Consider the following 71,232-nt stretch of genomic DNA (forward strand, 5'->3'; position numbering starts at 1 on the left):
GAAAAAAAAAAAAAAACTTACCAGAGTTGAAAGCTATATAATTTAATTGTCTACAAGGAAGCATTATGCTAACTGGTGACCAGCAACTAATTCAACTCTCAGAATAGTTATAAATGTGTTATGTTTAATGTGACTGTATTTTGTTTCTGTTTTTAATGACTGTATTTATTTTTCTGTAGTATCACATGAAGTGTATAAAAAGGTACAAAAGGGGATGCAGTGAAAAGTCTGTCTGCTACACCTGACCCCCAGCCGCCCACCCCTCTCCCCTTGAGGCCAATTTCCTGTGCTCAGAAGTATTTTATGCACATCCAAGTGAATATGTATATAACCTTACTCCCGTCTTTTCACAGTAATAGGGATCCACCTGCTTTTTTTCCACTTGGCAGTGTATCTTGGAGATGCTTTGGATTGGCTCCTATAGAGCTGCCATTCTTGTGTACTGCAGCAGCACAGTCTGTCACTTGGATGAACTGTCACTTAGGAACTAGCTCTACCCGCAACCCTGCTACTTCTTCCTTTAACACCTTGAACACTCTTAGCCTTTTCCTAGCCCCCCTGACAGTCACTGAAGAGCAACTTCCATTCAGATGATGAGCATGGGATCTGGCTTGCCCAGTGGCTTGCCTAGCAGGGCTGGGTCACCCCCCACCCCCAAGAGTGTGGAGGAGTTGAAGTCCTAGCCTTGGGACAGATGTTGTCCAAAGAAAGTCAGAGCACAAGGTGGAATGAAGGTGAATTTATCAGGTACCCAGGGGCAGATGACTGAGGGAAGGACTCAGTCTTGCCAATCTGACCACTGTTGCCCACATGTCGGGTGCACACATGTAGGTTTGTCTAGAATGTCTATAGGAAGGGATTTCTGGGTTGTGGAGTAAGTGCAAAATAATGCCAAGTTGTTCTCCGAAGTTGTTGTCCAAAGTGACCCTCCCATCACCAGTGTTGCATGCAGAGTCCTTGTTCCACAGAAGTGATTTCATTTGAATTTGTCCATTTTTTAAAAAAGTTGTCAATCTAGTAGTCATGAAGTGAGCTTTTAATTTGGATTTCCCCAACTAAGGTTGAGCATCTTTTCATATGTTTATTGGCTCTTCATGTTTTATATTCTTTATATCTCTTCAAATATTCAGACTATTTTACTTTTTGACTGTCTGTCTTTGTTTTGAGTTATAGGAGCTCTTTATATATTTCGGATACTAATCTTTGTCAGTCAGATAGTTACAAACATTTCCTAGCTTGTGGCTCAACTATTCGCTATTTTTATGGTGAACTTGGAACAGAGTCTTAATTCTAATGTAGGTTAATTTATTAATATTTGCTTTTCTGGTTTGGACTTTTTGCTTCTTGTTTAAGGAATTCTCTCCAACCTAAATCCATACACACACACACAAACACACACACATGTAAAACAGGACATATTATACATTGTATTTTGTAACTACTTTTCTACTTAACAATATAGCAGGAATATTTTCCCATGTTTAAATATTCTACAGCATCACTGGTAAATGGTTGCTTAGTTTTTCATTGTATGGAATACTATTTACTGAATCGCCTATTAGTTAACATTTAGATTTTCAACTTTTCAGTATGACAATGCTGCCAAGAACATCTTGAAGCTACTGTGGTCCACGTTCATGATGATTTCTTTTAGATAGTGTATCAGGAGAGAAATTGCCCATCCAATTAAAGGTTTCTGATACATGTTAGTAAATTTGCCAGAGGGCTCACTTTTGATTCCTTTCCTGGAAACAATGTGCTATTGTGTCGAATTGCCCTTCCCAAGAGTCTGGAATCAGCAAAGTAGACGGATGACACTGGGTAGGGGTCCTGGAGATTGCGTTTGGAGCGTGCGTTAGCAAGCTTGGTCAGTTGCGCATGCGTGCGTAGATATCATCACTGGTGGATAATGACCTTCCCCGCTGTCTTTCTTTTCATGCCCTCGCAAGTAAGATGCCTTTATTGGGTGGTGTTGAGAGAAAAGAACCAAGAAATGCCAAGCCAACTGGCTTGAATGATGAGTCTGTGCTAATTCATTGCATTTTGAAGGAGTGTAAGTTGTTGCCTCAACTAGGGAGGGCCCTTTGTGAGTTGAGAGCTGGAAACGGCATCTCTTACAGCTGCTGCCACCTGGCTGGGCACATGCGAGGTTCTCATGAAATGTTTGTCCAGTGACAAATGAATTTTAAAGTCCTCCAGGGAGCTCTCAGCTTGCGAACTTGAAAACCTTAGAGCAGGACTCCCATTTTGCTAGGGGTATCAGACTTTTAACACTTAGGCATTTATTTTAGTGAATATCAACATATATCCTCTTTTTAAAAGTAGTAATTGATACTAATTTTAATTTATGGCAGTGGTATAAAGTTTCCCATTAATATAAATTAGTTTTACATTTTTAAGTGAAGCAATTTTAAGAAAAATATTAAATAAATTGTATGAAATACAGGGCAATATGCAAATGAGAGTGGGGTGGAAGATGGTATGATTATGTAGAAACTTTGAGAAACTCTGCCTTAATGGAAACCTTCTCCAAAGAAGCCTAATACTCAGCTGGGTTGGGTCAGGGACAAGTAGGGCCTTGGGATTCTAAGCAGAGGCTCTAGCTGGGGTTCTCAACTCCTGGGGCATGGACCAGTAATGGTCCACAGCCTCCTGCCAGGCCACACAGCAGGAGGTGAGTGGTGTGTTGGCCAGCAAAGCTTCGTCTGTATTTGCAGCTGCTCCCCAACGCTAGCATCACCACCTCAGCTCCACCTCAGATCATCAGGCATTGGCTTCTCATAGGAGCACCGATCCCTGGTGCCAAAAACATTGGGGACCGCTGCTCTAGAGGATGGAGATGTCACATTTGTTGGGACAATCAGGAGAGACATGCAGAGTTCTTTGTGGTATTGAAATCATATTGCAAATGTGTATTTTCCGCTCTATGTCACTTGGTACTCATAGTGAGCAATGAGTAGCTCACTTTACAGGAGGAAATTGAGGCATAGAGTGAAGGAGCGATTTGCCTGTGGTTATGTGGTGAGTAAAGGTGGGAGGAGGACTTGGCCTCAGTGGTGGGTTTGGAATTTGTGGAATAGTGTGCCTGGACTTGGACTTCTGTCACCAAGACACCCACAGCCCTTTCATGATGACAATAGCAACAAAATCCATTAGCATTTATTGAGTGCTTACTATGTACTGGCTCTCTGCTAAGCAACTTTGGCTCTCTCGATGAAAGCTTTACACTAACCCATCCATCATTATCTCCTAGAAAGGGTTGAGGGAGGAGTTATTGATTCATGGTGCCTGCTCTTGTAGAAACTTGAATTCCAATAAGGGAGAGGGGAGACAGGAAATAACCAGGGGAAGACATAAACAAATGAGATAATTTCACATAACGATAAATGCTGTGAAGAAAACCAACAGGACAATATGATATGATCTCTGGTGGTAGGAAAAGGACTGTTCCATATGAGGCCATTAGGGGAGGCTTCTCTGAGGAGAAGCTGGAGACAGGAATGGATTGGATTTGAACCTGGGCCATTTGAGAGCTCTGCTTTTGACTGCAAACCTACCCCACCTCTGTTTCATGTGGATCACAGAGTGCTTCTGCCAGAGACACCTTGCTCCCTTGTGAAGAATCCTAAAGCGATGGCTTAAGGGTGAGAATGTCTGGGACTGAGGAATGGAGGGATGGTAAGATAGTTATATGAGCCGGAAGAGGTCTTACCCTCGGGGCTGCTCTGCCCAACTCCAGGGATCTGTGTTCCTGGCACAAGCAGAGTTGTGCAACACTTGGAGGTCTCTTTAGGTGATTCCCCTGGCGAGGTGAGAACCTAGGTCTCAAAGAGGAGACCAGACCTGCCAAGAGCTGTTGCCTACAGTTGTGTAAGTTGTGCCGGGTTCCCAGCCGGGGGGCCAAGAGGCTGCCTTGCGTCTTGCTGAGGGGCTGCCTTACACCAGGAAAAAGAAATGCCCATTTCTAATTCACACAAAGAAATTCTCTGGGCAAATGGGGCCCTCAGCCTGGTCAGGATAGTGGTAGACAGTAGCTCACACATCGTCTGCTCTTTCTCCAGTCTGTTTCCTGGCTTTGTCCCTGCCAGCCCAGGAGGGCAGGGGGGTGGAACATCATCACTATTTGAGAACTGTGGTTCTCCTTAATTGTGGCAAGTGAATCTTTGCAGGCCCATCGCAGGCCTTAAGGGGCAGCAAAGAGGAAGGTCTGGGACTCCCTGGGGTCTTTGTGGAGCTGATGGGAGTGGGCAGGGCCAGGGGTGGGGGTAGCTCAGAAATGCCTTATCTCCTCTGAGCCAGTGTCAGCTCATGTCCCCGCCTGTAACACAGGCTGGAGCTGCCAGCCTGAGACTAGGGACCACAGTGAATTTGCATTTATATTGAAGACTTCTGTTTCCAGGGCCTGGGGTGGGGAGGGGAGGAGGGTGGCCACCCATGCTCAACTGAGCGAGATGTGGGAAAGGAGGGGCCTACAGCCCTGTCCTGCCAGGGGCACGGGAAGTGGCCGGTGGGCTGGGCCTGCCTGGCTGAGGAACAGTGGCACAGAAGGTTCTCTGGGCACAAGGCCGGCCCTGACAGCCTGCCCGTCCACCCTCCCAGCCGCTTGCCAACATCAGCTGGGAGTTGGCTCTGCCCCGTGGGCTTGGGAGAAAGGTCAGAGGCCTGTGCCAGCAAGGGACCCTATGAGGCAAAAGCACTCCTATGACTTGAGTACAAATGAGTATCGTCCTGCCGTACCTTTCTCTCAACCCGGAAAGTTGTTTCAGCCACGAAAAACAGGGCTCAGAGGGGCTTAGCAATTAGTCCAGGGTGATCTGGTTGTAACCCGGTGTCCCATGGAGCTGCCTCCCAGTGACACTCAGGAGATGCGTGTGCTCTGGGAGTCACCCTCTGACTTTGGAGCAGAGAGATGTTGATACCCCTATTACATTTTATTTCTGGAGAGTCAAAGGAGCTCATCACAGACTCATGACAGTGTCAGGACTGTTAGGTTTTATGACGGTTTAGAAATCATGTTTCATTTTATGAAGTCCATGGTCATGAGCGGATTCAGACCAGGTTTCTCCTGATTTTGGGGAATGCAGCTTTTCCCTGTGAGATTTCGTAATGGGGAAAGGAGGAGAGAAGGAAGGAAAAAGGAGGGAGGTTGGGAGGAAGGAAGATAGGGAAGGAGAGAAGAAAGGAATGGAATGAAGCATAGAGGAAAGAAGGAAGAAATGGAAGGAGAGATGGATGGCAGTAAGGGGGGAAGGAAGGGAAAGGGAGTGGTGAAGAATGGAAGGACAGTCAGGGTAGAGCTGTCCTGGCACCTGCAAGTGTGCTGGTTGCCGTTATGGACCTGGTGCTGTTAAGAGTCCCCTCAGTGACCCTTCCTGGCAGTTGTATGGGTTGGTGCTCCACTTCCTGTCATTCTGCCCCTCCCCCTACAATTGAAGCTTCCTGACTGACAGTAGCAGGCCGAGCTCTGCTCTTGGTGAGGGTTCCAAGGAGGAGAGAGAGGTCAGGGCCCAGCCGTGATCCTGTAGCTCAGCATCAGTGACCAGTGACCGATGACCAGGCTTTTATCTCCAGCTCTCAGTGCTTAACTGCCTCTGGAGGGGAGCTCTGCCTTGCTCTCTGGGTTCTCTTTATTTCCTCCCTCCCCCACCCCACCAGACGGAGGGCTTGGCCCCATTCCCCCAGCCTGTGACTGTGGGCTTGCAGCTGACAAACCTCCTGGTCCTGGCTCTCTGTCCTGCAGTACAAGCCCTCCCTGTCTGTCACCAAACAGTCAGGACGGTCTGTTCCACCTGGCAGGCTGGCTAATGCCCAGTTTAGTTTTGGGAAGTGAGGACTAGCTCTGACAACTCACTGCCTGGGTTCTAATCCTGGCTGTGCCTCTTCCGAGCTGAGTGGCCTTGGGCAAGATCCTTTGCCTCTCTGAGCCTCTGGCTCTGAATCATAAATGGGCATATTGATTGGACCTGCCTCTTGGATTGCTGTGTGGATTGTATAAGATCATGCATGGAAAGTGCTTGGCTTGGTGCCTGGCTTCTAGTAAGCACTCAAGACATATTAGCTCTTATTGTCCAAGCTTTATCTTTCAGTGCCTCTCCTGGCTAGTGAGGATGTCAGGTTCTAGGGACTTGTCCATGTACCTCCTCCATTAACTTCTTTTTGTCCAGTGTCACCTGACATGACTTTTTCAACACATGTAGGATTGAACCCTGCTGCTATTATACTATTGTTACTTCTCCCAGCTAACATGTAGTGAGTGTTTATGATGAACCAAGCATTATTTAAGGCGTTTTAAAGCACCGCTGCAAATTCCTTGACGCCCCTTTTGTCAAGAGGTGGGATTGCTTCCAGGCATAAAATGGGGGCAGAAATGACAGTGTGTGACTTCTGAGAATAGGTTAGAAGTAGCCAGGCCACTTTTGCTTGGGTCTCAGAAGACACTCACTCTTGGAACCCAGCTGCCATGCTATGGGAAGTCCAGGACCCAAGGAAAGTCCACACACAGTGTTCTGGCCAGTAGCTGAGCTAGCCTTGACTACCAGACGTATAAGGTAAGACATCTCTAGGTGATTCTAACTCCCAGCCTTTAACTCTTTCCAGCCGAGGCCCCTGACATTGTAGAACAGAAAGAAGCCATTGCCAGTGTGCTCTGCCTGAATTCCTGACCCATAAGAATCTGTGAGCATAAGAAACTGGTTAGCAGCACTGTTTTGGGGTGGTTTGTTATGCAGCAGTAAATAACTGGAATTCCCATGATGACTCGTTGAAGCTTCGTGACAATAGGAAGTAGTTGTTATAATCATCTTCATTTTATAGATGAGGAAATGAAGACCCAAAATGCTTCGTCAAGTTGCCTGAAGTCACCGAGCTCATAATAGCTGTGCTCCTGCGTGTGCTTGAAGCTGTGCACTGAAGAATCAGGCCCCTACAGGACCTGGTGGGCCAGAGGTGATTGATTAGATGCCCATTTGAGGACGCTGCGGGGCTGCAAGAGGGCACAGAAGTGGGTTTTGTGAGATTACCAGAGGGTACTAAGAAGCTTTCTTGGGTGCCACGTGGAAGGTGGACAAGAAGGGGCTAGATGTGGCCGAAGAGACTGGACAAGCCATTCTTCCATTGTCCACTATCTTCTCTCTCCTCTGCCTCTCAGAGCTGTGAAAGCAGCAGCAGGAGCCCTGGTCTCAGGCTGCCATGCACTCTGCACCTGTCATGGCTTGGCCCAGCCAGAGACACCAGCCAATTGGGCTAACCTGGGCTGTGCCTGCAGATGGGCAGAGCTGGGCGGCAAGGGCCAGCAACTTCAGGGCCAGTGTGAGCAGGAAGAAGTCCCAAGAGAGTCCTCTACCCTGTATACTTCAAGGTGGGCCACAGAGCTCCAAGATCATTTGTGCCAACTGGGTCTGTTTGTTTTGGAGTTGGCTGTGAGTGGCAGAAAGCCCAGAAGAAGAGTGACTTGAAGGAGATAAACATTGATTTTCTTATAAACAGTCTGGAGGCAGGGAGTCCTAGCTAGTGAGAATGTGCTGGGTCGAGCCCTGCTGTGACCACCTTACAGCGGCAGGGCTAGCAAGGTGGCTCCGCGATTCCCAGGGACCCGGGCCCCTTCCATCTTTGTTGTTCCACCCTCCTCACCACCTTATGGTCCAAAATGGCTGCTCATTTCCAGCCATCGTATCTACATTTTCCCCAGAGGGAAGGAAGAAGCAGCAAAGAATGCTCCCCCGCTCTTTAAGGACTTCTCTCAGAAATTGCATGTGGTACTGAACTTATCTCTTCTTGGCCAAAACAGAGACACATGGCCACACTAACTTCAAGAGGCCAGGGAGTGTGGTGTCTGTTCTGGGTGTCCATGTGTCCAGCTACATCAGGGCGTTCTAATACTGAGGGAAAGGGAGGTAATAGACATGGGGAACCACCAGCAATGCCAGCCATACCTGGCAACCTGGCGGCCAGAGTGAGTGTTTTGAAACTCAGATTGGATCATTTTACCTCCCTGGTTAAAACCATTCTGTAGCTCTCACTGCTCCTATGATAAAGGCTAAATCCTTATCCTGCCCTCAGGGCTGCCTGATCTCACCGAGGCCCACCTCTCCAGCCTCATCCTTCCCAATGCACCCCCAACACTGAACTCAAACCACGCCCACCCTCACTCACCCTGTGCTCTGATTATTTGGAGAAACCATACTCGGACAGGATCAGCCACAGAGGCAGTTAATGACTATTAGGGCTGCGGTTATAAAGCCCCTACTATGTGCTAGGTTTTGTTTTAATCCTCGCAGCAGCTCCATGAGGTCAGAATGATTAGAAGCCTCTTTTACAGATAAACAGAAATGTGCTGGGCCAAGCCATGTTGTGACTGCCTCACGGCAGTGCCCTACTAATGAGGATGACATCTACAGGCATGGCATTTTATAGTCCACACAGCACTTTCCCTTCTGTCATCTCATCTAAGTGAGGAAATGGAGGCTTAGAGAGAGACAGAGAATTCCCCAAGGTCACACAGCCAGGCGGTAGCCACATTCTCGATTGGAACCCAGGTTTGCCTGCCCCTTGCCTCCTGGTAGCTGCCCCCATCTGCCTCCCCTGGGGAGTGAGTGAGGATGGGCCACACTTGGGCCTCCATGGTCCTGGAGAAGATGGCAGAGATTCCAAAGTCCAGCTTTCGGATGAGGAAATGGAAAGCCCAAGAGGGAAGGAACTTGCCCAGGGTCCTACACACCATTAGGGACACTGCTGGGAAGGGAACCCAGTCTGCTTACCCCCAGTGTGGAGATCTTGCACACTTGGCTCATTTATGCAGCAGAGATTTATTGAACACCTACTGTGTGCCAGGCACTGTGCTAGCCTCTGGGATCAAAAGGGGAAAATATGGAGCTGATGTTATAGGGCAGGGTAGGGGAGGGAGAGACAGACACTAACCAAATAAATCAACAGCTACTGTCTTCCCTGTTATTTCTTTCCTGCAACAAACACTTATTAAGAAATATATTTTCTGTAAGACAGACACAGTCCTGACTCCAGCAGTGGAGACAGGCACTCAATGAGGAGACACATAAATAAATAAGATAAATTCAGATTGTAATAATGGCTGAGAAGAAAATAAGGTTAAGTGCTGGAGAATGAGGGGGAGGGGAGGGAGTGGTAGTTAACTTTAGATGGGGTGGTCAGGGAGGGCTTCTCCAAAGAGGTGATTCTTGAGCTAAGACCTGAAGGGTGTAAAGGGGCCAAGCAGGATGATCTAGGTAGAGAGAACAGCAAGTGCGAAGGAGAGGCAGGATGAGCTCGGGGTGTGGGAGGAGGGGCTGAGAGGCCAGCGTGGCTGGAGCAGGGTGAGAGGGAGCAGTTCAGAGGGGGAGGCTGGCAGGGCTTGGGAAAGGCCAGGGTGCCATTGAGGGGCGCTGAATAGAGAGAAGGGATGACTAGACCCCCCCCCCACAGGGCATCCCTTAGGGAGGTCAGCCTACCCTTGCATATGGGGGTTTCCCAGCCAGACCCCTGAGAGGTGGGCGCCAAGCACCTGCTGGCCTGGCACTGCCTGCCTCTGTGGAGATAAAGGCCCCAAGCCCCCTGCAGTGGAGCCCTCCCATCAGCGGTGCCTCCACCTGCTCTGACCGGCACACCTGGTGCTCTCGCTAGCCTGCTGGCTGTCCTGATTTAGGGGCTCTTCCTGGCTGGTTCTGGGGCCTGTTTCCTGAAGTCCACCAGCTGGGACTAGTCTGGCTGAGGAGGAGAAAGCAGGCTCTGATGGTGCCCAAGAAAGAAGTCACCCCTCACCCTAGCAAGGCCGTTAGACAATGAGAGAAGTGTCCTGAGCATCTTTGAAACCCCAGATCTCCCTTCTCTGGCCGTCCTTCCCCAGATGGCAAAGAGCATGGGGCTTGGGCAGAAAGCAAGTTTTGAGTGCCACTTTAGCTACTATGTTTGGAATTTCTCCCTCTCCGAGCCTTAGTTTCCTTATCTGTATAATGGGAAGATTGACCTGGCTAAACTCATAGTATGGAGTCTGGAGACAGACCATCTAAATCTTCAGTCTACCATGTAGTGGCTGTTTGAACCTAGCTAAATTATCATCAGTGTCTCAGTTTACCCATCTATAAAATGCAGGGTATAATAATGGCACCTATTTCAAGGGTTGTGTGAAGATTAAGTGAGTTATGTGTGTCTGGCGCTTAGAACAGTGCCTGCCTCATGTAAGTGCCATATTTTAACTATTATTATTTAAATCTTTAGAGAGCTGTACTGGAAAGATAGTGGAGATTACTGGGTCAGTTTGTTTGCAAACTTTTTGGCCTTTGTTTTTAACAGAGAAGCTCTGCATTGCTCAAGAGAAATTTTACTCAGAGCCCCAGCTGTTAGGAGGAGATGGAAGGGGGGCGCCTGCCCCACCTGCTCCCCCGTCTCTGTGTCAATAGCCCCCAAGGGGGCTACAGGAGTGTAATTTGAAAACTCTCGCTCAGTTTGTCTCCTTTGGTTCATAGTCAAGGAAACAGAGGCTCAGAGAGGGGCAGGGACTAGCCCAAGCCCCACAGGGAGTAAGTGGCTCAGCCTAGCCTAGGACCCAGGTCTCCTGGTTTTCTCAATACAAGACAAGGGGCAGGATTGGGAGAAAAGCAAGGACCAGAAGCTGCTTAGGGGACTGGATGCATTGTGGTATCAAGTCATTAGCATGCAAATTACATGCAAACAAATGCAAAACAGCATGTTTTATGCTAATTTGCAGAGTCAAGAGCGACATTTTTGGTAATAGGGCAGCAGTCCTGGTCCCTGGGCATTGCGAACATGCGTCCCTTTTTTCTTTCTTTCTTTCATTATTATGATCGGGCCCATAAATCTTGGTTTGGTTGTGATCCCACGCCTTCTCTCCTGCAAGCCCAGCTCTTGTCACCTTCAAGGGCTCCCTCTCTAGTTCCTGGGGACAGGCCTGGGCAGTGAGTCAGAGAACCAGGACTCAGGTGCCACCAGTCAGCACCAGGGGGGTGAACCAGTCTTGGAATATGCTTCTTGAAGAGGGGGCCTTGGTGGGAGTCCAATGGGGTCGGGGACCAGAGCAGCCACTACTCTGTGCCAGCTGGCCTCTGGGCATCTGAGACATGACCTCTAGGCCTCCCAAAAGCCATCCCTAACCCTAGGTTTGAGACTTCATCAGAGCTCCAGGGCTACTGTGGCTTTTGTGTTATTGTCCTTTTAGAGTTGGCTAGCCTCACAGGATGAGCTGCCCAGGGAGGGCAGGGCCTGTTTCCTTTCTTGTCAGGATGCTCAGTACCTGGGACACACGTTTGTGATGTGTTTGGTGTTGGAGGACTGAATCAACAACACACAGAGATCTGGTAGTATACCTGTGGGTTAAGTGCACAGTCTCCGAAACGGCACAGCTTGAATTCAAATCCTGACACCACTACTTTCTGAGAAAAAACTAGTTCTCATGGCTAACATTAACTGAGCACCTACCACGTTTCATGTGCTTTGCTGTATGCTTGCTGTTTATGCTCTCACTGATAATAGTATTCTATAAAGTGAATATTATTATCACTCTCACTTTATGGAGAGGTTAAATGACTTGCCCAAGGTGACATACCCAGGAGAATGACTGAAGGGGCATTTATATTTACTGAGGATGAGCTCCTCACCAGGCAGTGGCTCTAAGCCACTCAGTAAAGCTACTGTTACAGGGTATGAGGGCCTCTACTTGCACTATCTATCAGCGAGTGTTTTGACAGTATTAAACTTGACCTGAGCCCTGGGCTCCTGGAATAAAAGTGATGGTTAAGAAATCCCCCCAACCTTTTGTTTTCTGAAATCCTTCTACCCTTTTGTGTTCGGGGAAAATGGCTTACCGGCAAGCAGTTACCTTCTACATGTGACTTAGATACGACTGTCCTTCTTTCTCTTTATTCTCTATGATTCAGGGATGACTTCCTTGTTGCCTGTGACATTTCCCCTTTTGCCTGAACCTGCTGTTAAGGCCAGACAGACCCTCCTACTTCCCAGTCTTTGTCTCATGGTTGATTGGCTGAGATTAGAACTATTTGTCCCATTTGAAACAAGACACAGAGATAAACATTTCCTGCTTCCCTGTCTTCCTCTGATTGCAAGACAATCCCAACTTTAAATTCTGGGACCTGTAACCTGTCTACCCTTCCCTGAGAAAGTCTAAGGCACCCCCCCCACCACCACCACCACCTCATACACACAGACTCTGATCTGGGGATCTGGGATGCTGTCGGGGTATTTCAAGAGCTGGAATAGAACCTTCCACATTTGCCCGGCATATTTTGTCTTTAACACTTTCCACTGTGCCATTTTCCACCTAAGGCTCCGGGGGCCTTGCGAGGGTCCTGAGTGTGACCTCGGAGCAATTCCTAAGCACCTCTGTGCCTTGGGCATCTCCTCTGTAGAGCGGGATGCTCACCGGCCCTCCCTCCAGGATGCGACCAAAAGAGATCGCACCAGGAAACGCTTGGCGCAGATCCCGGCCCAGAGTGAGCGCTCCAGAAATGTCAACCATTGTGCTTGCGGGAAAGGCGAGAAGAGGAGACTGGACGGATCTGCCAAGGGACACACGGTGGGCGAATGCACGTCTGGAGGCCTCTGTCCCTTCTCGCGCTGGGGGTGTCGCGTGCCCCCGGCGCCCAGATCGCAAGCTGGGGCAGGGGGCACACTCCTTACTCCTCCCCTCCCCGCTGCTCGCCTTTGATTCTGGCGAGCAGCTAGTCGCGGAGCAAATTAACTTTTTGCATACTTCATTATGCGCGGCCCCGCGGCCCCTAGGGCCGCGGCCCCGCCCCCGCCCCGCGCCGACAACTTGATTGGGCAATTAATCTTCGCGCCCCCCACCCACCCCTCCCGGCCCCGGGCCTTTGTGCTGGGGATCGCGGGCCGCCGGCGCCCGCCCGGCCGTGCGGTCTGCTAGCGCTGATAAGGCACCCCGCGCCGCCCGGCCCCCGCCTTTGTCAGGGTGCCGCGAGGCCCGGCCGCGGCGCTGCCGTCTCGCACCCCATCAGCGCGCCCCCGCCCTTCCGGCTTGGTCCATCTGTTTGAGCTCACAATCCTCCAGCGGCTGGGACTGGGGGAAGGGGGCTCGCTCTTGGAAGGGAGCCAACACTCCCTTCCACCCGGGCGCCCCATGTGTGAAGAGTGACCCTCCCAGCCCCCGACTTACACACGCGCGCGCGCGCGCTCGCGGGGCGCCCAATTAAGTACCGCAGTAGTAATTAAGAAAGAAGAGGGCACCAAGCACAGCAGCAGTCCGAGGAATGGGGAGGGGACTTCCCAGCATTGTCCAAAAAAGAGGGGACTGGGCCACCCAACCTGTACCCTAGGTGTGTAATGCCTGGTTCCTGGCTCGGGAGTCTACGGGCTCCAAAGGCTGCGGTGGTAGTAATGGGTGGGGAGAGATGGGAGAAGGAGTCCCTGGGAATTTGCCTGAAAATTCGTGCTTCTTTGTGCATTTTTCTGGGTTTTGCCAGCAGTCGACCCAGCCTCTGAAAGGCAGTCTGTTTGCCAGTAATGTTGAGAACCGGGGTTCTAAATGTGGAGGGTCAATCCAAGGCTTTTGAAGAGGCCAAGAGCAGGGTGCTCGCGAAGGGGTTGGGAAAGTGCCCCCCCCCATCCCCCGCCAACACACACACTGTGTGAGGTTGTGTTTCAGATAAGCTTTGTGCCCAGGGGTGGTGGAGGCCGAGACCATGCCGGAGCAGCATTGGGCACACATGTGCTCACAAGTGTGGGTTCTTGGTGTTTTCTGTGGTTTTCCCTGGGCCAGGGCAAGGGCTGAAAACCGATGGGTGAAAGGTGGTGCTGGAAATGGGTCCCTGAGTTTCATCTGGCTCCTGGGCTAGTGGAGTAGAGAGTAGTGTCTGGGCATGGACTGAAAACGTGTGTTCTGTGCAGAGGTTGGGGCTGGGGTGTGTGTGTGTGTGTGTGTGTGTGTGTGTGTGTGTGTGTGTGTGCGCGCGCGCGTGTGTGGTCCTTGGGGAGTATCTGCACCTGTGTTCGAGGGGTGTGATTTTGGGGTAGAGGATTGACAGTTTTCATTAGTTCTCACAAGAGGGGTGTGACCCGATGTGTGCAAAATCCCTGTGTGCAGGGCAGGAATAGCTGCTTCATCTGTGTAGTCCTCCAGCAACACTGAACACTCACTGTATGTGGAGTCCACAGTAGTACCACTAGGACAATACGAGCAAAACAGAAACTGTTGGCTGCCCTTACGGACTCACAGTCTATCTACTTTGGGAGATGAATGAGAAACAAGATCAACACATAAAACATGAGGTTTAGTGGGTGATAAGAGCTATAGATAAAACAAAGCAGGACACCTGATTAGATGTGTGGACATCCTGCTGGACACCCCTACCCCAACTAGGATGCCCTATGGTCAGGGCAGTGAAGGCTGCACTCCTGGGCCTAGAGATGTAAGGCCATAACATCTATATTTCTATTCCCTAGGATCCATCCTCCCCAGCCAGTTCTGGGATGATGGGCAGGCCTCAGGCTGCTGTGGCTTCTCCCCCTTATTCCTGCGGAGGTGGTGGTGGTTCCCTCTGATAATGACAGCCTCTAGTCTTGCATGACCGATATGCCTTATGGGCCCACAGTCCAGAAGGGGCCCTGTGAGCAGGAGCTGAATCAAAATAGAAAAATATAACCTCCCTCCCCCCACCCTGTCCTCTCTTCACTCCCTTCATTCCCTTAGACCCTGAGGCCATGGGTGAATAGTTTCTCAGTCCCTTTGCCTTGCTGAGCTGAGTTAATTTGTTGAATGTGCACATCTCCTTATGGGTACTAAAGTTAGGGGCACCCAGAATCAGCAAGTGGAATTTTAAAAAAGTGCTGTTTGACTCTGAATCACCCGCCCCCACCTTACCCCTTAGGTTTAGACCCCTCATCAACTCTAGTCCCTAATTCTGATGTTCTGGGTTTAAACATCCCAGAATTCTAACATTGTAGGGTTCTGACTTTCTAGGATATTAACATATTATGCGTCTTACACAAACATTCTAGATTTCTATTTCTGCCCTCATGTTCTAGAATTCTGGGGCTCTAGTACTGATTTTCTTGGGGTCTACCCATTGAAATAACAACCGAGAAAGACTACATGCAGAGTAGCATAATACTAGTCTTAATAACAGCATTTAACAGTCTTTCAATTATATTATTCAACGATTATTTTAAAGAAATATTCTAAGTATCAGACACTGTTCTAGGCATTATACAAATAAATTTGAATAAATATGTATTTTGTTAGAAGGTGATATGTGCAGAAGAGAGGGGTAGGGAGTGAAGGGTGCAATTAAAATCGATGATCAAAGTAGGATGCACTAAGGTGACATTTGTTTTTTCTTTCTATTTGTCCTTTCAATTATTTAGATTTAAAATCTTAATCTATAATTGTGGATTTATTCCTTGCAGTTCTATCAGTTTTTGCTTTATATATTTTGAATTGCTACCATTAGGGGCATAAACATTTTAAATTGTTATATGCTCTCGATTAATTGACCTTGTAACCATTATGAAATGACGTTATCTATCCTGGGTAAAATCCTTTGCACTGAAGTAAACTTTGTCTCACATTAAACTAGCCACTCTAGTGTTCTTTTGGTTAGTGTTAGTATGGTATATCTTTTTCTATCCTTGTACTTTTAACTCGTGTCTTTATATTTAAAATGTACTTTTTTGGTAGGTGGCACATATTTGGGTCTTTAAAAAAAACCAATCTGACAATCTCTGCTTTTTAATTGGGAGGGGGAGTGTTTAGATCATTTACATTTAATGTGATTAGTGACATGGTTAGATTTAAGTCTGTCATCTTGCTATTAGTTTTCTCTTTGTCCCATCTGCTCTTTGTTTCCTTTTTCTTCTTTTTTCTGCTTCATTTTTGATCAACTGAGCATTTTTAATTCCATTTTACCTCCTCAGTTTGTTTACTAGCTATAATTCATTTTGATATTTCACGTTGCATTAGGATTTATAGTATGTATCTCTAACTTATCAGTTTATTGTCAAGTGATATGTCGCTTCATCTGTAGCATAAGAACCTTACAGTAGTATACTTCCATTTCTCTTCTCTCGACTGTGATGCTATTGTTGTCATACATTTTACTTATGTAGATGTTAAACTCCACAAAACATTATTATTGTTCTTGTTTAAACAATAAGTGATCTTTTAAAGGCATTTAAGTGATAAGAAAAAAATCTTATATCTTTACTCATGTAGTTAACATTTCTGGTGTTCTTTATTCCTTTGTGTAGATTCAGATTTCCATCTGGTATCCTTTGCCTTCTGCCTGAAGGGTTTCATTTATCATTTCTTGTAATGCAGATCTGTTGGTGAAGAATGCCTTTAGCTTTTGATATCTTAAAACATCTTTATTTCACCTTTATTTTTGAAAGATAGTCCAACTGGGTATAGAATCCTATGTTGACACTTTTTTTTCTTTCAGTAAGTTAAAAGATGTTGTTTCACTATTTTTTCCTTTATGTAATGTCTGAGAAGCAATCTTTATTATCCTTATCCTTGTTACTCTGTATTTAACAAGCCTTTTCTCTGTGACTGTTTTAACAATATTTTCCTCTTTGTCACCAGTTTTGATCACAATGAGTAATTTTCTTCTCGTTTCTTATACTTGAGGTTTGTTGGGATTCTTGGATCTGTGAATTTATAGTTTACATCAGATTTGTAAGATTTTCAGTTTTTTCCCCCCAAATGCTTCCTTTCCTTTGAGGACTTCAATTATACACATATTAGGCTGCTTGAAGTTGTTCCAGAGCTCCTGATACTCTTCTTAATTTTTTCATTACTTTTTTCCTTCTCTGTTTTCCATTTTGGATAGTTTCTATCTGCTATGTTTTCAGATTCACTAATCTTTTTATCTGCTGTATTTAGTCAGACATTAATCCCAGCATATTTTTCATTTTGTACATTGTAGTTTTTATTTATGGAAGTTCAATTTTAGTCTTAGTACCTTCCACATGCCTCTAACTTTTGAACATGTAGAATACAGTTTTAATAATTCCTTTAATGTTCTTGTTCATTGCCTCTACGTTAATTCTGGGTCAATTTTGTTGATTCATTAATTTTCTCATTATGGGCCACGTTGTCTTGCTTCTTTGCATGTCTGGTAATCTTTTTTGGATGCTAGAAATTGTGAATTTTACCTTTGTTGGATGCTATATATTTTTATATTTCTACAAATCTTGAGTTTTGCTCTGAGATTGAATTATATTACTTGGAAACAGTTTGATCCTTTCATGTCTTGCTTTTATGATTTGTCGGGCGGGGCCAGAGTAGTGTTCTCTTGAGCACTAAATCTTTACCAATACTGAGAAAAGACCTTCCTGAGTACAGTAGATCCCCTTCTCAGTGGTTTTGCTTTCTGTGGTTTCTGTGGTTTTCCAGCAGTCAACCATGGTTCAAATATATTACATAGAAAATTTCAGAAATAATTCGTAAGTTTTAAATTGTGTGCTGTTCTGAGTAGCATGATGACATCTCAAGCCATCCCATTTCTTTCCACCCTGGAGGTGAATCATCCCTTAGTCCAACGTATCCATGCTGTATTCACTATTCTCCCATTAATCACTCAGTAGCCATCTAGGTTATCAGATCGACTGTCACAGTATCACAGTGCTTGTGTTCAAGCAACTCTTATTTTACTTAATAATGGCCCCAAAGTTCAAGCATTGTGATGATAGCAATTTGGATATACCAAAGAAAAGTTGTAAAGTGCTTTCTGTAAGTGAAAAGGTATGTATGTATTGGAAAAAAACAGTATGCATAGGGTTTGGTACTATCTGCAGTTTCAGGCATCCACTAGGGGTCTCGGAGTGTATCCCCCAAGGATGAGGGGGACTACTGTATTCTAAGCAGTGCACCATGAATTATGAATATTTTTCTATTTGGTGCTATTTTGGTCCTCTGTGACTGCTGGGTACTAGTCTCTAATCTTTTCCACGGTTTTTCCCAACCCAGAGTAATTTTGTCAAACAAAGGTGCCAGCCGGTGCTTAGACTAATACTCTAGGGAGACTTTCTGCAGATCTCTGGAATTTCCTCTCTGTGCATCTCTCTCTACTCTGATACTATGTCCTGCAAACTCTGCTTTCCTTGGTCTCCTTGGACTCTCAGCTGCATTTCCTCAGCTCAGGGAGTTTTCTGGGCTCTGCCTGGGTGCCCCTTCCCTGTAATAGGATCTGGAAATGGCCCTGTGCGAGTGTTCCTGGGAGTGTTTGAGGAACCGAAGAAAGCCAGTATGGCAGGAGCAGGGGGTGCTGTGGAGAAAGGAGGGGGAATGATGAGATGAGGTGCCAGCGTGTGTAGGACCTTGCAGACCATGGAAACATTTGGTTTTTATACCAAATGAAATGGGAACTATGGGAGGGTTTTGGGCAGAAGAGGAATATATCTTTTGACATATTTTACAGGATTTCCGAATTGACTAAATTAACTGAAAGGAGCAAGAGTGAAAGCTTGAGGCAGCTGAAACCAGTGTATTTAACCCTGCAAGAGATGATGGTGACTCAGGTATATAAGAGGACAAACTGTTAAGGGAATTATTAGGTAGGAGGGGGTCTGAGGGAGGCTGGGGAGCTGTCGGTGTTCTATGTCTTAATCTGGGTGGAGGTGTATCATGTGCACACTATGTGAAGATTCATCGAGCTGGATGTACATGTCCAGTTGTGTTCTCACCTACGTGAATGTAGTATTTCAATTTAAAAAATAAAATGCAGAGATGGGGTGGCTTGGACCAGGCTGTTATCAGTGGAGGTGAGGAGGAGTGGGTAGATTTTGCATCTCTTTTATAGGCAGATTCAATAAGATTTAAGACTAGATCTAATGTTAGATGCCAGGGAAAGAACAGGGTCAGGATAATGCCATTGGAGGGTTTGAGAATCTTTTTTTTCCTTCAGGAGTGTAGTTTGTGTGATGGATTCTGGAGATACCAGTGGCTGCCTTTGCCTCCAAGAGGTTAGAGCCTCCCTGAGAGTGAAATCAACAATGAAGAAATCAAAGCCAAGATGGAGGGAGAGACAAGGTCTTCACAATAACACGTCAGGACCTGGATCCAGTGGCCCTGAAGCCAGTACCCTGGGTTTCTCAGTTATATAACTCAATAATTTCTTTCTTTTTTTTTTCTTTCACTTGTAACTGAAGAGTCCCTACTGCTATAACTTCCTCACATGCTTTCCTCTGTCTACATCCCAGGGACACTCTATAGAAGCCATATCCTCTCCTTATCATTTTGAACACTTGCCCTCAAATTTTTTTTTCTAGGCCTTTGCTCCTATCATCCCTCTTTTCCAGAATGCCCTTCTTTCCCTTGTTTTTCTGCCCTCACATCAAAACTGTCTTCTCCTGCAAACCCATCCAAACTCCACCAGCTGAAAGTTGGAGCTGGTGGGGCCCTTAGACACCAACCCTCCACCCCACTCCCATTTTACAGATGGGAATACTGAGGTTACTCTGTGAGAGATAGGCAGATTCGTGGCCAGGATTCCAGTGTCCTGACCTCCTCAGGGGCCTTCTACAATCCTCTCTATTCAACTTTTTCTGTCTTTACTCCTGCTCAGGGCTGAAATGAACTCTTCATAACAACTTACCTTCTCTATCAAGCTGCTGGTCTTTGCACGTGCTGTTTCCTGGGTTTGGATGCCCTACTCCACCCTGTCCATCTGGACAAGTTCCTATTTTAACTTAGAGACTTGACTCAAGGATCAGACTTCCACAGCCTTCCCTTATTCTGGGTGTAGGGATGAGGGGGAAGAGGTGGAGGTGGGGAATGGGGGGAGAGGGAAGGGGGCGGGAGGCTGTGTCCTGCCAGGTGCTCCAACAGCTGCCTCTGGCACCTCCATGAACCCTTTCGTCCCTCTGTGTTGCGGGTGTCTGTTTCCTGCCTGCCTTGCCTTTTTGGGGGCAGGAAAGCTGCAGCGGTTGTTCTGGCAACAACAAACACGGAGTGAGGAAGCGCTGCTGGGGAAGAGAACCAGCACTGGCCTTGGAGGCAGAAGAGCTGAGCTCCAGTCCAGCCCCCAGCACCCTCCGGCGGAGCGGGGCTTCGTTAAGTCACGTCCTCTCTTTGAGCCTCAGGTTTTTCAGCTGTAAAAAGGAACCTGAATTTGAATCCTGGCTGTATGACCCTGGGTAGGTTGCGTAAGCTCTTCATGCCTAAGTTTCCTCGTTTGCAAAGTGGAGATAATAAATGTACCTGCCTTGTATTTGTGAGCATTAAATGAGTTAATATTCATAAAGCCTTTAGAACCACATTGGTACATCTTATAAGTATCCCAAAATGATAGCCATTAAAAGAAAACCTTGCCTTCCTGAGAGGAGAGCTTGACAAACTGTAAAGAGCTACATGAATAAACTATGATTAATCTCAATAGGTAAGCTGCCCAGGAATGGCTGACTCACACTAACCAGTTGCGTGTCCTTGAAGAAATCAGGTCACCTCTCTGGGCCTCAACTTCCCCATCTATAAAATGGAGGGGTTGGTCCGGGGGCAGTTAGGGTTAAAGTTAGAGACTCTCTGAGTCTTGTGCCCATACCTGTGGAGTAGGGCTGACAACTGCATGTCTATCATAGGCTCAGTGAGGATGATATGGGACAGTGTCTACAGAGCACATGACAGTCATGCTTGCTATAGAGTGCATGCTCAATACATGCGCCTTTTGTTAGTGCCACTTATTCTGGCCCTGAATATTCAAGGGTTCCTTGAGATGGGGCCAGGTGGGAGATGAGCTGGACATCCATGAAGAAAGTGCTAAAGTGCCACCCTACTGCCTATTTAAAAAAGTGAAGGCAGCTGTGTGGCCCCTGGCTAGTGTCTACTTATCTCTGAGCTTTTTCCAATGGGCTGTGGCATCAGCAAGGAGGACAGGGGTCACACCCACTGGAAAAAGACGAACATGGCACCACCGTGTCACAGGGATGGGCCGTGCTTGCTTTAGTGGCTCTCGATGGTCTCACATCTTCCATGGCCATCACTGTCCCTGCCAGCATGTGACTACCTCAAAATCATCACCTGCCACCTATTGGAGCTTGGGAGGGTGGCTTAGGTGGGAAGAGAAAGCAAGATCCAAATCCTGGCTGCTCCCCTCTCTTGCCGTGTGACCTTGGGAGAGATTCTGTGGCTCTCTGTCCTCCAATTTCTCACTTGTCACATGGTGAGGCTTTGAGAGCCTTAGATGGGAGACTTCACTGCCAGTGAGGAGGGATGCTTGCTGGGCCAGGCTGGAGCAGGGAGCTAGTAGCATGAACCATTCTCCTGGACCTTTCCCCGAGGTAAGTGAAAAGCAGTTGGGAGCATAGAGGTCTTTCTCCAGGTCCTGAGGGTGGAGCACAGACTGGTCGGTGGAGGCCTGGAGCTCATCTTGGGATGGAGACAGATTGGCAGACAAAGGGGAGGCAGGCGGGAGGGGCTGGGGTGTCCCTGGGGAAAGAGCGTGAGGGAGGGGCAGAGGGCAGGAGGGAAGAAGGCAGGGCTGTGTGCAGCCTCATAAATGCAGGCCTGCAAAGTCTCTAGCGGGAGGTTGAGGTTGGACCCTTGCCGTGAATGGGGTGGGGAGGGGCCCTTGTTGGGTCACCCACCCGAATTCTTGAAATGAATGGGGGAGGGACTTGTGGGGTACGGAATTGCTAACTGAGCTAAAACATTCTCTTCTTTCCACAAAACACACCCCTGGCCTTACTGCTACTGTGCCATCTTAACAACAGCTCTCTTGTATGACTGCAGTTCTCAAAGGAGAGTGAGGTGTGCATGTCTTACAGGTTCCCAGGTGAGGCCGATGCTGCTGGTTCTGGGACACACTTTGAGAACCACTGCTCTGTTGAGTGTTCAGGCAGTTTGGGTCCCCCTCACTGCAGACATTGAGACAGAGCCAGGACAGTAAGAGGCACGATGCCTGTGAAAGACAAAGGAGAAGAGCGCAGAATCGGGCGGGGAGATATTCAGACCCCAGATACGCAGGCCTGGCATTGTCGCCCCAAAGGGGAGCTCTGGAGAAGAGTTTGCCCATCATAGGAGCCCCACATTAGGCAGAAATGGCCAGGCCCTGGTTCCCCTGCTGGCTCAGTCATTGGCTGGGATTGCCTGGGAAAAGCATAGCCTTGGCTTAGAAGCTGAGGTGAATCCTGAAGGTGCCACAGCTGGAGGCTGTCAGCTCACTGTTCTCCCACCTGAAGGATGTGTTCTTTCTCGAAGGGAGACCGAGCACCTCTTCTATGGCTGCTACAGGTGTCTATTGTGTGCCAGGCTCTGGGTGGAGCATTTACCTGGATGAATGTAATTTCAGACCCAGAGCAACCTGATAACTCATATATAGTTGTCCCCATTTACTAGATGGGAAAACTGAGGCCCTGAGGGATTAAGTCATCTGCCCAATGGTGAAACCAGGATTTGAACCCCTCCTGTGCCACAGTGCTCACTCCTCTCAGCTTCCCTGGGAGGTAAAGAACATTAGCCCCTTTTATGGCTGGGGAATCTGCGGTGCAGAGAGGTTAGTGACTTGCCCGACCTTGCAGGTGCGGTAAATGGAGGCTCTGGGATTTGAATCCTCTTCTGACCCATCTCTTCTAATTTCCAGGTGTTGTCTCATGAATACTTCTGGGGGATGTAAAAGCAGAATCTTGGGGCAGGAAGGGGCCTCCCTTACATTTGACCAGTGGAGACACTGAGGCCCAGGGAGGTAATCAACCATGCCTCAGTGCCTCTCTGTGCCCTAAAGGGGCTCCCTGTTGTGTGGGAGGTGTTACCCACCTGTTATTTATGCATTCAGCACATAGCCATGGGCCCCTGTGGGTGAGCCCTTCAACCCAGGACACTTATGGTGCTTTGGGGAGGAAGACATGGATACAGGTGGATGTGCGGTGTGACCATTAGGCAAGTTGAAGAGGAAGAGGATGAGAGCCCATTTGGTTGTGTCCAGGCCAACTTCTGCAGCCCAGCCGTGCCTGTTGCTGAAGCTGATGCTTGGCGGAGGGCTCCACCTCTCCCAAGACAAAGGCTGGAATATGTGGACGCTGAGAAGGAAGCCTCTCAGACTGCTAGCTCCAGCTAGCCCTGCTCCCCAACCCCCACCCCAATGTTACTAGCCTTGTGACCTGGAGGGCTTACTTCATCTTTCTGATGTGAGATTCTTCAGCTTTGAGTTGGAGACACATCCCCCCTGAAGGGTAGCTGTGGAGTGGAAACCAGCCCTCCAGGCCAGGCACACAGCAGGGACTTCTCACCGGACAGGCCTTCCTGGTCTTGGGCTTGGACCACCTCTCTTTGACTCTGGGAAGCTGCTGGTTCACCAGCCCCTCTCAAGGAAGCCACTGTTTCCAGGGGGCCCCCCTCTCCTAACCTGGCGTCAGGGCTGTCCCAGGAGCCTGGCGTGAGACTCAGGGAGCAGTTCAGTGCAGGTGGGGGCGGGGGACAGGACAGGACTGAATGTTCACGTCTCCGTCCTCCTTAACTCTCCACAGCTGTCCTTCTTCCTTCTCTCCTTCCATCTTTCCTTTTCTTTTCTTTCTTTTCTTTTTCTCCCTCCTCTCTTTTCTTTCCCCCTTTCTCCTTCTCTCCACCTTTCTTTTGTCTGATCTTTCTTCCCCCTCTCTCCTCCTTTCCCTTTTTTTCATTTTCATAATGATTAAGAGCATGGACTCTGGCTGCTTTGGGTTCAAGTCCCAGCTCGGTCACATACTGGCTGTGTGCCCTCGGGCAAGTTACTTAATCTTTCTGTGCGTTGGTTTCCTGAGCTGTAAAATGAAATACTAACGGCATCTCTCCTGAAGGTTCTTGTGAAGAGTAGCTCAGACCAGGGCCCGGTCCCAGTGGCTGCTGGAGGAGTCTTAGCTACTCACCGTTAATGTTCTTTCTCTCCTTCTCACTGTCTGCCCAGACTCCTTCCCTTCCTCCATCTCTCCAGACCCAGTGCTCCTGCTCTTACCCCTCCTCTGCCAGGCATCTCGGGCCTGCCTCCTGCCCCTGCCCTCCCTGCTGCCGCCTCCTTCCCCTGCACACAGAGGAGGGAGCCTAGGCTTGGGGCCAGGCTGCTCCATGAGCAGTTGCAGAGCCAGGTGGTTGGAGCTCTTCCCTGAGCCCCACCCACGATGAGTGCGAGGAGCTGCCTTTGTGCCACCGGGTGACAGCCTTTCTTGGCACCTCATTTGGCAGAACTATATATCTGGCTTGGGTACAGCTGCAATGCTCAGCCTGGGAGGCAGTGGCCTCGGAAGGCAGGGTGCTCTGGGCGCCCTTGTCATCCACCTGCATTACCCTGCATGACGGGTGTTCCCAGCCCCCAGATAGACTGACAGCCCCACAGGGCCCCTGACACTCAGCATGGAGCCACCACACAGCAGGGGGGGTTCACTTAGTGGGTGGGCACGGACAGTAATATCAGTGAAGGCTTCCTGAGTCCTTGCTTTGTGCCAGTCACTGCGCTAAGTTCAAATTCCCTTTGTTTTTACAGCAACCCTGTGTGGTGGGGATTGTTCTCGCCCCATTTTAGAGATGAGCAAACTGAGCCAAAGAAAAGTGTAGGAAGTTGCCTGAGGTTAAATGAGTGAATGAAATGACAGCTCCAGGAGGAGGAAACCAAGACAAGTGACTGGCCCATAGTCACACAGGTAGTAGTGAAAAAAAATCAGGAAGCCAGGAATACAACACTGTCTCTCACCTGTCTATAACCACTGTCAGGATGGTGGCTGGCGCTCAGACCCATCTCCCTTGCCACGCTGGGCCTAGGCCAGGAAGAGCAGCCGACCATAGGCGGCACCACCGTGTCAAGGGCGGTTCAGCCCGCGCCTCAGTCCTCTCCACACTCCTTTGAGAGCTTTGCTCTCATTTTTCAGGTGAGGAGCCTGAGGCCCAGTGAAGGCAAGCAAGGCGCCCAAGGTCACACAGCCAGGAGGTGTGACTTGGGAGTCCCACTTCCTGTCTGTCAGGGGGTAGGCCTGGGTTGGGAGGGCTAAGAAAGCGGGGCGTGCCCCTCCATTGCGTTTCAGCTGTCAAGGCTGGTCTTGGTGGCCTTCTGCCCACCGTTTATAGAAAGACCTGGGCGCGGGTCTCCTTACTTTTTCCTGGAAGTCATGCCTGGCAGAAGTCACTGTGCTCATCTTTCTCCCCTCCCTTCTGCTTCTCTCCCACCCTCCCCTCCCCTTCTTCTGTCCCTCCCTCCCTTCCTTCTTTCTTCCTTCCCGTCTACTTTTTTTATTAAGGTATAAAATATACACAATAAATACCTAGAGCACACACATCTAAAGTGTGCAATTCAATAAATTTTTACCTATATACTTGTATAACTACCAGCCAGATCAAGATACAGATCATTCCCACACCCAGCAGGCTCCTTCCTGGCCATCCCCCAGGTTACCACTATTCTGACTTTTATCTCCATAAATTTTGTCTGTCCTTGAAATTCATGTAAATGCAATCATACTCACTTGCCCATTCAACGGATGAGGACAGTACAGACCAGGGAGGGGAGGTTGGTTCGTTGGCAGCTCAGAGCCCAGCGCTCTAGCACACAGCTTTGAACAGAGACCCAGGAGGCAGGAGGCGGACCCTCTTCAGCCTTCCCCAGCATGCTCTGCTTTATTTGTGTAATAAGAGGAAGTGCAATTCCTAGCTCCCTGCTGTTAGGCTGGCCAGACACCGTCTGATATTGCTTATCCAGAGGGTCTTACAGGAAACCTGGGGTTTTTGCAATCCAGAAAATGTGTGGAGGGTTGGCTCTCTTCCGACTCACCAGGGAGATGCTTGCTATCTGTACTGGATTGAATACCCCCCTCTTCCCCAATTCATGTCTACCCCATACCTCAGGACATGACCTTAGAAATAGGGTTTTTTTGCAGATGTAATCAAGTTAAGATGAGGTCATACGGGATTACAGCAGACCTTAATCCAATGATTTAGTGTCCTTGATAAGAAGAGTAATATTTGGGCACAGGCACAGACAAACAGGGAGAATGCTATGTGACGATGGAGGCAGAAATTGGAGTGATGCTTCTACAAGCCAAGGGATGCCAAGGATTGTGGGCAATCCCCTGAAGCTAGGAGAGAGGCATGGAAAACTTGTCCCTTAGAGCCCTCGGATGGAGCACGGCCCCGATGGCACCTTAATTTCAGACTTCTGGCCTCCAGAACTGTTAGACACTACACTTCTGTTGTTTTAAGCCACTCAGTTTGCTGTACTTTGTATAGCAGCCCCAGAAAATGAATATGCAGGGTCCAAGCCTGAGGTCTCAGGAGCTGCCACTTTTGACCCCAACTCTGAGGCAGGATCCACCTTAGGGAAGAAAACCCAGGATACACAGAAAAGTGGCCAAGGGCCCCCAGCAAGAGCCCAGATCACAGGGCACAAATGCAGTTTGTTGGGGGTGAAAGAAAGAATACCTCTCCTCTTGGGTGCCCGCTCTAAAAGCACAAACCAAAAATGTATCTGAACAGCTGCCCCTTTTGTGTGATACATGTATATTCGTGCTTCTCCACAACCGTAAAACTAAGTGTGCAGTTGCCGCAACAGCCAACCCCTGTGCCGGGAGAAGTCTGCTTTTACCTGTTGTTCCCATTTTACAGATATATGGAAGTGGAGGCTCTGAGGCATTAAGCGACTGAAGCAGCAGAAGAAACAGCTCAGGCTTTGGGACCTTGTGACTTTAGGTGGTGACTCCTCTGCCCTGAGCATTCGGCTGCTGAACCATAAGTAGCAAGATGCTCCACTGATAGAGCTGCCTTTTTAAGCATGATCACACTCCATCCTCACACCGTCCTGGGACGCAGCCATCACCACTCCCACGTTAAGCTGAGGACCCTGAGGCTGGAGGGAAGGGATGTGCACAGGGACATGCATTAAACTGGAAAAATATCAAAGCAAACCTCATCCACAGTGTTGTGTAATTTGAGTCGAATAAGAGAAAAATGTGAATGGACCTGGTACACAGTTGGCGCTTAATAAAGACTTGCTAGAGGTCTCACAGCTGGTGAGTGTGGGAAGGGGAATTCACATCCAGATCTGTTTCACTGCAGAGCCCACCCTTTAAGCTTCTTCTGTGTGAGGGCGGATCCTGGCACTGTGAACCCTCAGGAAAGGTTAACTGGGTCAAAGTATTATTTTCAGCAAGTCGAAAACATGAATCTTATATAAATATGTAGTGAACACATGTCAAAGGTTTATTTAACTGATTAATGAGGGAACCAGAAGGATGGTAAAGCTGGTTCAGTGGAGGACAAGATGGCAAAGTTAGGTACAAAACTGGTCAGGCAGCAAAAATTTTTACTACAAGACAAAAATCATTTGCAACTGCATCTTTTACAAGTTAATGTGGAACTTCACCGAGTAGGGATGCTGATCGATAATGAATGGCAAAGTCAAACAAAGGTGCATTGGCTAGAGAATCCGGTGACTCAGGCAGGCTCATCAGAGGGTACCCGTAAGGTGACATTGAAAGGACACCCAGACTTCCTTTTGTCTTATTTCCAAGTTTTGAATATTTTTATCTTTACAGCTGTTGTTATTATTACCATTATTATTATTCCAATTCTCTCTACTGAAAGGCAGCCCACAGACCTCGGAGGTTTTCAGAAGCCCAGGAACACACAGACCCCACTCTGCCCCGACTCTCACAGGGACACAAGGGCAGAGCCTTCCCTGACAAATGATAAAATGATGGCAGTCCAGGACGCACATAGGCCAGGCAGCAGATCACAGCCAGGCTGAGTGGGTTGGGGGTGGGGGTGGGGGTAGGGGGAGGGGGGAACGGGAGCCAACAGAGGAGCCTGTGGTGGTGCTGCTTTGTAAACACCCATGCCATGAACAGATCTCTACCACATTGCTTGTCAAGGAAAATAAAGCAGCCCATAGATAATAGGTAGCCGTCATTTCATTTAGGCTAACACACGTGTGTATGTGCAGATACATTTATGAGTGTGCATGCAGAGAAAGCTCTCTGGAGAAATACCCCCAAGCTGACAGTCATGGGGGGCGTCCGGGGGGCGGGAGCAGGAATGAAGGGGGAACAATTCTGTAAAACTCACACATTTTTAAAATTGGGTACTTCCAACTTGTTTTTCTGTGTGACTCGTATCCTCTTTAAAATATATTCATATATGTACAGATATATGATTGATGTTTTCTGGGAGGTTTTCTCGGGGGCTAGGAATGGGGTTGGGGGGGGGTTCATCGTTTCCCTTCTGTACGCTTTGGCTTCTCATCACTGTTATCATTTCTGACCATGAACACACCTCCACCCGCCGTCTCTGGGGACAGACCCTATGCTCGCAGGCAGGGATCCCGGCTGCCCGCTTTCCACTGTGGTCCCGCTGGGCGGAGTGGATGGAAGGAGTGAGGGCTTCTCGGGGAGCTGCGCTGGCCTTCTCAAGCTGGGCGGGGTCCGCAGCTGACGGTGCGGGTGGGGATGGGGAGCAGATGGACCCGGCGCCGGACGGCTCGGGGTCCCCCGGTCCCGTCCAGGTGGCACGAGCCGACTACGGGCCAGCTGCGGGGGTCGGGGAGGGGCGGGCAGCCGGGATAGGGAGGGGACCCCGTTTTCCATGACAATGCCGAGGCAGCGCGTACAAAGGCGCCACAATCAGCGTTTTATTGGTTCGAGTTAATTATCTGCGGCGGGGAGGGGCAGGCGGGGCTTGCTAATTCCCGGGGGCGGGGGTGGGGTTGGTGGTTTGAGGGGATTGGGGGTTGTAGGGACCTGAAGAGGTGGGGGCGGTGGGAGAGAGGCTCTTCCCAGCCCTCCCCACCCCCCTGCAGGCTCCTTGGCAAAGCGCCATCGCCCCCTAGTGGGTACCTCATTCATTCGTTCACTCATTCATTCGTTCACGCAGCTATTCAGTGTTGCCGTGCGAAGTATTGCACTAGTTAGTTGGTGTAAGAGCTGAGAACAAGGACTGGCACGTGAGTTACAGTTTAAAAAGGCCCCAACCTGGGCTGGACCTCTCGGTTTCCTTCTCCACCAGCGAGTCTCTCAACCTAGTGCTGCAGGCAGACTTATAAACTGAGGATTATAACGCAGCATAGCGAATGCTAGATTAAGGGCAGCAACAGGGTATGGGGGCCCCAGAGGAGTACTTTCGGAAGAGAAGGGAGTTGGAAAGGGCTTACTGGAGGAGGCCCAGTTTGAGATGGGACCTGAGAGACAAGTGGAAATTAGCCAGGGGCATGAGAGAAGCAGACTTTGCGGAAAAAGTTTCAGCAGGTGCAGAAGGGTTGCAGTAAGAGCAAGTAAGGTGCCTTCTGGGGCGGAGCAGCATCTCCTTGTGGGGAAAGGGCCTGGAACTCACCATACAAGGGAGCGGAAGTGAGAGCAAGGAGGTGAAGAAGTGGGGGGCGGGGAGGTCGTATGAAAGAATGGGGTGTGGGTGAGGTGGAGTGCAAACACCTGTTAGATCATTTCCAGTTTATAATTCTCTTCTTTAGGTTTGGAGAGAACTTGGCTGCCCCCAGCTCCATCTCACTTGCTCTCATATAGGTTCAGTCCTTGTCCTTCTACCCTTCCCCGCCCACCACTGTCCCACTGTCTCTCTGTCTCTCTTTATTTTGCCCTTTAATCTACCTGAATGATCTTTCTAAAAGCAAAGCTGTATGGCACTACTTTTTAAAATGACAAATGCACAAGATCTATAACCCAGTGGCCGCATGTGACAGAAAACCCATACTAATAGTGGTTCAAACAAAGGAGAGATATTTCTTTCTTATGTGAATAAAGTCTGAAGGTAGGCAGTCTAGGGCTGGCATGGTGCTCCATAGTTCAGGGAATTAGACTCTTTCTACCTTATTACTCCAGCCTTGGTATATGGCTTCTACCTAATGGCCCAATATAGCTGCTGAAACACACCAGCCATTACATCTGCATCCCAGATGGAGAGGCTTTCAGTCATTGTAAAGGAGAAAGGAGTAAAGAAGGGAAGGACATTCCTTTAAAGACCCTTTCTGGAAGTTGCATATAATTCCTTGATTTATATTCCATTGGACAGAACTTGATTACATGGCCACACTAAGCTACAAGAGAGGCTGAGAAATATGGTGTGTGTTCCAGGCTTCATGTGTCCAGATAAAAATTGGAGTTATATTTCAAAGAAAGAAGTGGAGCCTGGATTTTGGAGGACAGCCATCAGTCTCTGTCAAATTCAGGAGTTCCACTTGTAGGAGTGTGTCCCACAGGTACGCTCACTCATGTGTCATGCATTCACTGCAGTATTGTTTGGGGCAGCAAAAGAATGAAAATAACCTCAGTCGCGGACTGGTTAAACAAATGAGGGGCATCCATACAATGGAGCACTACACAGCCATAAACACAAATGAGGAAGCTCACTGTGCACTGATATGAAATGGTATTTCAGAAATTCCACTTTAGAAAACAGTTGAGCAGTTTCTATAACCATATACCTACCCTATGACCCAGCAATTTCACCCCTAGATTTTTGCCCCCAAAGCAGTAAGAATATCTGTGCCCACAAGGACTTGACATAAATGTCCATAACAGTTTAATTTGTAATAGACAACAACTCGATGTCCACCAACTAGTGAATGGATAACAAATGGGTGAATTCATATCGTGGATGACTACTCAGCAGCATAAATGAATGAACTAATGATACATCCAACAACATGGAAGAATTTCAAAACGTGCTGAGCAAAAACAAGCTGGCCCTCAAAACTGCCTTGCTGTAACGATGCCATTGATATGAAATTCTAGAACAGGTGAAACTGGTCAATGATGCTAGAAGCCAGTTTAGTGGCTTCTTATAGGAGTGGGGAGATTGGTCGGGAAGAGAAGTGAAAGAACTTCTTGGGGTGCTGGAAATGTTTTGTTTCATAATTGAGTGTTGGTTACACAGATGCATTTCACTGTATGCAAATTATGCGTCAATCTTCTTTTATCTCTATGGACTTTGGAAGAGGCTGGTAACAGTGGTTGCCTACGGGAGGGGAACTGGGTAGCTGGGAGCTGGGGACGAGGGAGACTTTTTGCCAGTTCTTGTTATACCTTCCGGCTCTTAAAGAAAGAAGTAGGTGAATGTACTACCTAAATAAAAACTAAAAGTGAAGAGAGCAGTCACATGCAAATTTGACATCACTGTGCCCCTGCTATAAATCCTTTAGTGGCTCCATATTGCCATGAGGGCAAAGTTCAGAGTCTGAGCTATTCCTGTCTTATCTGGCACCATCCAGGCAGCACCTTCTGCAGCTCCTTGCCACGTTATCTACAGACAGCTCAGCCTCCAGGATCTCTCAGTCCTTTGTGCCTCTGCTGTTTCCTCAGCCACTCCTTTCCTGTAAGGCCTGGCTGCTTGGTGAAGATCTCACCAGTCCCCAGTCTGAGTTGGTTCCTCTGACTTCCATGGCCCCCCTGCGCTTTGCCTTCCCCTCTTCCTCATCTGTCCAGACTGCCATGTTTACTGGCTCTCACTGTGAGTTGGAACCCAGGGTCCCCAGAAATGGATGAGAGCCATCTTTAGGGATGAACCTGCTTCTGTGTCTGTCCCTGGCCCTGCTCTCTTAGGACACATAGAAAAAACATACTGTTGTGCAATCATGTGCTATGTTCAAGTCCCAACCCTTGATACCTGTGGATGTGACTGGCTTTGGAGGGAAGGTCTTTGCAGATATAATCAAGTATGAGGTCGTATTGGATTAAGTAGGGCCCTAATTCCATGACTGGTGTCCTTATAAGAAGATGGCAATTTGGACACAATCACAGACACAAGAAGAGAGAATGCCATGTGACAACAAAGCTGAGATTGGAGTGATGCGTCTATAAGCCAATGAATACCAAGGATTGTGAGCAACCCCCAAAAGCTAGGAAGAAGCAAGGAAGCATCCTTCCCTAGAGCCTTTAGAGAGAACATAGCCTTGCTGACACCTAGATATCATACTTCTAGCCTCAGAACTGTGAGACAATGAATTTCTGTTGCCATAAACCACTCAGCGGTGATTGGTTACTTCAGCCCTAAGAAACTAATACACACACTAAACCAGTCAACACCTGAGACAATTCTAGGTAGTGTCAAATGCTTTGGATAAACAAAGCAAAGCATGAACACAGGGCATGTAATAGTTACTGGGAACAGCATCACATTAGCCAGGGAGGTCAGAAAAGGCCTCTTGGAGGAGGTGATGTTTCATTGAGACTTGCAGAATGAGGAGCCTGCCAGGTGAGGATCAGGCAGAGGTACTGGGGGAAGGTGGATGGGTTTGTCAGGTTTGAAAGCTACTGGATGCAGCTCTGACAATGGAGGACATCTTGCTGGGGTCTTTGGGGAAGTCCCCAAGAGTGAACCAGAAAAAGATTGTCCTTTCTTCGCTTCTGTAAGGTCATAGAACCTGCTGCACGGCCGATGCTTGTTGCCCCTCAGCCTGGGCCTGCTGGCAGCCGATGACGGAGGCCAGCTTCACAGCTGACACTCTGAGCTGTAATTGTGATTAACTACCGGTTCCTCTTCCCTGCTCAGGCCTGAGGCCGCGGCGTGACAGCTGCAGAGTGAAGCAATGAGGCCAGGAAGGGGTTAATGGGCTGCCCCTCCATCTGAGCCCTTCAGAAAATGCAAGAAGGTAGAGAAGCCTCTGATGGGGGTGTGTGGCATCAGCTGGGGTGAGCGAATGGAGGGGACAGAGGCCTGGTCCCCTGGGACAGGGTGTGAGTGCTCTACTGGGAGAGGGGTCAGAACCCTCCCCCCTGCTATTATTTTCATCCATCCGCATCATCCTCTCGCCTCCCCCACCCACCTGGAGCATCCCAGACAACTGCCCTCTGGGCTCTGAAGTGGGTATTGTCTTTAGCCTCAAGGAGTCCTGAAGCAGAATCTGAATGCCAAGGAACTGCGGAATCATGAAATGTCACTGCTGCAGGGGAGCTCATCTATTTTTGTCATTTTCAAACTTTTTTGTTTAATTATTAGCAGTGGAATCCAGAACCCCTAACCCTACCTCATTTTTTCCCCAAACAATAGTGCGTTGATTATGTTGAGAACAGCCTGGGTGTCAGCCTGCCTCATTCATCCCAAGTTCTGCCCCTTAAAACTGGGGCACCTTGGAGAGTCATGATAAATGTATAAGTTATGTAACCACCAGCATAATTGATATATAGAACATTTCCATCACCCAAAAAATTCTTCCATGCCCCTTTGTAGTCAGTACTCTTTCCCCTAATCTCTGGTATAGTAACCTACAGAGATACTGAGTTCTAATTCCCAAATTTTGTAAATGTTATTTGGAAAAAGGATCTTTGCAGATGTGATTAAATCTAGAAATAAAGATTATCCTGGATTATCCGGGTGGATCCTAAATGCCATTACAAGTGTCCGCATAAGAGAGAGGAAAATATGCAGGGGAGGAAGCAATGTGACTACAGAGGCAGAGATTGGAGTGATGTGGCCACAAGCCAAGGAATGCCTGGAGCCGCCGGAAGCTGGAGGGGGCAAGCGACAGCTTCTCCCTTGGAGCCTTTGGAAGGACTGTGGCCTTGCTGACACCTTCATTTTAGACTTCTGGCCTTGGAACTGTAAGAGAATACATTTCTGTTGTTTTAAACCACCCAGTTTGTGGTATTTTGTTACAGTAGCTCTAGGAAATGAATACATCTGACAGCCATGACCTATTGTCTGTATAGTTTTGCCTTTGCGAGAACGTTAGATAAATGGAATCCTACAGTATGTAGCCTTTCGAGTCTGGCCTCTTTCACTCAGCATGACACATCTGAGATTCCTTCATGTTGTTTGTTTATTAGAAGTCCATTCTTTTTTATTGCGGAGTAGTATTCCAGTGTATGGATATGCCACGGTGGTGGAGCCCAACTTTTTTGGCACCAGGGACGGGTGCTCCTATGAGAATCTAATCCTCAATCATCTGAGGTGGAGCTGAGGCGGTGATGCTAGCGCTGGGGAGCGGCTGCAAATACAGATGAAGCTTCATTTGCTTCCCTGCTGCTTACCTCCTATGCAGCCCAGTTCCTAACAGGCCACGAACTGGTAACCATCTGTGGCCCAGGGGTTGGGGACCCCTGCGCCATAGCTTATTTATCCATTCACCAGTTGAAAGCCATTTGGGTCATTTTCAGTTTTGGCAATTATAAATAATGCTGCTATGAACGTATACATACAGGTCTTTGCATGGACGGAAGTTGTCATTTCTTTAAGGTAGATACCTCGGAGTATAATTACTGGGTCATACAATAAGTATATTTATAATTCTATAAGAAACTGAGGAAGTGTTTTCCAACATGACCTGTACTAATTTTCATTCCTATCAACGCTGAATATCGTCAGGTTGTTGTTTTAAAATTTAGCCTTCTTAATAAGTATGTAGTGATCATAGGCTCATGGGGTTATTTTCAGGATTAAATGACTGTATTGCCGAGGATAATGCCCAGCACATTAGTATGTGGTCCGTGTACTTGAAAGTGTTAGCTTCCTCTTTTGTTATCACTATAGGGAGGCCCGGACATAGCCACTGGTGAAAAACTCAAATGTCAGGTTGGCCAGGTGGGCTAGGCAGGGGCCTCGGGGAGCTGGCAAGCACATGTGCTTCTTGAAGGTCACGGTTCCTGGGAAATAGACCATGAGATGGATGTTTGGTTGCAGGTGGTTTTCCAGGGAGTGCTTCTGAGATCCAGGGGGAGGGATGGAAGCAGTATCAGATAGTTGCAACAGAGGCCTTGAGAAGTCTCATCTGGAGTTCTGGAGCTGAGACAGTTCTTCAAGGACGCCACAGTCTGACCAGGCTGGTCAGGCCTCTGTACGTTCTTTGCACTGACCAATCTAGAGTGACTGCCCCTGGGAGAGATGTAATCTTGGGTAAAGTGGCCCTCTTCACTTGCACCATCGGCAGCCAACACTGTAGGCATGTGGGGGCTGGTGTCTCGATCCAGGTGATGTGTATCAGGTGGGAAAGCAGGCCCAAGTGGTCAGAGCTTTCAATTTTTCAAGTGTAGCTGTAAATCTACATTTCAATGTTGTCTCTCAATTTTTTAAATTGCTGGGATCTCTTTTAAACACTGTGAGGAGCTGGTATGCAGGCCCAAGGGCTGGTTGGGGCCTGGGACTGCCTCCTGATATCCCCGATACACAAGCTGTTGTCATCATCTAATATCATCTTCGTGTCTGATTCCCTGTAGAGTGAGGTCCAGAGGGCAGGAAACTTTGGATTTTGCTCCCCCTGGCATCTCTAGAATATGCATAGGGCAGGGTTTACTATAGATTGGGGGTGAGTAAAAGAAGGCAGAGTGCCAAAATCCAAACAACCCAATGAAAAAAATGGACAAAGGGCTTGCGTAGATATTTCTCCAAAGAAGATATAAAAATAGTCAATAAGCAAATGAAAAGATGCTCAATACTACTAATTATTAGGGAAATGTAAATCAAAATCACAATCAAGATGCCACTTTACACCCATTAGAATTGTTATAGAAAAAAAAAAAAACCCAGAAAATAACATGTTGGTGAGGATATGGAGAAACTGGAACCCTTGTGCACTGCTAATGGGAACCTAAAATGGTAAAGCTATTGTGGAAACAATATAATGGTTTCTCAGAAAATTAAACATAAAATTACCATATGATCCAGTGATTCCACTTCTGGGTATACACTTAAAAGAACTGAAAGCAGAGACTTGAACAGATATTCGTACACCCATGTTCATAGCAGCATTATTCACAATAATAGACAAAAGGTGGAAGCAACCCAAATATTCATCAACAGATAAATGAATAAACAAAATGTGGTATATACATACGATGGAATATTATTCAGCTTTAAAAAGGAAGGAATTTCTAGCACGTGCTACAACATAGATGAACATTGAAGATATTATGCTAAAGGAAGTAAGTCACATGAAAGGACAAATATTGTATGATTTCATTTATATGAGGGACCTAGAGTAATCAAATTAATAGAGTAGAATATCGGTTGTCAGGGAAGGGGAAATGGGGCATTGTTGTTTAATAGATACAGAATTTCAGTTTTGCAAGATGAAAAAGTTCTGGAGATGGATGGTGGTGATGTTTGCACAATAATGTACTTGATGTCACTGAACTGTGTATGCATAAAATGGTTAAAATGGTAACTTTTATGTTATATATACATTTTACCTCAATTAAAAAATAAGACGAAAGAAAGAAAGAAAGAAAGAAAGAAAGAAAGAAAGAAAGAAAGAAAGAGAAAGAAAGAAAGAAAGAAAGAAAATGTTTCTCTGTGTGGTAGAACTTCCAGACGGCCCCATCCGTGCCCTCTGCCACCCCTGCCCTGAGCAATCCAATCCCTCTGTCACTGAACAGGGCTGCCTGGTGGAACCAACGAGACAATGTAGAGGTGAGAAAATGTGACTTCTGAGGCTAGGTCATTGAAGGCGCTGCAGCTTCCATCTTGCCCACTTTCTTGGTCGCTTGCTCAGGGGCAGGCAGCTACTCGATCACATGGAGATGAACCGAGCCTCCTTAATGACCAGCAATACGTGAGTGGGCCACCTGGAAGGGACTCCGCCAGCCCCACTGAGGCTGGGCCTCACAAAAGAATCCAAGCCAGAGACACCCAGCTAAGCCACTCCTGAATTTCTGACCCACAGAAATGATTTGAAATATAAGTGCTTATTGTCCTCATAAGCCACTGTTTTGAGTTCATTTGTTATGCAACACCTAATAACTAAAATCGTATTACAGAATTATGTGGTACAGTTGTTCCTTGGTATCCGCAAGGAATTAATTCCAGGATTCCCCCTCTGCCCCCACCAACAGATGCCCAAATCTGAGGATGCCCAAGTGCCTTATATAAAATGGTGTAGAACAATGCATACACTTGGTATCCTCATCTGCAGATTCCCAGCCATGGATGGAAAATACTGTTTTCAATCCAGAGTTGGTTGAATCTGCAGATGTGAAACCCATGGATAAGTGGACCCACGCAGTTCAAACCCATGTTGTTCAAGGGTCAGCTGTATATTTTATTACATATAATAACAATTTCTTTTACACCCACACATCAAATTCATTGATTTCTATTAGTTTATCCAGAATCAGAATACTTCCTTCCTTCTCTAAAGTCACCACCTGGGTCCACCTGTCTTTGCTCACTTTAGTCATTGCCACAGACTCCTCATCTGCCTCCTTACTTTGCTCCTGCCTTTCTCCAGGTGGTTCTGCCCCAGCAGCTGGAGATACTGCCCTCCCTGCAAAGGTGGATCTGTGATGGGCGAAGTGGCTCCACGGTCTCTTGGAGGCTGCAAGAGGCTTCAAGAAGGAAACCGCCTTGGGGAAATGTGAGTGTTTAGCATGGTCCTTCTGAGGAAAGGTCTTCTGTCCCCCACCCAGAGGAGTGGGTCTTGAGGTGTCCAGGCAGAGAAGGTGGTGTCAGGACCAGGTGATGGTTGTGCTTGTGGCTCTGTTCACTTCATAGAACCCAGGGGATCTCACATTCTGTAGAGTTTGGAGCTGCTCTGGCTGAGCATGTGAGTGTGAGTGGAGTGAGCCTGTGCATACCTGTATGCCCGTTCCCAGCAGGCCCCCAGAAGGCCACGGAGTGCTGTGGTTTAGAGCAGAGACCCTGGAATTAAAACCCCAGCTCTTGCACTGTAGCTTTGTGGCCTTGGGCCAGTTGCCTAACCTCTCAGTGCTTCTATGTCTTTTTTTGGAACATAAGACTAAAAAATATTAATACCTACCTCATAGAGTTGTTATGAGGATTTAATAAGTTAATATGTGGAGAAGTCCTCGGGACAGTATTAGCACATGTGAGAATTATGTAAGGGTTGGTTGTTAATATTATTATGTGTATAGGTCAAATCCCAGCTCTGCCATGGGCTTACTGTGTGACCTTGTGCAGGTCACTTTGCCTTTCTGGGCTCCGTTTCTTCTGTAAAATGGGATCTATTGGCACTATTTATAGGGCCGTGTGAGGATTCCAGGAAGTTGTATATGGGAATGCCTTATTCTGGTTCAAGGTTGGTGCTAGGTTATGCATGTACTTGAGCCTCTGGGAGTGTCTGCATGTGTGGCACGGGAGGCACTCCTGAGGCCTGATTCCTACCTTCCCTCTGAATGCTGCCCCTCCTGGCCTGCAGAGCCCCAGCTCATCAACCCTCCAGACTTCTTTTCCTGCTTCTTGGGCTGCAGTGTCACCTGCTGGCCAAAAGCTACATGACACCCAGAGCCCACTGCCTGTGTAAATAGGACAGACGGAAAGGAATATGCGCTTGAGCACCTGCTGTGTGCAGAATATTTATCCTGTATGTACACAGGCTGAGGTAGGTGTCAACCTCTATTTTATAGACATGGAGTCTCAGAGAGGTCACACAGAGCTATCAGAGAGCTGGGATTTGAATCTACATTTCTTTTCCTCCCACTCCAAACACCTTCCCAGGGTGAGTTCAAGTTCTGGGTTGAACCTGCACTCCCCTCTATTCAGAGAGGGGACAGGACCTGAGGTCAGGGGTCCTAGGGAGAATGTCAGGGTTGTCCCCCAGGGCTAATATTGCAGAAGGAGCACTGGACTGGAAGTCCCCAGGGTGAGGTCTCCCTCTGGCTCCTGCAACCACCAGCTGAACAATATTTGGAAAATCCTCACCCATTTATTCTAGCACTTATAATTTTGAAATATTGTAGCTGTACAGAAAGCACTTAATGTGGGTTCTAATGTGAGGAGAAAATTATAAAAATAAACACATTTTTAAAAAGTCCCCCAAATCCTTTCAATTGCCTATAAAGTACAGTATAGGCAGTTTTCTGAAAATAGTCCTTTGCAGCAATAAATACACTGAACATTACGAGGGGAAGTATGTGGTAGAGACTGCATAGATATGCAAACTATAATTTTAGATTCAATCGTCTCTTGGGCGTAGAATTGTGAACAGTGGGTCCACTCCCCTCCCCCACCTCCCACCCCTTGCTTACCGCTGGGCTCCTGCCCAGGCAGAATCACCCACACTGCGTACATCATTCTTTCTTCTCGCTGCATTTCTGGCTATGCAGGGTTGCATTTATGAAGTTAAATAATAAAAACAGCTAATATTTCTTGAGCATTTATTGTACACCAGGCGCTGTTCTGAGCCCTTCACCTGCATTTATTCATGTCATCCTCCTAATAATGCTATGAAGTAGGCACTTTTATTACAGTTGAGAATACTGAGGCGCCGAGAGGTTAACGAACTAGCCCAAGGTCACACAGCCAGTGAATGGTAGAACCCAGACTTGAAACTGAGGTATCTGGGACCATAACCTACATTCTTAACCATCGTGCTACCCACTTGAATGAAGGCCCCATGGGAGTCATGTGTACATGTTTATGTATCTATTGTCTGCCCACAAGCTCCGTTAGGCAGGCGAGACCCCGGTCTGGGTCATCTTTGCATCCCAAGTGCTGGTGCTTTCCATCCAGGGCCCACTCTGGGTGTGTGCTCAGTACCTGAATGTTGAAACAATGCATAACGCTCCTGAGCCCCGGCTCCTTCAATTGAAAGACAGAAATAATAGTCAGCACCTCAGATAGCCCCAGAGAGCTTGTTGGTGGGAAAGTTCATGTTGAAGACCTCCCCCAGCACCCCCATTCTTCTTTGCCCACCTCCTGTGCACCCTTCCCTAGGCCATCAGTTTGCCCAATTTAGTGGCTTGCATCAGCTTGGGAGAGCTGAAGTGCACATCTTTCCCCAACTTTGCATTCAGTACCATCATGTTTGTAAATCATGTTGAAATCACTCTGAGATCAGCAACAAGGAGAGTATTTACGCCATGCAAAGTGGCAATGGAAATGGGAGCTTTTATCCTTTAGAGATGTTAAACATTTACTACTGCCAGAAGGAAATGGATCCTATAACAACCACCTACAGGCAGCAGCACAGTGGAGCCATCGAGCCTATTGCCTCTGGAGTCAGACTTCCTGGGTTTAAGCATCAGCTCTATCATTTACCAACTGTGTGACATGGTTCAGTTACTTAACCTCTCTGAGCCTCATTAGTCTCATCCACAAGACAACTGCCCATTTCAATGAATTAGGAAATCAATGCTTTCTCAATAAATGTTACCTATTAATACTGTATATTAGATTAGGAGGTGGGAGAAATTTTTTGTTTCCTCATCTTTGGAAAGAGGGTGATGGGAATGGGACTTGCAATGTCAAAGAGGAACCTCAACAAGGACAATGTATAATCTCAGGCCACAGCCTTAATGCATGGTGTCTTGGGCACCAGCAGGCCAGATCTTTATGAGTCAGCATGGGCCGTGTGCATGGCAGTTGGGGGCGAGGGGCCTCTTCCAGTTTCTCAGAATTAGCTCTGGAGCCTGGAACAGATTTGGGGGGAAGCAGGTGATCTAACCAATGAGTCCTGCTGCCCTCCCCTCACCTCTCTTCTTGTGAGCACTCCTAGAGGAGTGTCGCGGGATTTAAAACATATAAGGTGTAATATATATGACAGGAATAGTACACATAGGGAGAAGAAGGAATTCTGTCATGTAGGAGTGACATTCCTATATCTCACTGTACTTATATCAGTATAAATCTAAAGTAAATTCTGATAAGTGGAGAGGTCCATGGTAAGCCTAGAGCAGCCATTAAAAAAAGTGAAAAAAACTATTAAAGAAATTAAAATGTTACACTAGAAAATACTCACTTAATGTAAAAGAAAACTGTAAAAGAAAGATAGAGGAATGAAAAGGACATGAGACATGTTGAAAGCATAAAGTAAAATGCCAGATGTAAATCCAACTCTATTAATAATAGCATTAAATGTGAATGGATCCAATCAAAAGGCAGAGATCTTCTGACTGGATTAAAAAACCAAGCCCCAACTACATACTGTCCACAGGAGACACACTCTGGATTCAAAGATACGAATAGGTTGAGAGTTAAAGGATGGAAGAAAACGTATCAGGCAAACAGCAATCATAAGAGAGCTGAATTGGCCATATTAATATCAGAACTATAGGCTTTAAAACAAAATACGGTAGAAGAGACAAAGAAGAACATTTTATAATGTTAAAAGGCTCAATCCATCAGGATGATATAAAAATTATAAACATATAGGAGGCAAGAATGGACAAAATCAAAAGGAGAAATAGACGATTCAATGATAACAGCTGGACACTTTAGTAGCTCATTTTCAATAATGGGTAGAACGACTAGGCAGAAGATCAACACAGAAATAGAAGATTTGAACAACACTATAAACAACTAGACCTAAAAGACACCTATAAAACACTGCTCCCAAATGATAGCACAATATGTATTCTCCTCAAATGCACACGGAACATTCTCTAGCATAGACCACATGTTAGGTCACAGAATGAATCTCAATAAATTTTAAAAGATTGAAATCATACAAGTATCTCCTCCCACCACCACCCCAAAGAAATCTGTGGAAGAGTTCCACATGAAGATTTAGCCAGAGAATTTCATGCCGGTTGTCTCAAAGCTGGAAGATTCTAGAAGACTTCCAGGGCATCTGTCTAAGCATTACTTCACTCACTTTATTGTGAGCATTACCTTAGTTAACTCATGAGAAGCACTTAGAATAGTGTCTGGTATGAAGTAAGTATGTGATAAATTTTGTTATTATCCTCACAGTAATTTCATGGGGTGAGTTTCATTATTCCCCATTTTTCTATTTATTAAAAAAATTTTTTTTTTATGGTGACATTGGGTAATGAAATCCAGTAAGTTTCAGGTGTACATTTTAACAGTAAGGCATATACATCGTGTGTTCACCTCTTGTCATTATAATGATGTGTAGACAGAGACTCAGAGATGCACAGTAAGTTGAGGTCATACAGCAAATAATCAGGGGATCCAGATTAAAACTCATGTTTGTTAGACTTCAAAGCCTTGTACAAGTGCACAGAGAGGCAGGTCTGAGGACTTTTATCAATGTGTTTTCTGCAGTAGCTTAAAATTGGAAACAGTATAGACGTCCATCAATAGGGACCATTCAGTAAAGCCCAGCCAGAAAGGGCTTTGTGCTGGTTACAAGAAACAAGGTCACCTGGTACATAGGGACATGGAACCATTTCCAAGACATTTTGTTCAGTAAAAAGAACGTCTGAAAAGATTTCCATAACCCATGGGAAACAAAGCCAAATATTCCATAATATCTAAGTCCGTCAGTGTGTATGTGATCTTTGGAGGCTCATATGAACCAAATGAAGGTGATTTAAACAATAGGATCTATTTATAGAACCCTTCCTTTCTTTAGACTTTATTTTATTGAGCTTTGAAATAACACATGCTCGAAGAAAAAGTTCAGAGCACAGCAAAGTGTCAAGAAGCAAAAAAAGGACACAGAAATCCCTCCCTGCAGAATTAAGTAGGCCGACATATTTATTTATTTGTTTATTTGTTTGTATGTTTTTAGGCTGACATTTTGATATACATCTTTCCAGTCTTTTTTCTGTGTGATTGCATGTGTGTGTGTATGCATGCATATGTGTACATATAAACATACACATACAAATATGAGAATTCTACTGTTATAACAAAATACCCCCCACATTATAGAATCTTAAACAACATAGAAGCTTATTTCTCCATCACATTAAATCTGAGTCCCCAGAGGAAGAGTGGCTCCGGAATCACGGTTTCAGTCTCCTTCTATATTCCTCCTATATTATTCTCAATGTGTGGCTTCTTCCTCATGGTCTAAGACAGTTGTTCCAGCTCCAGCCATCACATCTGCATTTCCCAGCAGGAAGTGGTAAATGGGAAGTGAAGGTCCTCCCCCTAACTTTTAACTACACAACCCAGAAGTTGTAGACATTACTCTTTGTAGTGTTCGTTTGAATGTAATCACATGGCCATTCCCAGCCACAAGGAAATGTGGTCTTTACCGTGGACTACTATGTGTCCAGCTAAAAGTCAAGGGTTCTGTGACTATGAAAGAAACAGGAAAATAGACATTATACCAAATAGCAGTGCTGTTTTTGGCTTATCTTCATTCTATCAATAATATCATCTTTCCTAACTAAGAGAGAAAGTTCTGTATCTTACATCGTAACCACTGAATCCTGTGAAAGGACACCAGCTTAGGCCAAATTACAAGTTGTGATAGAGCAGCCTTTCTTTCTTAAGGAACACTCAAAAGCCAGCTGCTCAACCAGCAATTTCCAAATGAAAGGCAGAATCCTGGCAACACCAATATTTATCATGGCACTCACCCCAGATTTTGCCTTTATAAACATCATTAGGAGAATCAGAACATGTTATCCCAGGACAAAACCAGAATTGTAAGATGAGGTGTGTGACAAACCTTCTATGACAAGTTTTAGCCTCTCTGCTAGTAATTCTTAGTGATATCGTTAGACTGTGTGTGTTTCAATTACATCTGCCTACAAAAGCACAAATTTCTCCTCCCTTATTTTCACTTCCAGAGAGTTTGTGAGAGAGAGAGAGAGAGAGAGAGAGAGAGAGAGAGAGAGAGTGTGTGTGTGTGTGTGTGTGTGTTGGGGTGGGGGGATGATGGAGTGGAGGCTATGGGAGTGGATTAGAGTTTTCTATTTCTACTTGAAATATTCCATTTCAAATCAGAAGACAACGAGTTAGGGAAGGCTCTGTCTCCATCTGAAGCCAATATTTTCTTGACCGGTTCACCTGCTTTGAGACTCAGGTCTCTGACATAGAAAGATCACAGAGCCTAGGCAGCCTGGGTCCAAGTCCTGGTTCTGCCACTCACTGGTTGTGTGACCTAAGCCAAGATACTTAACCTCTCTGTGCCTCAGTTTCTTTCTTTGAAAAATAGGACATATAATAACAGAAGTATTTTTAGGGCGTCCATGAAAAATAAATCAGTAAAGTCTCAGGAAGAACCCAGGGCATGGGGAGGCCCTCGGCAGATGACTGCAGAAATGGCCCCGTGTCCTGGCACCTGGCCAGCTAAGAAGGGTGGCTGTGGGAAGGCTCTTCAGAGTCATGAAGTTGATGGTCACCATGGTAGACATCAGTGGGGATGAAAAGGGTGGATGCCCCCTTTTTTGGCAGCCTAGTCCTGAGCAACCCCAGGAAGCATGTTGGTGTAATCCCTACCAATTCTCTTTTAGACAGCTTTGTGGGCCTCTCCTTAAAGCAGTCCTGGTCTGATTTTACATTTTCAAGTTCCTGGAGCCACCTTCCTCCAGGATAAATCTGGATTGTGATAACCTCAGTATTTATGCCAATAGCTCATTATAAGATCCCTGGATTCAGAGACAAGGGCCGGACCCTGTCTTTGCAGCCCATTTTCTGCAGGACTCTGGTGAGGTCATCCTCCCCTCTGGACCCCCCTCAGCACACCACACCATTTACAGGGCCTGGGACACACACGGAGGCTCACGTATATCTGAAGCATCAGAAGGTGTTAACTTAAAGATAAAAAGGCCTTACAAAGTGAGGGGGAAGTGCTTTTGTCATCCCCATTGTAGATAAGAGGGGACTGAGGAGCATGAACTCATGCATGTTAACTAAAAGATTGTCAGGGTCATCAAGAATTCCAAGGATGGCTAGTGAAAGCGAAACCACAGAGTGTCGTCAAATGGAGGTGCCTTTTCCAAATACCAAGTCACTCGCCCTCTCACCTGGTCCTTGACAGAATGTATGAGCGTGGCCAGCTCCATACTCTACACGCTTTTCTGCATCTGCTCTCTGTGTGTAATTAATCTTGGAACATCTTCTCGCGTCAGCACAGAGATTGTCTTCTTGCTCATTATCCACTCTAACATCCTTTCTGGGAGGGAATGCTTGGAAACAACCCAAATGCCCTTGTAAGGGCAAATACAAATTACAAAAGAATTCTCCCTGGTGCCAAAAAAGGGAGACATCCCCTCTCCCTATTCTTAGAGCATTTATTTTAGAACTCTTGTAAATTCTTTCTCTGCTCCTTTCAGATGTACAGGGGTCTTTTAAAAAGCTGAATAAGCCTCTGGCCAGTTTTACCATCTAGAAATGTATTTCTCAAGGACCTGGAAGCCATCTCTTTGTAATGTAATATCAAGTAAGTCAGCACCACTATTGCCCAGTTTCTGTGGGAGGGTGGAAGCCTAACCTCAGTGCCGGACTCTAAGTTCCAACACAACTTCCTCTCATAAACACGAGTTTCTTTTACCTGTGGATAAGGACAATTGGCTAACCATAAAGCTACCCTAGTGACAAACTATGTGACAAATGGTGCTGCCTGGTCCTCCTATTTGAGGACTAGCTACCATTTGAGAACATGGATGTAATTGGTTCTGTTTGTATATAAAAGGGTGGGGTTTCTTTCTGCCTTAGCAATCTCTTTAGTGGATTGTCTGGGATGTGCACCATAATCTGGTTTAATGCTTATTCAATAATAAAAATGTTTTCTTTCTCTTCTATTTTTGTGGAGAGGTTTTCTGGGTTGGTGGGAGATTTTCATTTTTAATTTTGTCTCCAACACCTTCAAATGTCTTTCTGCAGACAGTTGGTTAAAATAATTTGGCATCTTCACAAAGCAGAACATTATGCAATCATGACAAAGGACAAGAACACTCTCCATTTTTATTATTGAGTCAAAGAGTCAAGTACGCAGTAGTTTACTACTTTTTCTGTAAAAAGACTATATTTGTATTTGTTTACATTTGCATAATCTCTGGAAGAGTATCAAGGAATTAATAAAAGTGCTTGCATGTGTGTGCGTATGTTAAGAGGAACTGGGCAGATGGGGGCGAGAGGGGGCTGGAATTCTTTTGAACACCATTTTATATTTTCTGATTTTTAAAACATGTGACTATATTATCTATTCAAAATAAATTAAAAAGCAGGGGTGGCAGCAAGCAAACAAAATAGACCCCTAAGGAAAAGAAATCCCAGGTCCAGACATTCTCTAAACAAACACATGATTCTGTCCATTTTTTAGCTCAATCTTGACCTTGGAGCCAACTGAAAAGTGATTATATTGATACAGTTTTGGGGTTTATAGTGGACTTTTCCTTAGAAGGGTGATCTTAGTGTAAAAGCAGGGAATATATTTAAAAAACAACAACGAAAAGTAAAATTAGAGGCAATCAGGTAGCTAATATACTCTTCTCCATACTCCTCCTCTTCCAGTTGAGAGAACTGTTCCCCAGGGTTCCTGGTGTCCACTCTTCAGCCTTGGTGACTTGAGGGGTGGGGGGCTCACTTTCAGAGGCTCGGTGTAGCCCTCCTTCCCATCACCTCTTTCTGCTTCCTAGGAGGTCACTTGTTCTCCAAAGAGCAGGCCTTCATGGGTCAGGAGGGATGATGGGAAGGGGTGTGTGGGGTACAATGCCCTGCCATACTGGGAATCGGGAAGCCAACACGCTTGAAATTCCGCTATTAGCCGTCTACCTTCTAGAAGCTCCTCTATGAGGATAGTGGGAGAAAGGATACGAAGCAGGGGTCATCTCTCAAGCTCTCTGGCCACTTTAGGCTCTGTTGATTGCCACTCTTCTTACTGCTGCTATTACAGATCAGGGAGTGGCCCAGGAAGGCTCTTTACACGCTGGGCGTGTCTCCCTTTTATCCTTGTGCCGAGCCTATGAGGTAGGAGCCATCTATTATAATCCCATTTTAGGGATGAGGAAACAGAGGCGCAGAGAAATTAACCGGCTTCCCCAAGGTCGCACAGCTTGTAAGGGCCTGTTCACCCACCCGGCTGTTTCCCTTCTAATACCCTTGAGCCTGCCTCCAGCTCCTAGTCAGTCATCTTTCAGGAGTGGAAGGAAGGAAGTTATGAAAGAGTGAAAATGCAGGTACTGTGACTCAGAGTTGGGATAGGGCTGTGCTTTGCATTTCTAGGTCCTGTGGGAGGCCTGTGCCATTCTCCACTTTACAGAGGGTAGTTTGTGTTGGTTCAAGTCCTCAGGCTTTGCCTCTGAGACCCCCACCACTTGCCCTGTGATCTTAAGCCCTTGCCTTGCCTCTCTGGGTCCCAGTCTCCAGGTCCCTCCTGTTGACCTAGGTGGAGCACTGCAGGTTGCAGGAGTCAGCGGATGAGAAGAACTGCCACACGTTGACCAGCGGGAACATGAGCAGAGCTCCGAGCAGCGAACCCAGCTGCACCGCCGCCCCGCACCACAAGAGGGCGCTGCGGCTACGGTCGCGCAGGATCACGCCCAGCATCACCTTGACATAGCTCAGACATCCAGTGAAAAGTATCCACGAGGCCACCTACGGAGATAGGGTAGGAGAGATGCAGAGTGAAGGGGGCTTTAGGGTGACCCCCAGGGGTGAAGGGTGTAGGGTTACCTTACAAGGCCAAGGGAACCCTATGAGTTGACCCCTCCCCAAGGACAAAGTAAAACTCAGTAGCTTTTCTATCCCTAATGGTCAAGTCAAGGGCCTCTGCGAGAAGGTCACTGCTGATGTCCACATGGTGAGAAGAGTGTGGCTTTCCAGGGAGAGGCTGGACCATCACCTTGGACCAGCCAGCTCACCTTCCTAAGCCTCCACTCCCCAATGAGAGGCATTCCCCCTCCCCGCCCCCACTTGGGGCTTCTTGAGCAAGCAACCACAGAGGCTTTGGTTAATAGAAAGTGCTATACTCTGGGTCTCCCCAGGCCTTGGCTAGGTGAGGGGGTACTTATGGGAGCAGATGCTTACGATTAACACTTCTCCACTCCAGTGGCCCTGCAAGAGGGGGCAGGGGCTCATCACGGCCATGGCCATATTGTAGGCCCCAAAGCCAGTTCCAAGCACAGTAAGGACCGTCAGGAATGGCAGAGACCTAGGGCAGAGTGGGGGAGGAGGATGGAGGAGGTAAGAAGCATGACCTCTGCCTCTACAACCCTGAGGGGCATGTGGAATGGTCAGCATCTTCAGGATTAGAGGTTAGACCCAAGTGGGAACTTATGGGCCACCTGGCTCAAGTGGGTAAGTGAGGCTCCTGAGGGACAAGGCTGGTCTAAGTCATCCTGAGCACTAATGGCAAGGCCAAGCATCTCAGCAGGAGAAACAGAGCAACTCTGGTGCTATATGGACCTGGTCCAAATCCCACTTCCACCAGTTAAGTTGTGAGACTGGTTCCTGAGCCTCAGTTTCATCACCTGTGAAATGAGACTTGCAGGGCTATGGAGGCCCGTGGGAGCATAGTGTGCAGGGCCTAGCCCTGGCTGTGGGCTCTACCTAATATTTTACCTGCTGCCATTTCCTCCTACAACATGCCTACCCTCAGCCAGAAAGCCAGGTTTGGGAGAAGGTAGTTCTGATCATAATACTGGCACTGCAGGGTGTGGTGTGTGACCTCAACCGACCGCTCTCTTTTGGCTTCAGCTACCTGTCTACAACGTGAGGTTTGCGTGGTCTGGGGGCCCTGGTGGCTAGCTTGGATGCATTCTACTGGTGGCCTTACATGTTGAACCCAGGTCTGACAATTGTCAACACTGCCCTTCATTTGAAGTTATTGCCCCTGGGGTCTCCCTGTCTACACACTTCAGAACACCAAGGCTGGTCTGTGCCCTGGGTGAGAGTGCGGGGTCTGCCTCTTCCTCCAAGGACTCTTTCTGCTCCAGGATTCTTAGATTCCCTGACTCTCGGATTCTGTATTTCTGACATTCTGGGCGGCTCAGATTCTATAAGTCTGTGGTCTGTGGTCTTGCTTCCCCAGAAATCTCCAGGCTCCTTCCACAATTTTTAAGCCCTAAGGGAGAAAATTCAGCTTTCTGGCAAATTGACATTTCTGTCTAACTCTCCTGTACTCATTATCCCTCCTTCCATTGCTGGGGAAGGTAGGTGTGGGCAGGTCTGAGAGGCTAATGAGGGCAGGCAAGGCAGAGGGATGGATGGGGGAGGCTGTGGGATCTAAAGTTTCATGACCCCAAAGTGGGGCTTTCTCTTTGGCGGTCTTAAGCCATTGTGTCAAAACCACTTAGGTTGCTTATTAAAATTAAAAATGCCAGGTCCCAATCTAAGCTGACTCAATCTGCATTTTATCAACTTGCCTAACCATTCTTCCAGAACTGCAGCTGTAAGGGAGCTAGTAGTGTGGGCAGGACTAAAATCCTGGGAATTAGACCAGGGCCAGCCCTTTCTCCAAGCGTCAGGGTTCCCATTTGTAAAAGAGAATCTCAGTTCCTGCCTGGTTGTGGCTTCTCATGGGCCAATGGCAGTGATGGCTGACACACTGGACTTGCTGTGTGCCAAGCACTGCTCTGAAACTTTACAAAATTATCTCATCTCATGCCCCTAGAAACCCTAGGAGATAGAACTATTATTATCCCTATTTCCCAGGAAGTATCCCTGAGGCCCAGAGAGGTGGAGTGACTTGTCTAATATCAAACAGCTAGTAAGTGACAGAGCTGGGATTTGAACCCAGGCAGTCAAGCTCCAGAGATCATATTCTTAACCACTACATAAATAGCCTGATCGTGGGGTCTGGAATTCTGGCTTCTGGAATGAAGTGCTTCGCCAACCAGAGCTCCCCAGGCCCAGTTTGGGATAGACCTGGTAGGCAGGAACATGGAGAAGAAGCAGGCCAGAGGGTTGGCCATGGAGCTGAGGGTGACAGCGAGGTGGTAGGCGACAGGTCCGTAGGACAGGCAGGAGTAGGTCTGCACAGAGGGCAGCACGCCGTTGGTGAGCATGTTCACAAAGGCCACCAGGATGTAGGTGAAGATCAGGTGGGCCGGGTAATGGCGGGCTGTTTTCTCCTGCAGATGTCCCTGGCTCTTACTGCTGTCCACGGGGCCTGGGGGGCCCAGGTCCTCTTTCAGTGACCGGATGGAGGAGAGGGTGATCTGGGAGGTGAGGAAGTCTTTTGTGGAGATTTTCCAGTGCCTGGGGTGATGCTGGAGGAAAAAGAAGGAGACGAGACAGCAGGCCATCATGAAGGAGAGCAGGAGGAAGAAGACCATGGGTGAGAAGTTGGCGGGGAGGTAGTGGCTCTGCAGATGGACCGAGGCGAGCTCTGTTCCAGGGAGGCCAGGCACAAGGGTGCTATTATGTTCCTGAAGAGGATAAATCAAAGGTCACTGGATCGCTAGGCGATGTTGGGACACAGTTACCAACAACATTAATAATGACAAAATGCAATAAACATGATGCATTATTATTAATAAGTGCGTGATGGATAACATACACACAACTGCTAAAGTAATAATAACAAATGCTCACATTGACCGACTGCTCACTGGGCACCAGCCCTTTGCATGCGTCAGCTCGTGCGTACCTCTTAACGGCCCTGTGTACTGGGGACCATTATCCCCGTTTTAGAGGAAACGGAGGTGTCAAAACAGTTCATCTTACCTGAGGGTCGCACAGAGTACATGGTGAATGAACCCAGTCCGCTTGGTTCTTTCTGACTCAGAAGCTACACCTCTTCCCACTCTACTGCCCTCCAGGGCTGACAACCACAAATATGTTCAGAGGAGTGTCTGGCTGGGAATCAGCCAGCGGGAAGGCAGGTGAGGTGACCTGGGTGGGGCCAGATCTCTTTCCAAGGGATGCCATACATCTAGATTTATATATGTGAAATTTCAAGAAATTTAAATGTCATCAACTAAACACTTAAAAAAAAAATGCTTGCAGGCTATGGTGGCCTGGGCCACTGGTTTGCAGCTGTTGCTGTATTGCTGTGGTTTGGATAACACCAGACATATGTAAATTGTCCAATACCCAGTGAAAAAAAGTTTGACCTGTTGATGAAAAGGGCTTCTATGAAAAGCAACCTTACAGGGTGATCTTATTCTAAAGTCCTAACGGGGCAGGTCATATATGCCCTAGGCATATAACATTTTTAGTAAAAAGCTTATCTTTGCCTTAAACAAGCCCCGTTCATCTTTTCTGTGCCTCTAGATTACACACCTTTGAAATGCCGGGATGGCCCTCGAAGGAGTAACCACCCTCAAGAGAGAGCACATAATCTTAAATATCTTGTAATCCAATACCCGTCTCACTTTCTCCCACCTTCCTGCAATCTTCCTTCTGTTCCCTTCTTAATTTCAAATGCATTAAAAAAACTATAAAACTGTTATTCCCGGAATCATTTGAGAACTTGCTTCCAGGCAATTGCTGTTAGTTTTGACTCAGTTAAACTCCTATAAAAATTCTCTACAGGGTCGGACATTTCTTATGTTGACGTTTACTTGGTGTAGTTGGCAGGATTCCAAAGAAGCCCACCCAGGACCATCCTGCAGACCTGGACCCAGTGCTAGGTACCAGCAGGAGCCCATTGAGCCCCTGGTTCCCTGCTTCACATCAGGTAAACTTGGGTGAGTTTTCTCTCAGAATCTGGGGCCTCCTTGCATTAAGTAGCAGGCCATGACTTTATTTGAGCTGTTCTTAGAAAATCCTCCAGTTGGGTAAGGATTGAGATAACCCAGGGAAAAAGAAAATTGGGTTGCCATTTTTAATTTTGGCTTTGTAATTGGATTGCTTACTGAGAGTCTGAACAGAATCTTTGCTGGTTAGATGAGAGACTGAACTCTTTTTTAGCTCCAAAAGAGAGAGAATATTTGCTTTCCAAAACCTGAATAGCCAATAGGGTGAAAATAGTTGTAGCAGATCCAGAATTCGAAGTGGTGGAGACAGGTGCTGGGAGTCCCCCAGTGTGGTAATGTAGCTGACCCTAGAGAGGCTGGGGGAGCCCCAGGGAGAGTTCTCTTTCTTCATGAGGGGCAGGGAGCCCTGGAATAGGTTCTCCCTGAGAGAGAGAGAGGGACCCATGCCTTGGAAAGTGTTATGATTCTGGTGGTGTCTGGTAAGTGTTTGCTGGCCCTTGTTCAGGTAGTCTTAGGTGACTAAGAATCTTTGTGGAGTTGCCTGAGGAAAAATTTTCTCTAGGGCATGAAGCGGTCCTATAGGGATATATGCTGCATTTGGCTTATCTGGAGATGTGGACGGACCAACAGGCTGGTTTTCCCTAGAAATTTGCTCAGACTGCACAGATCTCAAAGAAAAAAAACTAAAATTAACATGGAAAATCGTGCCTCCAAGCCCCATGAGAGTCAGCCTCTCATTAATGCTAAGATGGCTACGATGAGGATCCTTCGCTATTTCAAAATTAACTTTTTCATGCACGATTAGAAAAAGCTGGCTATAAAGCTAGGCAGAATGAATAGAAAACATATATGGTTGGTCTTTCAAAACTTCGAGAAGAACATTTAGGTAAATGGATCGACCTATATCTTTTAGATGTCAATTCGATTCTTCACGGTATTAAAAATGCCTGTCCTTATTTTAAAAAGGGGAAAGTCATTTGGAACTTGACTTGTCAAAGGAAGATATATTGTAAATGCCTCAAATAAAATTTGGAGTCAACTGTTCTTTTATAAACCAGCAGAATTTGTCTCATGGCTAAAAGGTCTCTGTTGATGTCTGCGTGTATCTATATACGTATATTATAAATGGGAGATAATTTTCTACCTCTGGGTGGCATTATTAAAATTAATTTAAAGGCAAGCGTTTATAGGAATTGGGTCTTCTAAAATTATCAGAAATATAGAAACTAACTCAAATGCTTTTCAAGTTCATGTGATTTAAGATTAATTCTTAGTAAATAAAAGTTAGTTTAAATTTATTGGGTTAAGTAGAACAGACATGTCTTTTGAGTTATGATATTAAATATAATGTTTATATTTTACCTGGGTTTACAAAAATAAATTTGTGTTAATAACTGACTTTGGTGTCTATGACATGTTTCTAGAGGTTATAAAATCTCTTCATAAATTCACCAAGCTAATTTATGAACGCTAACTGCTCACTTCTTAGTCCCCATTAGAAATTGAGGTTTTAAGGGTTAAAATATTAATATATGTAGGGATAACTTTGTGGTGTAACACCTCAAAGGTTTCTTTTTTATGTTAAATTGCATGAAAGTATTGTAAAATAAATGATTAAAAAAACCAAATTCCTAGGGTATATCGTGTGGGTAAACAATGGTTGTAAATTAAACAAATAGGGCTATGGAAAACCAAAGACAGCGGTTCTTTACGGCTCCCTGGCAAACCCATTTTTCAGGTCTCGTATTCCTTCATGCATTACAGTGCATTTAAGCTGGACTTCAATTAAATAAAGGAACTTATGAGCTGACGTTATTGAAAGGCAGCACCTTACACTATTGCCAAGGTTCGATAAAGTCACTTCAAGAAAATGCCAAGTAGGCAACTGCTGCCTTTCACAGGGAGCTCTGGGGAGATAAAGACTTTAAAGAACATTGGCTGCCACCTGTAGAGTTTGTTTTTTGGAAAAGACATCAATTATAAGGCACTCTCCAGCCTCGTGGGAAGGGACCTTGTTAGGTACATCTACCCCTGTCTATGGACATCAGAGACTCTTCTAGGAGGAGAAGCGCTGACATCAGAGGTAGACGGCCATCCCAAGACGTCCACGAGGCCAATATACCTACAAATTAATGTTTAACTCAGAAACCATTTGATTGTCTTCACCTGATTGCTAATGGTAGGCATCATAATAATGGTTATACTTTTTTCTATATAGTTCAACTGTTTATGGTTACTGAAAATATATTTTTAATACCTTCTTTATGAATTATGTAAATGCTATACTAGATGCTAAATACTGACAAATGAGACAGAAAACAAAATTCAGATCATGATAGTTCATAGGCTATAAACAATCCAGAATGTTCTCCTCCCGCCACCCCCCCCCCCTTCCCCCATAGTGAAGTCCATAAGACCTGATTGCCTTCCATTTACCTGCCCTTCCCTTTTTTGGGAAAATTCAACCTCAGCTCACATCTCATGGTTATAATATTGTCCCATCCCCAATGGTCAACAAATGACGATACTGAGACTTCCTTGGAATGAGCCTTCCTAGTGCTGTGTGACCACACTATCTGACCAAAAGGCTGGTCATTAGTGCACCTTTTGGATTGATTTATGACCAAAAAGGGGAACTGTGGGAGAAAAAGGGGTTCTACAGAAAGTAACCTCACAGGGTGATCTGATCATAAAGTCCTAACTGAGTAGCACATGGTGGGGAGTCACACCCCAGGCCTATACCATCTTAGTGAAAGGTTTATCTTCACTTAAGGAACCCCTTTCTACTGTTTTTGTGCATCTAGGATAACATACCTTTGAGATGTCAGAAGTAATACCCTTCAAAGTTGTAACCACCCTCGAGAGAGCACATAATCTTAACTATTTTGTAATCTAATCCCTGCCATCCTTTCTCCTACCCTCACGTAATCTTTCTTATATTCCCTCCTTAATTTCAAATGCATAAAAGAAATTGCAAAATTGTTATTCTCTGAAGCATCTGACATCTTGCTCCTGACAACTGTCATCAGTTTTAGCTCAAATAAATGCTTATAAAATATCTCTATAGGTTTGGACATTTCTTATGTTGACAGACATTTTAACAAAAGATATTGAAGCAAAAATATTTAAAGTCTACGGTTTTCAGCCCTGGCTGTACATTAGCACAGCCTGAGGAATTTTAAATAAATACAAGTTCATGACCCCTAATTTGCAATTCTGAAATCCAAAAAGCTCAGAAGTTTTTCATGACTCAGTTGGCAGCAATATTTAAAGCGGTGTCACTGAACAGGACTGCTGTGTCAGGCAGGGCAGGTATGTCCCAAAACCTGAAACTCCAGTTTTCTCATACACATCTGAGAGCAAAGATTTGGGGGGAGCCCCACCCTCAGAGAGTCTTATCTGAACTCTTCTGGCTGTGTGTGGAGGGCCTGCTGGTGTGTTTCAATACCCCTCCCAGGTAATCTAAAGTGCAGCCAGGTCAAGAACATGGGTCTATCCAACATTTCAGAAACATAAGCCCTTCATGGGATCTTGCTGTGATCAAGCACAGGGTACTGCACTGGCTCTGGGTGACGCTAGGTACCTGTGTGATGTCAGTCTTCCTGGTGGTGTTAGGGCTTGGCGTGGTGTAAGATGTCTCAGTGACGTTGATGCAGGTGGTAAGACCCGAGCCCTGGGCGAGAGCCACCAGGGCAGGCAGGAAGCCGCTGAGTCCTTCACCCACAAAGAAGGTGGTAAGGTAGTGGGTGGACAGCAGGCTCATGAAGGGTAGGAAGGTGACGGAGGAGGTGCAGTCCACCAGGGCCAGGAAGAAGGTGAGGACCATGACGGTGATGCTACGGTGGCCACCCAGCATCCAGGAGGTGACGTTCCAGAGGAAGGCAAAGAGGATGCAGGCAACAGTGCCCACACTCAGCACAGTGAAGATGACAGGCACCTCAGAAAGGCAGCCAGGCCGGAAGTGATGGAGCAGGGTGACAAGGAGGGGGCCAACATTGGCCAGCTGGATGATCACCGTGAGGTAGGAGGGCAGGTACCAGCCCTCAGGCAGCTCTGTCACCAACAGGGGCAGCTCTACCCAGAGGCCATTGATGGCCACCCAGGAGCCCATCCCGAAGGTACAGACCAGCAGGTGTGTCAAGAGGGCCATGGTTGTGCCTGCCAGGGCCAGAGGCTGCCACCTCCTCAGATCAGCAGAACCTATGGAGGAAAATACCTGGTGAGTATTGTCCAGTTCACTGTCTGGCAGAAGACTGGGCTTTGGGGCCCAGGATTTTCTCTTATCATTCCCCTCTTTATGAATGAGTTGGCTTTTTATTAGTAGGAAACATGGACAAATTTCTCTATAACTAACATTCCAGTAGGAAAGGCTTCCTAACCATGACTTAGAGACCACCAGAGAAAAATCTGATACATTCAACTGCACAAAACACACAAAAGCAAGCAGATAAACCAATAAAATACCCTCTTCAAAAAAGGCAAAAAATACTAACAGCAAGATCGAAAGACAGATGACAACTTGGGGGAAAATATTTGCAATGCAAATCACAGATGAAGGGCTCATCTTCCTAATATATACAGTTGTTAGAAATTAAGAACAAAAAGAAAATAGAAAAATGGGCAAAGGTTATGAACAATTTAGAGAGAAGTACAAATAAGTCTTAAACATATGAAAAGATTATCACTTTATCATGGGAAATATCAGTAATAGTGACTCCAATGTGCCATTTCTCACCATGAGATTGTCCCAAAGGTTACCTACCCTGGACAAAGTGATGCCTGTTTGAGGTTATTATTCCCTGTGGCCTTGTTGTAATAGCAAAATATAGGAAATGACCCAAGTGCCTATCAACGGAGGATGGGCTAATGAAAGAAACATCTACAAGTTGGAACGCTAGACACCTGTCAAAAGAAATGTGGAATGCAGGAGAGCTCCTTGGCTGATAGGAACAGTTCTTGAGGCTATGTTGTCAAGTGAACAAAATCAAGGTAGGTAGACAGATGGTGTGCTGCCTTTTGGACACAAGGGTGGAGGAGGAAGAATATATACCCTTTGCTTGTATTTGCACAAAGCAGTCCTTGAAGGACGAGCAGGAACTGCTGGGATGTTTGCAGAACCTACACAAAAAGATTTGTAGACCTTTTTGTAGAGTTTTGACTTGTGAACTACGTAAACACACTGCCTATTACAAAAATACGGTTACCTAATATAAAATTCCAACCTGGCATTTTTGTCCTGAATTTAAAGGCCTCCCTAGCTGGACGGGCCCTCAGAGACCGCCTGACTCCAGCCCTCCAAAGCCATTCTGCCATCTGCTTACCACCTTCCCAATGACCTGTGTCCTACCACCTGTGCTATTACGCTCGTCGACCTACTCTCCGTCTAAGTAAAAACATTGAAGAGGCCAGAAGCAAAACTCCAGAGCCCGCTGCCTGGGCCCGAACTCGGCTCTGCCATTTACTAGCTGGGTGACCATGAACCAGCGACTCTGCCTCTTGTATCTCATTTTCCTTACTGTAAATAAAGGACAATGATTGTATCAATGAGATGCAAATATGTTCATGAGTTTCTGTTTTCTCAAGCTGCGCCTGGCACACAGTAAGCACTCACTAAGGGTTAGCTCTTTTCGTTATGGTGAAATTCCAGATTTACTGATAGTTATTTTTTTTCCTAATTCACATGAAAATGAACACATGACAATTCAAATTTAAAAAGGGAAAAAAGTTCCCCCCCCCCGAGGTAACATCCAAAATCACCGTTGGTCCATGAACCATTTTGGAGAGAAAGGTCGATTGGACCAATCACTTCCTTTTACAGGTGGGAAATGGGGTGGGGTCCGTGGGAATGGAGGGATTCTCCCACGACTGGGAGGTGGGAGTTGGAGTGGGTCTCCTGCAGCACTTGGCTCCTGCCTACCGTGACCCTGTAGTGACGACTGATTCCTAGGTTCCACTCAGTTCACACTGTCAGTCTGGGACTTCTTATAGCACATGAAGGAGTGTCCCTTGTGGCTATGCCTCGCCCAGAAAAGTCTCAGGGCTCCCACACCCGGAATGGACTCTCAAGTCCTGACTCTCTTCCTTCCTCCTCTGCTGAGGAAACCCAGTCCACTCCTTCCCAAAACTGCCTCTCTTCCTCTCTGGGAAGCACTGGGGCAGAATGCAGTCTGCCCTGCTTTCAGTCCTGTTCCACCGCCTCCTGTCTGGGGCCTTAGCTAAGTAACTTAAGCTCTGTTTTCTCACCTGTGAAGCCGGCCTGACGACTAACAGTCCAGGGCAGCCTGGCTCTGGGTATACCAAGAGGACCCAGGAGAGGAGCAGCTCCTGGCAATTGCTGCCTGCCTGGCTGCTCCCTCCTGCCTTTGCCCGCAGCTGTGCTCCTTGCCTGGAGCACCGCCCCCTTCCTCATCTGCAGCCCAGCTTTCTGCAGAACCCTGTCGCCAGGAAACGCACTCTGGCTGCCCAGCGCTGAGCTTCAGGCTTCCTTCATGTAGGGTGTTCTTGTGTAGATGTATGCAGGCATATTTCTGCAGAGACAGAAGCTCTTCAAGGACAGAGGGCTGCTTTGGAATCTCACATTTTGTAGGCAGAAGAGCTTTTCAGAAAACCTAGCTAGCTCAGGATTTGTAAATTTGTAACTCCTTGGCCTCTGCCAGGCAGCAGATATGTTACTTTGGTTTGCAGAGTGTTACAAACAATTGGTCACTGAAATCAGCAAATCAGGAGGTGACCTACAATACTCAAGATTTCTGGCTTCTCAAGAATATTCTAGAAGAGCACACCATGCATGCCCACATGACAACAATAACTCTTGATCCTCTTTAACTTAGGGTCCTGGCTGGGTCCTGCTGGCCCTGTAGGTGCTACAGTTCCTCATTTTTGAGAGAGAGAGATGTGGCTTGCCCAGGATCTCTTCCAAGCTGGGGGCAAAGTGGAGCTGGAATCCAGTTTTGGACCTCTCTCTCAGTTCCAAACTCCAGGCAGGCACTGACTCCAGCCACCTTACTGTTTTCTACTGCAGTAAAATCTGGCGCTAGATGTCTGAGTTCAAATCCTGGTTTTAAGCCTTCCAAGCTGAGCAAATGACTTAACCTCCTGTGCCTGATTCCTCTCTTGCAAAATGTGGAGGCTCTCAGTACCAACATCAGGATTATAATGACCATGAACTTGCAAAATATTAGAATGGTGCCTGACTGAGTATGTGCTCAATAAACCTTTACTGTTCTGATTACTATTGAGATTTAAAAACATACAATTATCTTGAACATACTTCTGGATATCACAACACAATTCCTGAAGGCAAAATTTTGTCATCCCTTCCTCCTAATTAATCAAGGGAGTAGTAAGCACTTACTTTTTGTCCAGAACTCTGAACAAAAACCCAAATCCAACAAGCCACAGGGTATCCCCAGACACAAGTATGAGGAAGAGAGGTGTGTGGGCTACAGACTTCAAGCGCAATCACAGGCCAAGGCAGAGGTGAGCTGGAGGGGGACAGGAGGGGCCTCTGGGACTAGATGAGGAGGCAGAGTTTCCCACCTTACCTTGGCCAATGCAGGTAACTCAATGGCTGCAAAACAGGGCAGGTCCTCCTGAAAGAGCAGTGAAGTGGAGGAGGGAGAAGGTCTTTTCAAAAACCAGGAGCTCTGGTGCCACTTCTCGGTGTCCCACTGTACCACCCATGAAGACCCAGAAACAGGCAATGGCTGCCCACCCCACTTGAGACCAGAATCTGGTATAAAGCAGGAAGAATCCCACTGAAAAAAATAGCTGTCATGTACCAATTCAGGCAGAGTTCTGATTATGATTGGTGAAAAAATATGGAAGGAAGAAACAGGTAGAATGATCTATGATATTCTAAGGCTGAGGTGGCTAGATGCTTCTCATTAACCACTCTTTCCTTCTTAGTCATTACAGAGGCCAGATTTTTGGTTGGGCAAATGGTCCTCACATTAACAGACTACATTTCCCAATCGCCCTTGCAGCTGGGCATGGCCACCTGATCAAGCCCAGGATAATGAGGTTGTCAGGGACTTGAGAAATCTTAAAGATAAGGGAGCGTGCCATCCTGTTTTTCCCTCAACTTGCTGTCTGGAAGTCAGATGTACGGCCAGAACTTTAGCAGCCATTTCGCACTATGGGGGGTGATTTGGGGGTTAGATGGGGACTGGATCTCCTCAGGACTTTGTGGCACAGAGCCGCCATACCAGCCCTGCTCTGCCTGCCACTGAACTATTTTGTTTATTTAATGTTGTTTAGTTGTAAATAAGTTTCTATCTTGTTTAAGCCACTCTTATTTTATATAAGGCAAAGCACTGGCTAAGTGTACAGAAGTATATGTACAAGGATGTGTTTTGACCAATTATAGTTTCCAAAAAGTAATATTTAACTAGCGAGAGAGTTCAGCAAGGGGTCCAGTTATACATTTACAAATATGTAGTTTTCCTGTATAGATCCAGTTAGAAAATAAGAGTTGCTATTGAGTAGTCATTTGGGAAAAACAAATAGAACTGGGTTTTTTTTTTTACTTCTTAATATGCCCCTCCCAAAGATCAATTCCAGCTGGATCAAATGTTTACATATTTTTTAAATTAAAGAGAAGACAATACAGTCAAGCACTGCATAACATTGTTTTACGTAAATGAAGGGCTCCAGGTACAACTGTGGTCGCATAAGATTATAATGGACCTGAACATTCCTTTCGCCTAGTAGCACAATGCATTCTTCATGTGCTGGTGGTGAGGCTGGTGTAAACAAACCCACTGCGCTGCCAGTCGTGTGGAAGTATGGCATGTACAATGGCATGCGGTACATAATGTATGATAATGACAATAAACGACTATGTTACTGGTTTGTGTATTTATGATACTATATTTTTTATTGCTATTTTAGAGTGTAGTCTTTCTACTTACTAAGAAAAGTTTGCTGTAAAACAGCATGCCATGTTATGTCACGGCAACCTCATGCATCCCTTTTACAGAGACTCTTGATAGCATCATTTTCCCTTGTGCTTGATTTAATCTCGTGTTGTTTTGCACAGTAACATGCTGTACAGGCTTGTAGCCTAGGAGCAATAGGCTCTACTATATAGCATAGGTATGTGATAGACCATACCACCTAGGTTTGTCTAAGTACCCTCTATGATTTTCACACAATGACGAAATCTCCTGACACATTTCTCAGGATGTATCCCCGCCGTTAAGTGGGCATGACTGTAATAAAAATACTCAAAGAACATATAGGTAGTGGGAACAGCTTTTGTAAAGGATCTGGGGCAGGAGTGAGCCTGGGCCGGTATGGCTGGAGCAGTGGGCTTAATGGGAAGGTAAGGGCAGACAGAGCAGGTAAGGAGCTTGAATTTCACTTATATGCAATGAGTCCCATGCACTGAAAGCCTAAATCATATACCCAGAGCCGAGGTCTCTGGGTTCTGATCTAGGCCCTAGTATAGCTGTGTGATTCGAGGAACGTGATATGGTTTTTTGAGTCTTCGTTTCCTTATCTGGAAAACAGTCATAATAGTGGTGTGGCCTAGAAGGACCAAACTCCTTTATGGCTCCCCTGCGCTGGTCTGCTCTGCGCCAACCACACCAACTGCCACGTGCTCTTGGACCTGGTGGACAAAGCCACCGATGATAATGAGTGGGAGGATGTACTGGGCAGAGGGAACTGCATGCGTAGAGGCTTGTTTGTTTTCAGAGAACTAAGGAATAGCTCGGAATGACTAATAACTCAAAGTATGTTGGAACATATTTTTTTAAAAAGCTGTTTTCTATTTTTTCTAAAGTGACCTTACAGTTTTTGTTCATTCATTTAATCAATACTCATCGGATACTTGCTGTTCTAGACAACATTCTCTGCTCTCAGGAAAGTGTGGGAAGCAGTTACTAAGCAAAATAACAGAACTATAGAGCAAGTCGGCCACTAATAAGGGCTGTGGAGGAGAGTGAAGCTGGGACAAGTGGAAGATCAAGGAGGTTGGCTGCAATCATAAATGGGATTGTCAGAGTGAGCCATATCAGGGGAAAGAGTAGTCCAGGGGGAGGTGCCAACAAGTACAAAGGCCCTGGGGTGGGGCCTCACCTGCCATGTCCCAGAAACAGATCTCGGTATTGGAAGAACAACCTGAAGGCCAGTATGGTTGTAGCAGTGCAAGTGGAGACAGGCAGGTCACATGGGGCCTTGTAGGCAAGAATTTCAGTGTTTTCTCTGAGCCAAAATCCTCATTGCTAGGCAGAGGCAGGACCAGCTCTCATTTAGTTTTTAACTGCAATGGGACTCACTGCAGTTTTTAATCATGCTGGCTGTTGTGAGGAGAACCATGTGGGGTCAGGGTGGCAGGAGAAAAGCTTGTTAAAACGTTAGGAAGCTGGTGTAGTAATCCAGGCAAAAAAGGCAATAACAATAATAGCTCCTACAACAATTGCTGCCTTTTTGTTGGCTGCTTATCTTCCCAGGCCCTGTGCTAAGCACTTATCCACATTATCCATCAAATCCTCTCGACAATCCTGAGGTAGGCATTATGATTATCTCCATTTTATAGGTGAGGAAATGGAGGCTCAGAGAGGGAAAGTAATTTATCTGAGGTCACACAGCTAGTCATCTAGGAGCTGAGGTTTGAGCCCAGGCGTTGTCTGACTGTGGACTCAGCCCTCTTAACCAGCCTGAGCAAGGCCCCAGGGGTGAAGGGTTTCAAAGAGGCTGCAGGGGCCACGCTGAGCAAGATCCCTTTCCATTACCCCCAGGCCTCCCAGCACTTGGGCTGGGAAGGGGTGAAATGGGGACATAGGCCCCAGAGAACCTGAGAGAGGCTTCCAGACATATCTGTGTCATGAGGCCCCTGTGGAAGACCAGAAACGGAAGGCTTCGAATATCACACTTAAGAGGCTCGCATAGAGGGTGGGCAAACAGAGATGCCAAGACAGACCTAGGCAAAAGTGTCTCTTTCCTGCACATTTTTGCATCAAAAGCTGAGAGTCCTAGGCCCAGGGGAGTGAAGGCAGTGGGGGTGGAGTTCTCGCCCAGGGCCAGCGCACCTTCGGCGTGTGGCTGGGCCATCTCCCCGCAACCAAGCAAGAAGGGTCCTGTCTGACCTTCATCATCAGAGCCCAAGCGGCCTCCATCCCCAGCACTCTGCCCTGCTCTGCGTCATCCCTTTGCAGCGTTGCGGTGCATCAGCTCTATTCCTGGAGTATATCTGTGTCTATCTGTTGAGTGATGTTCTCTCCCGCTGGAGTATCATCTCTATAAGAACAAGACCCTGTCCTCTTTCCCAGTGTCCAGGTGGCCATCTGGTTTGCCAAAGCCTTGTGGGTCAAATTGGCTAGGGTGGCCCCGAGCAGCGCCAGGGTCTGACGAGGTCTGGATAAGGATCTAAATCAGTGGTGTCCTAGGTCCCAGGCTGTTGGAGAACCAGAGACCCTGGTGAGTCCTGCGGCCCCTCTCCCCTGGGGTGGCAACCTGGCCCTATCCTAGTAAGATTAGGGTGGTGAGGACATTGTCTAGGCAGGAGCAGGATGACTTTGAGTTAACAGAGCAAGGAGGCTGAGAGAGTCAAAACCAAAAAACCTAGAAGGAGAAATGGAGAAAGGGTCACAGAGGGATAGAAAGAACCAAAAGCTAGAAGAAATGGGCAGAAAGAAACAGTGACAGAGGCAGGGAAGAAAGAGGAGCTGAGGGGAGGCAGGGATGGAGGGAGAGGAGCAGCGGGGTGTGCTGGATGCCTGGCCCGGCTCAGCCACCCGACTGTTCAAGGTTCGCACTCAAGCATATCAGAAGGCCTTCTCCGCCTCTCCTTGCCTTGGACTCTCCCCCAGCCGCCTCCCCGGGACCTCATCTAACTCGATGTTCCCATGTCACGGATGTGGGGAAACTGAGGCCTAGAGAGGAGGTGGTGCTTGCCCACACCCTGTCTATGTACCACTACCCTTCCCCCTTCATCCAGGCCTGTGCTCATGCTGTGTGTCCTCAGGCCAGGTACTTACCCTCTCTGGGCTGAATTTTTACCAAAGGCTCTGAAGCCCAGGCCTGTTGGCCTTGGCTGCCAGGGAAAAAGCAAGGAGATAATAAGAGGCCAGCTGGAACTGTAAGTTCCCTTCCTCCTTCTCCTCCCTCCCAGGGTCTGGAAGGGCTTCAGGCTTCCCATGGGGTTGACCTTGGCTGGGTTCTTCTCCGCTCAGTGCCTTTGCCAACTCCCAACACCCAGCTCCAGCGCCAGGCTGGTGAGGCTCCAGCTCCCACCCAGCTGAAGTGGCAGTCTAGAAGTCCCAAGAGCCTGGAGCTGCAGCCGGCATTGGTCAGTGGCAGTCCAGCATTTTGGCCTGGGGAAGAGGGCTCTGGAGTCTACTCAGCCAGCTCAAGGTGTCCTACCTCCGACCTTACCCACTGGCCAGCAGATAAACTGGCTATTTTTCTCTCCTATCCCTCAGGCCATCCATCCCAGCAGCCAAAACTAGGGGAAAGGCCATGGGCCGGCTTCTGTCCCCAGACAAGTGCCCCTCCTCCACCCCGTGCCAGGTGCTACCTGCCAGCGACCAGCCCCTGGTACCTGCAGCTGTGCCCTCACAGGACTGAGCCACCCAGCTCTGCCTGCTTACCTGCTGGTCTAGTTCTCCAGGGGTTCTGCGTGGGAGGGGCAGGAGGCAGCTTGGGTAGTGTTAACCTGTCCCCGCCCCAAAGTTGGGAAGAGGCGTGGGGAAGGGTGGGCGGGTCTCCTAGAGTCACCAAAAGCCTACTGTGTGCCTGGAATCCACCCAGCAGCACAGATGAGAGCAAAGTCCTGACGATAAAGGGCTGACAATTTCTAGTGCTTACTGCCATCCAGATTTCCTGAGCGTCCATCTTCAGAAGGCAAAAGACCTGCCCAGGGCGTTTGCTCTGGCCCCACCCCATGGCTACCATAATTCCTTTCCCACAGGAACAGTGCTCCAGGGAGCAGAAATTCTTGGTTCAAATACTGGTGCTTAAGCAAGTCCCTTGGAAAGTGGAAATAATAATAGCACCCCGCACATAGGGCAGAAATTGTAACAGCCCCTGGGCGCTGAGCTGACTCTTCCCCCACAGCCTTTTGGGGAGATATTAGAACTATCCCCCATTTTATAGGTGAGGAAATACAGGCCCAAAGGAGTCAAGAGCCCCGACAGAGCTGGTCTCTGATGCCCGGTGACAAATACTACTCTGACAAATTGTAATGCTTCCTATCTGATGAAATGTCTCAATAATCCTAAGCTGTAGGCAGGTGCTACTTTTATTCCCTACTTTACAGATGGGGAAACTGAGGCTCAAAGTGGGGAAGCGACGTGCTGAAGGTGCTATAGCTGGTAAGTGTGGGGTCAGGATTCCAACCCAGACTCAAACTGCCACCCACACGGTGTAGCTGAACTGCACAGGGCCTGCCACCTAGTAAACACACTGCAAGTTGACTTTTATGACTAATTCTGATCTGATTTTTTGCATTATTCTCCAAGATGTGCATTCACTTGGGGTGAGAGGTGGGCAGATCTTGAGTCCTTCCCTCAGCTGGTAGCGGCTCAGGAAGTGTTGATAGCAAACACTTTGGGTCACAAGGATACAAAAATTTGCTCCCAGGGAGTCTGAAACACTTCTCTACCAGGACTCCAGAGATGCTCCCCACTAACTAGAACAGGAAGTTCTCCCTGCTGACGTGGTCTGGCTCTGGTCATCTCACAGGCACCTCATGTTATTTTTAATTGAAAAACAGATCTTTATTATTAACCTTTAAAGACTCCCCCATTGCTCACCAAATCAAGAAAAATGCCTAAGCCTCACATTTATGTCCTTTCTCAGCTGAGACCAATAAGCCTTGCCAACTTGTCTTTCAGTTGTCTTTCTTGTATGTAGCCTTTGTGGCTTATGATTAGAACTGCTTACCATTCTATAACTATTTATATATATATCTGAGCCACTAGAATTTCCGTACTGATCCTTCCAATAGACTATCCTTTCTGCCCCATCTCTTTCTGGTGCAATCCTATCCATATTTCAAAGCCAATCTCAAATGGCACCTCCTCCAAAGGAAATTTTCCTGATATCCATATCTCATATAACCAATATGTGTTGGGAGATTAGTAATGTTTATTGTATACGTGAATGAATGAAACCCAACCAAAATGTTCTCCCCTTCTTTGTCATCTCCAGAAAAATTTTATAGCCTTTGTTGTTGTTTAATTAATAGATGTTTTAAAAGAGCAGCTTTAGGTTTACAGGCAGACATCCTACCTGTATTCTTTATACAGTTAGGACACCATCCACATTGGTATGAAGCTTGCCTTTATCAGTCAATATCTCTTAGAGATCTTTCTATATCCCATACATTGAGATCTTCGTTCATTGACCAAACTTTTATTGTCAGCTGTACGTCAGGAACTGTGGGAGGTGTTTGGGATATAAAATTGAACAAAATTCACAAAGCCTTGGTTCTCTGTGAGTTGACATTCTAGTGGAGTGAGATAGGCAATTAACATGATAAGGAAGTTATTTAGTATTTTAGAAGATATGCTCTGTAGAAAAGAGAGAGAGTAGGGTGAGGGGGACCTACCTGGAGTGTGCGGGGACCGAGTGGGGCAGGTTGTAGAATGGGAAGAGCTAGTAGAGTCATTCTGAGGGGCACAGAGTCCCAGGCCTGGGAAGGGCTGGACCTAGAGGTGTTCCATTATTCAGATGCACCGGGATGAATTTAGCTGGCTCCATTGCTGCTCATAATTTGCCATTAAGAACAATGCTGCAACACGCTGGCAATCAGTTTTTTTCCCACGTGTGGAATACCCGCAGACTCAGTTCCTAGCAGTGAACTTCAACATACTTGAGAAGAATTGCCCAGTTGCCCTCCAAGGGTGTTGCACTAGGACCATGAGTTTCCCACAAAATGCTTGTCCCTGAGCTCTCAAACAGGTAAATTCTTCTGGCAGGTCACGAGGGCGCTCACATTCCACCAGGAGAATTTACAGGGCAGAGATGTGCTAATCTGCGGCCGTGAACCCAGGGCTAGTACAGGCAGGTTCACGTTTTCAAGCGGGTTGTGTTCCTGAATGAATTGATGGGGGAGGGAGTGGTGGGGGTGGGAGGCGGCGGGGAAGTGCCGCAGGGACCGATGCAGTTACTCAGAGCAACCACCAGGAGGCGCAGGGAGCCTCAAACTCTGGAGGTGAAACTTTTCAAGGGCATCTGGTGGCTTAGGACTTTTCTCACAAGGGATTGTGTGGAGGCCTGTGTCAGGGTGAGAAAAAAATGGGAAGCGAGAGTTGGGAGGAAGGAGAGCAGGGGAAAAAGGAGACACTGGAAAAGAAGGTTAGAGAGAAGGCCTTCCTAGGGTACGTCGGGACCAGTTAGGGACTAGTTTGCTCCCCATAAGGGCACGAGGCAGCGCCCATCAAAGTGAATACCACCTCATTCATATTCATGAATTGAATTCAGAGCCCAGAGTAGAGTGGGGAAAAAAGTCACGGGATAAGTATGGTTTCATTTGTGTAGAAAAATAATCCCCACAAATAAATGCTACATATTCTTTAGAGGGGTGTGTGTGTGTGTGTGTGTGTGTGTGTGTGTGTGTGTGTGTGTGTGTCAGGGAATGGAAAGGGGAATAGGGAGTAATCAAAGAGGATTTTAGCTTTAACCAAAATGTTTCGATTTTCTAGGAGTCTATAACCTTGTTCACTGCATAACCTAAAATTAAAAATTACTTAAGAAAAGTGAGGGAAAAGAAGTAAAAGAAATATCCAATGTTATCTTGTGTTGCAATAGAGGCCTTACATGCAGCTCAAGGGAGGTGACAGCCCTCTCTGTTCTGCTCAGAATACACCTGAGACCTCCTTTCCTCTCCTCCATTCTGTCTTGTGTAAATAACAATTACAGCTTAAGGCATGCCAAGAGTTGAAAGTGGGGGGAAAGCATGGTGCCATCTGAATGGGGTACCAGTAGGGGAACATGGCCTTTACCCCAAGCTGGAGGAACTGGGCTAAGAGGGGAGCAGTTTCGGGGTGTGTGGCAAATGGGTCCTTGCAGACAGACCTCTGTTGGGTGTTCTGAGGCAGGATTCCAGGAGTGAAGGATGGTGGAGATTCCAGACCAGATGGGGTAGAGATTTCACATCCAGCTAAGTAGGAATGGTATGGGCTAACTTGGGGACTTGGGGAGTGCCTAGACCTAGAATGAATGCAGGCCCAGGCAATATGATGCTTCCTAGGAATGTAGGAAGGCAGTGAGTGGAGTCCCAAGAGCCTATGGAAGGGTACCCATTCAGCTCTGGAATACAATAGCTGAGAGGCCAGAAGGGGTGGCCGTTGAGACGAAGATCGACCTCAACCACAGGTGGGCCTCAGTATCTTCATCTGCAAAAGGGGTGGGGTATGAAGTGTGGTCTCTCATTTTATCTAGCTGGGCATCTTCCAGGGTCCCTTCTCTGTTTCTTACGGCCCTCAAAATGAGGATTTGCAGTTTCAACAATTAGCCACCAGAGGTCGTCTTCTGACAGGCTAGGAAAAACACACACACACACACACACACACACACACACACACACACACACGCCCTCCCCCACGAAAGGGGAACCTGAGGTTGAGATTCTCCCTTTATCTGTCCATTTTCTTTCAGTAACTATTGATTGAGATGAGTTCTGTCCCATGCACTGGGGCTACAGCAAGAACACGATCTCTAAAACGGAGCTGCTATCTCCCTTCCCTATTCTTTTCTTTCTTCCCACACCCCACATTTGATCCCTTAGTGGATCCAGAATCAGGCCCTCTGTACCCCTGCACTGCCACTACACCTGTCCAGCCTCCATGTCCTGCCTAGACTATTGCAGTAGTCTCTTGACTGGCCATTCCGCTACTGCCACTGCCGTTTCTCCTGCTCAGCCCTTTCTCAGTGACGTAAGCCGGAGCCTGTCTTGCTTCTGCTTAGAACCCATCCAACACTGCCCAGCTCCTCCTCAGGGCTCAGGGAGTGGGAAAGGGGATAGGAAGCAGTCAAACAGAACGTTAGCCTTAACAGAAATATTTCCATTTCCTAGGAGTTTATTACGCTGCTAGTTGTCACACCATTACTCCTGATCACATCTCCCTCCCTCCAGCCACTCGCTGTCCACTCCAACCACACTGGCTCCCTTGCGCCGTCCCTGCCTTAAGGCCTTTGCACTTGCTGTTCTTTCCACCTGGGGCTCTCTTTCCCCAGGTAGCCCCATGGCTCTGCCTCCTCTTTATTGAGGTCTTTGCTCAATCTCATCCCTTAGAGGTAACCCCCTTATTAAAATAGCCTTCTCGTTGCCACTCTACCTCCTTGTGTTGCTCCAGTTTTCCTCGCTGTGACCTTGATGGTGTGTTAGATGCTCACTTTTATATCTTGTTCGGTGTCTGGCTCCCGCCAGTGTACAAGCGTGGGGGGACTGTGTCTGTTTTGTTCACAGCTGAGGCCCTGGTGCTGAGTTTGTGCCTGGCGCACAGAGGAAGCTCAGAAAACCGTTGTCGACTGGCTGAACGGAAGAGGAGGCCTGGAGGAGGGGCGATGGACTGGACTTGGGGGTGAAGGGGAGGAAGGGGCTGGAGGGACTTCGAGTTTCTTGCTTGGGCAATGGGTGGAGGGGGCCCCTCCTCGACCTGGGGAGACTGGGGCTGCACTGATGGAAGGGGCGTGACTAAGGAGAGGAGAGGAGAGTCCTCTCTTGCTGGGGTGGGTGCTCACTGCACTGATTCCCTGACCTCAGAGACCTCAGACTTCTAGGGTCTGTCCCATATCCTCTGCCTATGATTTCTTGGGGGCCAGAGGCCTGCTTGTGACCCTTTTGATGCCCTGGGTCTTCTCTCCACCCATTCTTTCTGTGGGGTTGTTTGTTCTTGGTCTAGGAAGAACATATGCCCTGGAAACAGGACCTGGGTTAGGCCTGGGCCTCAGTTTCCCTGCCTGTCCAATGAGGTAGACAATGAGAAGGCAGATGCCTAGGACCAGGTCCAAAGGGGTGGAAAGGGCTGATGTGAAAGGACCGTGTCCTTCTGCCCCTCCCTACTTCAGATAGTGGCAGAGTGGCCAGGCCTATCAGGGCTTGGGGATAGTTAAGCTGTCTCCCGCCTGGCCCCAAACCTGACAGCAGATGTCCTGGGGAAGGGGGGTAGTCAGAGGCAAGGCCTACAGGGCCGCAGAGCACCATATGCCAGTGCTGAGGAGGAAAATCAGGGTGTCCCAGGGGAAGGGGCCCCAGGAAGGGAAGGGGTGCACAGGGCCACGAGTCTCACAGATACAGGGCTGGTTTACCCAACTCAGAAAGTGCTTCTTATCTTGCCTAGTCTTCCTTCATTCTCATTTCATGTTCACAATTTTGGCCATTCCTAGGGCCTGCCATAACAATGGTTTCTTAATTTTGTTTTTTAAACCAGCTGGCTTAGATTGAATTAGAATAATTTTAGATACACAGAAAAATAGAGAACAACATTATGAACTATACACCCAACACCCAGATTTAACATTAGCATTTTTCATATTTGCTTTCTTTCTTTCTTTCTGAGATATTTTAATATGAATAATAGATATAAAATTTCACCCCCATCCTATTTTTACATGTACCTGTTGGCCATTTGTTTGTCTTCTTTGGAGTAATGTTTATTTAAAGATTGTTCATGATTTTTACTAGTGAATTGTATGAGTTCTTTATATATTTTGGATATCGATTTGTTATCAGATTAATGACTTGTAAATATTTTCTCCCTTTCCTTAGGTGGACTTTTCATTTGCTTCTTTTGCTGTGCAGAAGCTTTTTAATTTGATATAGTCCCTTTTGTTGATTTTTGCTTTTGTCATCTTTGCTTTTGGTGTCATATCTAAAAAATCGCTGCCAAAACCAATGTCAAGGAGATTTTTCCTTGTTTTCTTCTAGGAGTTGTATGGTTTCAGGTCTTACATTTTTTTAGATCTTTAATCTCTTTCCAGAGGTATAGGATAGGGATCTGATTTCATTCTTTTGCATGTGATTATTCAGTGTCCCCAACACCATTTATTTTATTTTGTTTTATTAATTAAATGTATTGAGGTAACACTGGTTAATAACATTATGTAAATTTCAGGTGTACAACATTATGATTTGATATCTGTGTACTCTGTTGCGCCAGCACCATTTGTTGAAGAGGCTGTTCTTTCCCCCATCGGGTGTTCTTGGCTCCCTTGCCATGTATGCATGAATTTATTTCTAGGCTTTAGATTCTGTACCACTGGTCTAATGTGTTTTTATGTCAGTACCACATTGTTTTGATGACTATAGCTTTGTATTACAGATTCATTATTTTAAATTTCTGCCTGAGCTTGGGGGGGACGAGGGGGAGGGAGGTTGGATAGAGGGAGAGAAGGCAGGAGTGGCCCAGGGTCGAATGCGGCATCAAGGCAGAGATGGTTCAGGTGAGGCCATTTATTTCATACCTCTGTCCCAGCGAAAGGGGTCTGTAGGTCTGGGCCTAGGATGCAGGCCTGGGGCATCCGATGTCAATGGTATCTGGACCTGTGGGATGGGCCGCAGTAAGAGAGAAAGGGAGGCAAGTCTCCCACAACAGCAAAGCCCATTTGCACCTGATTTGCATGTGGAGTGGAGGGGTCACGTTGAAAGCTGGAAAGGCCTACACCAGCCCATTGGATGTAGGGCCTTGAGGGTTAAGTTTCCACAAAGATTCTGTCTCCAGGCTGTGACCGTCCAGTTCGGGAGGGGCTCTACTTCCCCAGATACCCCTCCAGCCTGGCCCTGCCATCTGGAATTGGAACGCTAGGAGGACAAAGGCCCCTCATTCTAAGAACCCTTTTCCTCTGCAAAATCCCATCTGTCAGGCCCAGCCTCTGACCTTGGACAGCCCAGTCAGCACAGGCCCAAGAGCAGGGGAGGGGAGGGCCTCTCAACCCTGAGGGAGACCCAGGCCTCTCCTGCCAGCCTCTGCCATCTGTTCCAGGCAGCACTGGTGGTCTCCTGCTTCTGCCACCTGCTGCATGTGATTTAGGCCAGTCACCTTCCCTTTCTGGGCCTTGGTTTCCCCATGTGTCACATGCAGAAGTAAGATTGGGTGGCTTTTTCAAAGACAACGGACTTGTGTCCCATTTCTGTAATTGTTGCTGTGTCCATGA

The 71,232-nt window shown here is 47.0% G+C and overlaps 1 protein-coding gene across 3 annotated transcripts; it reads right to left on the reverse strand.

Moving 5' to 3' along the window:
* Positions 1-42,067: 42,067 nt before the first annotated feature.
* On the reverse strand, positions 42,068-59,732 carry SLC52A3 (solute carrier family 52 member 3). Of its 3 annotated transcripts, XM_016148889.2 has the most exons (5): positions 57,370-59,732; positions 54,710-55,326; positions 49,352-49,854; positions 47,513-47,636; positions 42,068-47,080 (listed from the first exon to the last, which is right to left on the reverse strand). In XM_016148889.2, the coding sequence occupies exons 1-5, from the start codon at positions 57,533-57,535 to the stop codon at positions 46,868-46,870; spliced, it is 1,623 nt and encodes a 540-aa protein (XP_016004375.2). In that variant the 5' UTR covers positions 57,536-59,732; the 3' UTR covers positions 42,068-46,867. The 3 variants fall into 3 exon arrangements, with proteins under 3 accessions (XP_016004375.2, XP_016004373.2, XP_016004374.2); XM_016148887.2 differs by lacking the exon at positions 57,370-59,732 and having other exon boundaries at positions 54,710-56,010; XM_016148888.2 differs by lacking the exons at positions 42,068-47,080; positions 57,370-59,732 and having other exon boundaries at positions 47,202-47,636; positions 54,710-56,010.
* Between the last annotated feature and the right edge of the window lie 11,500 nt (positions 59,733-71,232).

The sequence above is a fragment of the Rousettus aegyptiacus genome, unplaced genomic scaffold (assembly GCF_014176215.1).
Source record: "Rousettus aegyptiacus isolate mRouAeg1 unplaced genomic scaffold, mRouAeg1.p scaffold_m13_p_12, whole genome shotgun sequence".
NCBI classification, from domain to species: Eukaryota; Metazoa; Chordata; class Mammalia; order Chiroptera; family Pteropodidae; genus Rousettus; species Rousettus aegyptiacus.

What these genes read in the sequence shown, in the direction of transcription:
- SLC52A3 (XM_016148887.2), bottom strand. Translation starts at nt 55,690, where the DNA reads ATGAGCCCTTCATCTGTGATTTGCATTGCAAATATTTTCCCCCAAGTT. An exon ending in GGAAGACTGACATCACACAG is followed by an intron (nt 49,855 to 54,709) that starts GTACCTAGCGTC and finishes TATCCTCTTCAG; the next exon opens with GAACATAATAGCACCCTTGT. An exon ending in TCCATGTTCCTGCCTACCAG is followed by an intron (nt 47,637 to 49,351) that starts GTCTATCCCAAA and finishes ACTCTGCCCTAG; the next exon opens with GTCTCTGCCATTCCTGACGG.